Source organism: Saccopteryx bilineata, chromosome 2, assembly GCF_036850765.1.
Source record: "Saccopteryx bilineata isolate mSacBil1 chromosome 2, mSacBil1_pri_phased_curated, whole genome shotgun sequence".
NCBI classification, from domain to species: Eukaryota; Metazoa; Chordata; class Mammalia; order Chiroptera; family Emballonuridae; genus Saccopteryx; species Saccopteryx bilineata.
The window spans coordinates 72,622,441-72,694,529 of NC_089491.1; positions in this window are offsets into that span (position 1 = coordinate 72,622,441).

Genomic DNA, 72,089 nt, shown 5'->3' on the forward strand with positions numbered 1-72,089 from the left:
AATTCTCCAAAATAAAACCTTTCATAGATAATTCACAGATTCAGACAACAGCTCATTTAAATTTGAACTTTTTATTAGCTATTTGGATAGACATACACATGTTTGTCCACAAGTACCCAAGAATAGATTTTAAAAAGGGACTGTATTTCAAAAGTAAGATGAATGAAAAATTTACCCTCCATAGTCATATGCAAAACTTAGGCCCTTATTAACCAAATAGAGGGAAAATAGTCATAACATTGGTGAATTATGAAGTAAACTTACTTATTTTAATTGATTAATTAATTAGAAAATTAAATTTAATGGGGTGACATTGATTAATAAGAGTACATAGGTTTCAGATAAACATCTCTATAGCAGTTGAACTGTTGATTTTGTTCTGTACCCATCACCCAAAGTTAAGTCATTCTCTGTCACCAGATACTAGTCCCAGTTTTATAACCCACCTATGTGTGAAATTATACAGTTCTTAACTTTTTCTGATTATTTATTTAATTAGGTAAAAGGTTCTCAAGGTCCATCCGTGTTATTGTAAATGACAATATGTCATAATTTCTAATGACTGAGTAGTGTTCTATTGTATAGAGGTACCACATATTTTTTTTTTTTAATGAGAGAAGGGGAGGCAGAGAGACAGACACTTCCATGTGCACCCTGGCTAGGATCCACCTAGCAAGCTCATTAGAAGGAAATGCTCTGTCTATCTGGGGCTGTTGCTCCATTGCTCATCAATGGCGCCATTTTTTAGTGCAGGAGGGCAGAGTCAATGGAGTCATCCTCAGCACCCAAGGCCAACTCACCCCAATTGAGTCATGGCGGAGGGAGAAAGAGGAGAGAGAGAAAGAGAGAGATACTGTGAAGGGGTGGAGAAGCAGATGTTCCCTCCTCCTGTGTGCCCTGACTGGAAATCAAACCCAGGACATCAACACACCTGGCCAATGCTCTACCACTGAGTTAAACAGCCAGGGCTGGCACCACATCTTTTTTATCCAATCTTCTATTGAGGGCCACTTTTGTTGTTTTTGTCTTGGCCACTCTAAATAATGCTGTGGTGAACATGGGGGTTCATGTGTCTTTATGTAACAACGTTTTTAAGTTTTGGGGATAGATACCCAGTAGAGGGATTGGTGGGTCATATAGTAGTTAAATTCTTACTTTTTTGAGGAACCACCATACTTTCTTTCATAATGGTTGTACTAAATTGTTATTTTTCCAGCTATGAATGTGGATTCCTTTTTCTCCACAGCCTCTCCAACACTTGTCATTACCTGTCTTGTTGATAATAGCCAATCTAACAGGTGTGAGATGACATCTCTTTGTAGCTTTGATTTGCATTTCTCAAATAGCTAGGAAAGATGGGCATCCTTTCATATATTTGTTGGTCATTTGTATATCCTCTTGGAAAAAGTGTCTATGCAGCTTCTCTCCCCATTTTTTAATTGGATTGTTTACTTGTTTGTTGCTGAGCTTTGTGAGTTCTTTATATATTTTGAATGTTAACCTCTTATCAGAGCTATTGTTTGCAAATATCATGTCCTATTTAGTTGACTGCCTATTTGTTTTGTTGTCAGTCTCTTTTTCAGTACAGAAACTTTTTAGTTTGATATAGTACCATTCATTTATTTTTGCTTTTACTTCCGTTGCCTTGAGTTCAAATTCATAAATTGTTCTCTGTGTTCATGAAATTAGTACTTAAGTTTTCTTCTATGTACTTTATTGTTTCAGCTCTTTTGATCCAGTTTGAATTAATTTTCATGTAGGGGAACAAACTGTAGTCAAGTTTCATTCTTTTGCATGTGGCTTTCCAATTTTCACAGGATTATTTCACTGGGGACCAAAATTTATGTTGCATCCACAAAAATACTTGTTCTTACCTAATTCGAGTGTGCTGATCTCAAACTTGACATTACTTTTTCTCTGTAAGATACATTTTTTCTTGCAATTCAAGAGTTTAGGTTTTCACCTTATTGTAAAATTTTCAACATTTAGTTTAACATAATGAAGTTGAATGTCTTCTTCAGCATCATCTTTGTGAAAATATAATAATTTATATAATGCAGTAAATAAACTAATACACTAAAAGATATGACTGCATCAATTTGTCTACGATTTCATAATAGAACATATTTAAACACTTATTTTAATCATAAAATTTGGGCAAAACTTATTTAAATTCTATTCAGGAAAAGATTTGTGTTTATAGCTCTTGTGTTTGTGTACTTGTTGAGGACAATCTCGTTTGATGCTCCAGCAGTAGTCTGCTCATCACTAACAGCTCCAAGATTTTCGGGAAACTTATCAAGGTGACTGTTCAAGAACTGAATCTTAATGCTCATGTTACATCCAATGTCGTGGAAAGCCAACAGCATACTTTGAACCAAAAGTTCATAGTTTTCTGCTTATTTGTTGTCAAGGAAGTTCTTTGTTACTGACACAAAAGACTGTCATGCTGCTTTCTCCTTCTTATTTATCTTCCTGGAAAATTCTTTGTCACAGATGAGGGTTTGAATTTGAGGTCCATCAAATACACCAGCCATTATCTTCTTGAAAGACAAAGCAGAAATAATATGTTGAAAGCATTCACATTCTCTATTTAAAGCCTAAACAAACTGCTTCATAAAGCCAAGTTTGATGTGAAGTGGGAGAAAAATGATTCTGTCTTGATTACAGGTTTATTCACAATATTTTGCATCCCTACTTCCACAGTTTCACATTTCGGCCACTCCTTCTGTGCCCAGAATTTCTCCCAAGCTCGGCTGTCCCAAAAACACAGAAAGCAAGGATATTTTGTGAAACCTTTCTGTTGTTCTAGCAAGAAATTTACCATTTTAAGATCTACACAAATAATCCAGTTATGCTCCTCATACTTTTAGAAAGTCGAGGACAATTTTTATGTCATTATAATCTTCTTGCCAATGAATTAAATAACCAATTGAAACTGCTGCATAAACATTACCATTGTGTAGGAGAACACATTTCAGAATCCGTTTAGAGCTGTCAAGAAATAGCCACCATCTGTTATACCGTAAGTGGTAACACCTAGCTGGTTGAGAAGACTACTGATATCATGACAGTAAACAAAGTGTTTGTCTTCGGAAAAAAAGTCCACAAAAATTTGTTTACGCTTCCTGAAATGGGATACTTTAGCTGACCAGTGAAGTACATTCTTGTCTTGAAGCCTGGAGGCTAATAACTCAGCTGCTTTCTTTGATGGGCTGAAATCTTTTACGAAGTCATTCAATTCAGGTTGGCTAAACTGCTGATGGATTAATGAGTGCTTGGCATCAGAAGAAGACCCTTCAGATTCTACAACCATTTCCTCATTCATCTTATCAAAATACATTTGATCACCATGTTCACTTTCTTCATCCTTAGATGAAAAAAAAGCATTGAAAACTGGAACCGGGAGTGTCTCAGAGTGTGGGATAGATTATATTGCTGAAGGAATATTAGGATATGCAATCATATACTGTTTTTTCTTGCCGATGCCCTTTCTATGAATCAAACAGAAATAACAGTCACTGCTGTGATCCTAAGGTTCACGGAAAACCATGGAAATACCAAAAGGCATTCCTTTGCGTTTTCCTTTTGTCCAGTCATTAAGTCTTTCCTGACCATTATGACACACAATATGAAGAGCCCAATTCTTGTCTTGATCACTGTGGGGGAGCTTGAAAATAGGCAATATATGCACGTGTCACAAATGATGAAATACTGCGCCTTTGATATTGAAGTGTGTAACAGCCACATATATAACAGAAAGTGTCAGGACTATTCTTACATTTACACCTTCTCAAAGAAGCCATGATTTAATCTTAAAACAAAATAAGAAGGTGTATTTATCAGATAATAATTTTTTACATTTAAAAACAACTATAGGCCCTGGCCGGTTGGCTCAGCGGTAGAGCGTCGGCCTGGCGTGCGGGGGACCTGGGTTCGATTCCCGGCCAGGGCACACAGGAGAAGCACCCATTTGCTTCTCCACCCCCCCTCCTTCCTCTCTGTCTCTTTCTTCCCCTCCCGCAGCCAAGGATCCATTGGAGCAAAGATGGCCCAGGCGCTGGGGATGGCTCCTTGGCCTCTGCCCCAGGCGCTAGAGTGGCTCTGGTCACGGCAGAGCGATGCCCTGGAGGGGCAGAGCATCGCCCCCTGGTGGGCAGAGCATCGCCCCTGGTGGGCGTGCTGGGTGGATCCCGGTCGGGCGCATGCGGGAGTCTGTCTGACTGTCTCTCCCCGTTTCCAGCTTCAGAAAAATACAAAAAAGAAAAAGAAAAAAAAATAAAATAAAAAACTATAATTATGTAAAAGTGATGTTTGTAAAACATTACTGCCTTGTGGTTATGTTCAATCCAAGAGTTGTTGCCCTTTAACTCCAATTTAAAAACCAATGCATGCCATTAACTGTGACAAAAAGAAATTAAAATTGCATAAAAAGTAGAGCATGCATTAATAAATGGATTTCAGATTTGGAATCAGTGATGCAGGCCTATATAGAAACAGCTCTAAAACCTCATGCAACAGAAAGTGAAAAAAATTTGTTCCCAGTGAAAGAGGCTTTCTTTTCTTCATTGTGTGTTTTTGTCTCCTTTGTCAAAGAATATTTGCCCATATATCTGTAGTTTTATTTCTGGGCTCTCAATTCTGTTTCACTGATCAGTATATCTGGTTTTCTGCTAGTATCATGCTGTTTTGATTACAGTGGCTCTATAGTATAATTTGAATTCAGGTAGTGTAATATGTCCAGCTTCAATCTTTTTCCTCAGGATTGCTTTAGCTATTTGGAGTTTTGATGATTCCATACAAACCTTATGATTTTTTGTTCTACTTTTTTAATGATATTGGGATTTTGATGGAGATTGCATTAAATTTATATTTTGCTTTGGGTAATAGGCCATTTTAGCTATGTTGATTCTTCCAATCCATGAATATGGTATATTTTCCATTACATTGTATGTTTGCAACTTCTTTCAATAATAATAGTTTTCAATATATAGTTCTTTTTTATCCTTTGTTAAGTTTATGCCCAGGTATTTTATTTTTCTGTTGCAATTGTAAAAGGAATTGTTATTTGAGTCATTTTCTAATGTTTCATTGTTGGCATATAAGAAAGCAATAGACTTTTGTATATTGATTTTGTAATCTGTGAATTTACTGTATTGGTTTATTGTTTTTAATAGTTTTTTTGGTGGAGTCTTTTGGGTTTTTTATGCACATGTCATTTTCAGGAAGTGATATCTTTATGTCTACTTTCCTGATATAGGTACTTTTTATTTCTTTCTCTTGTCTGATTTTGTTTATATGAATGAATCTTTTCTCTTTTTTCCTTAGTGAGTCTAGCCTGAGGTTTATCAATTGTATTGATTTTTTCAAAGAACTAGCTATTTATTATATTAATTTTTCTTTAAATTTTTTTGTTCTCTTTCATTTAGTTCTGCGCTAATTTTTATTATTTTATTTTTGATGTACTGACTTTGGGTTGCCTTTGTTCTTTTTATCCTAGTTTTTTAAAATGTGATGTTAGGTTGTTTACTGAGATCTTTCTTGATTCTTGATATAAGCTTGTAAGAATATAAACTTCTCACTTATTACTGCTTTTATCGCATCCCAGAAATTTTGATGTATCATGCTACCATTTTTATTTGACTGTATATATCTCTCTTTTTTTTGTATTTTTTGAAAGTGAGAAGTGGGAGGGAGGCAGACAGACAGACTCCCACATGTACCCAACCGGGATCCACCTGGCATGCCCACCAGGGGGAGATGCTATGCCCCCTGGGGCATTGCTCCACTGCAATTGGAGCCATTCTAGCACCTGAGGTAGAGGCCATGAAACCATCCTCAGTGCCTGGGCCAACACTGCTCCAATGGAGCATTGGCTATAGGAAGGAAAGAGAGAGATAGAATGGAGAGGGGGAAGAGTGGAGAAGCAGATAGGTGCTTCTCCTGTGTGCCCTGGCAGGGAATCAAACCCAGGACTTCCACATACCAGGCTGATGCTCTACCACTGAGCCAACCAGTCAGGTCCTTGTACAGTATATATATTTTGATCTCTACTTTTATTTCTTTTTTCACCCAATCATTTTTAGATGTTGTTTAATTTCCACATTTGTATATGTTTACTTCCTTTTTACAGTTGAATTCTAATTTCAAAGTCTTATTATTAGAGAATATGCTTGGTATTATTTCAATCTTTCTGAATTTTTTGATGTTAGTTTTGTGGTCCAGCAAATGGTCTATCCTTGAGAATGTTCCATGCACATTGTAGAACAATATATAGTTTGATATTTTGGGATAATGTTTTCTGTAAATGTCTATTATGTTCATTTGGTACAGAATGTCATTTAAAGCCTATATTTCTTTATTGAATTTCCATTTGGATAATCTATCTAAAGCCACCAATGGTGTGTTATAAACTCCAAGTATGATCATGTTTCTGTCTGCTTCTATTTTTACATCAGTTAGTAGATATATATTTTGGTGTTCCCTGCTTCCTTTATATTTTATGTACTTTTGCCCAGCTGCCTTGAGGATTCTTTCTTTGTCATTGATTTCTGACAGTTGTATTGCCATGAGCCTTGGAAAAATTCTGTTTAGGTTGAGGTAACACAGGATTCTGTTTACTTCTTTGATTTGAGGCTCTAACTCTTTCCATAGGCTTGGTATGTCCTCATCAATTATTTTTTTGAATAGGCTCTCTATTTCCTTCTCCCTCTCTTCTTCTTTTAATATATCCATTATTCTTATATTAATCTTTCTGATGGAGTCAGACAATTCTTGTAGAGCTCTATTATTATTATTTTTAATTTCTAATCTCTCTCATCTCTATAGCATCTCTTGTTACCTGTCTTTATTTATTTATTTATTTATTTTTGAAGTGAGAAGCAGGGAGGCAGAGAGACAGATTTCTGCATGCACCCAACTGGGGTCCACCCGGGAATCCCACCAGGGGGTGATGCTCTGCCATCTGGAGCATCACTCTGTTGCAACCAGAGCCATTCTAGCATCTGAGGCAGAGTCTATAGAGATATCCTCAATGTCCAGGCCAACTTTTCTCCAATAGAGCCTTGGCTGCAGGAGGGAAAGGGAGAGAGAAAGGAGACAGGGAAGGGTGGAGAAGCAGATAGGCCCTTCTCATGTGTACCCTGACTGGGAATCCAACCCAGAACATCCACATACTGGACCAATGCTCTACCACTCAACCAACTGGCCAGGGCTCTTTTTACCTGTCTTTGGTATCACTGATTCTCTCCTCCTCTGGACATTTTATTAGCTACACTTGCTAGCTCAGTTTTCAGTTCATGTACTGAGTTTGTCATTGTTTGATTCTTTTACAAAGTTTCAATATCCTTGGTGAAGTACAAATTTTGTTCTTTAATTTGCATTTAAACTCATTACATTTCTTATTAGTGTTTTCTTGCATTTCATTAAGTATTTTTAGAATTTTAACTTTGTATTCTCTATCATGTAACTCTAAGGGTTCCATGTAATTTAGATATTTTCATGAGTATTTTTTATTTTCTTTCTGGAATTATGTCTCTGTCTTATGTAGCCAGGGTATTCAATTGTTTTTCTTCCTTGATGGCATTTGAGAGTGTTATTGTTAAGAACTCTAACAAAAAACAACTAAAAAATAAAATAAAAATGAAAAATATAAAAAAAAGTTTATAAGAACATGTAAAAAAGAAAAAACACAAAAAGAGAAAAAGAAAAAGAATCAAAACAAAACACCCCAAAAAATAAGAATAAAATATAAAAATAAAATTTCAAAGAAGAAAAAGAAAAAAAGGAATAAAATATTTCAGTTTAGAGAGTCTTTTTCTTTTTTCTTTCAATGGTGGTGGTGTGTTATAAAATTTAGCTTTGTGAAATTCCTGGGCTGCCTTCCACTTAGATGTTGCTGTTGCAATGATGTAAGCAGGGCTGTAGTTGCCAAGGTGGTTGTGGCATTTTATTAGGGCTTTAGGCTTTATGGCATTAGTAATAGTGATCTCAGGTCTCTGGGTGCTCCTCTTCATGTCTCAACAGACTGGGAGATCATACACAGAGCACCTCTTTTTCAGGATAGAGAATAGGTCTGAAGAGTTAGTTGTAGGGTCTGTCCTTGCCACTATCCATATCCCATGACATGAAGGAGGATGAACTTGTGAGGCTGGGGTGGAGGGCTGCATTTTGGTTTTCTCTGTCTCTGAGCTGAGTGCAGGCTGTGGGAAAACCAGGAGAACACTGGCCATGATCCCTCATTCTGCTGGTGCTTTGGTTCACTAACTTCCTCTCTGCCCCTCAGTCTCACCTATTTCTCCCAGCAGAAGGAGAGCCAGTCATTCTGGGCTTTGCTCTCCATGGCTCCTGCAAAGAAAAATCAATACATTCTGGGCTTCTCCCCTTTTCAGAGAGTGTAGATAAAACCCAAACTGTTTGAGCTTTTTTCCTCTCCAGAGCCCCAGTGGATGATAACGGGACATTCTAGGCCTCTCTCTTCCCCAGAACCAACAGTGAGTGTGTCCTATCTTCCACTCCCCTTCTCAAACCTTCCCACCTTTAGTTCTTTCAGTGTGAAGATCTTTCAAGCATGCCTGCAAGCCTAGCAGGGGTTGATTTGCTGTATTATAGCTGTTCGGCTTGTTGAATTTTCAAAGAAAGAGAGCAGGAGTATCTAATTCTGCCATTACTCTTGTAAGCTGACTTCTAATAAAGAATTGGACTTTCCTAGAGTTAACGCTCAAAGGTCAATTAGTATTCACAGAAATGTTGTAAAATGATACCAGAAAAGAAGTTTCTATTGTTTGTATTTTTATACTGATTTATTTGTATAATATATAGCTATTATAATAGGAACTATACAGAGTTGGTTCCTCTATAAGAGATTTATTCCTAGAAATGGTTTCTACTTGTAAACTCACTGATCTTTTGACAATTCTTGTCCTCAATTTTGTGAACAGCTAGATTCAGCTACTGAAAAGTGAATGATTAAACAGTGCCAATTTGCAAAGCCATTCCTTCACGAATTACTATATGGTATTTTTTATGGAACCTGAAACACATTCTGATCTTTAAAAAGCAGCAAAGGTAAGGAAAAAAATAGAGAAGCAAAATCAGGCAAAGATACACCCTTTTTTCACTTAAAAATTAAAAAAAAATCCATTGTGTTAAAATAGCAACCTTCTTTATTATTTTAAGTTCCTGGAGAGCTCTCTGTGTTTTAATGTCATCATCTGCATCTAATTGGGCCCTAGGAAATTGTCACTTTTGTTCTTCATTAAGGGGAGAACCTAATTTTTATATAAAAAGTGAATATTTAAATTTAAAGCTATTTGTCTATCTGTGTTATTTAAAATAATGTATAGTTTTAAAACTAACTGAATAGAATAGTAATCAGTAGAGCCAAGCTATATATATTCTTAAGAGATAAGATTGTTGGTATCTTAATATATCCCAAAGGTGTAAATCAAGGCTTAAAATATATATTCAAAATCAGTTTGATGATAATCAACTATAGTACTCAATGTGTGATGCTACTAATTAGCACTTAATAATTAATGCCAGTGTGCCAACATGTCTAGAGGGCTTCCTATTGTTTCATATGCTCTAAGAAAAATGTCTATCCTATGGCGTACAGCAGTATGCCAATTTAGTTAACTAAGAAAATCCATGGCCCAATAGTATTAAATGTGAAATTACCAAATTAGACAATTTATAAGTTTTAAATTGCACACATTCTTATGGCATTGTGTGCCATCTTACTCTGTTCCACCTGACTTAAAATATCCCTTTGTCCAGCATATCCACCTTGTATATGCTTCCCACCCATTAGTCACTTACTAGCATCTTGGTGATCAGATCGATTGTTACAGTATCACAGTGCTTGTATTTAAATAAACCTTCTTTTAGTCAATAACGGCACATTCACTTAAGTTTTATATGCATATTGTGATAATTGTCCTATTTTATTGTAGTTATTGCTGTTTACCTCTTACTGTTCCAAATTTATGTTAAACTTTATCATAGATATGCATGCATAGGAAATAATATAATATATGTAAGGTTTGGTACTACATGTGATTGCAAGCATCCACTGGGGACTTTGGAATGTATCCCTCACATATAAGGGGGTGCCACTGTATTATCAAGCTTTTATTAGAAAATAATGTTATGACTTTTTTTTTACATTACAGGGACAGTATTGTAATATGTGACACATACTAGCTTGAGAAAAAAGTCCAAACCAGGTTCACTGATTAGCTATATTTTCTTTAGTTAAGTCATGTAATCTTCATTTTATATCTGCAAAGGTAGGCATTTGAAAATTAGTATTTCCCAATATGTTCAATGAACACCTGATCTGAAACCTTTGTTTTAAGTAATATGTCCTAGTTCTATTCAATTATAATATTCCCCTTAGTGATTGCTATGCATATTAAAATATGAAAAACTGAGACCATTAACTCTGAGGCTTCTTCAAGCTCTTACATGCTATGATTTTAATCTTTAATTAAATAATTATATATGCAAAGTGTCTGGTAAAAACAAATGTCGTCTTAGGTAAGAAGAGTTTTTTTCAAAAGGATTACTACTGGCCCTGGCCGGTTGGCTCAGTGGTAGAGTGTCGGCCTGGCATGCAGGAGTCCCGGGTTCGATTCCCGGCCAGGGCACACAGGAGAGGCGCCCATCTGCTTCTCCACCCCTCCCCCTCTCCTTCCTCTCTGTCTCTCTCTTCCCCTCCCGCAGCCGAGGCTACATTGGAGCAAAGATGGTCAGGCCACTGGGGATGGCTCTGTGGCCTCTGCCTCAGGTGCTAGAATGGCTCTGGATGCAACAGATGCTCCAGAGGGGCAAAGCATCGCCCCCTGGTGGGCATGCTGGGTGGATCCCGGTCGAGCGCATGCGGGAGTCTGACTGCCTCCCCGTTTCCAGCTTCGGAAAAATGAAAAAAAAACAACCAACAAAAAACAAAACAAAAGGATTACTACACTAAATGTGTGGAGTACTATTGTAATGAGGGAAGTGAGATTATTATAAAAAGAGATTTGTAAACATCTCAAAGATTAGGTAGAAAACAACGATCATTTATAAGTAAGAGTAGACAAGAGTAGACCAAATGGGGTGTGAGGGTGTGTGAAGAAAGAGTGGTATGATCAAAGTTGATAAAGGAATAAGGTTGGTCCATTCTCCAGAGAGACCCTGATGAAAAGATTGTATGCTAGCTAAGGCTGAGAGTGAATCAAAGATTGAGAGTCAAAGGAAGAGAAAAGTCTACTTAGTCTGTCCATTAATAAGCCTTTGTTTTAATTGATCAGCATAGGCAAATGGTTCAGCTAATGTTAATGAAGCAAACAATGGGAATTTGAACAGTCTATGCCTGGCATTGTCATAGACAATGCAGGGGGATTTTGTGAATATTATTTAAGTCCTATAGGAAAGGAGAATTCCTTTCACTAAATCTTTACCTGAACACAAAATATTTTCAGGGGTTCTCTAAATCTCTCTTTTTCAGGACTCAGATACAATATAATGTTGTCCAAAGCAATTTCTGAATTTGGTTGAAAAATAAATAATTTGAGAATTAAAGAAAAAAAAAGCACTTCATTTCAAAACTCCACAGGAGAAGGCATTGTTAAATTGAGATTGCAGATCTTTAGCAAAAACACTAAGAGTTTGAGTTTTCACAAAAGCAGAAAGTACAAGTCTTCATTCGCTCATGGTGCTATTTTGCTAAAGCATCCTGCTTCAGCTTTATTTCACAAAGGTAAACCACTTTCTTATGCCCAAGGATAATATATTTGACCTTTTTGAGATATGAATTATACAGATATAAAGCTCCTTGTCAGTTTAGTGAACCCAGCACAGGAAAGGTTGGTGATAGGCAGATTCAGAACAAAGATAGTGAATCTGGGACATTCTGCTCCCAGACTGCTAGAGTCTAAACTACCTTGCATAGCAATAAAAAGCATTAAACATTTATACAGCTGCTTGTTATCAAAATTGCTTATCTTGTAGTTTTTAATAATAACTCTTTTGATTTCCTGGAGTGCATCATCATTACTTAGGAAGAAAGAAATATTTTTTCCCTTGGCTATTTCTTCCCTTTACTCCAGCTTGCCTTCCCTACACACGCATGTGTGCACATAGACTCTCTCTCTCTCTCTCCTCTCAATGTTTTGATAATGAAGCACTCAAAGACAAAAATGAGGAGCAGTTTATATGTCACTCTTTCATAGAACTGAACATTGTTTATGCACATGGCTTGACAATTTAGCTAGTGTATATTTTGTTTTGTGAAATAATCTCTTCATAGATGTATTTGTGTTGTTGCAGTTGCTTGAAGAGTGTATCTATATTTAGACTAAAGAAATTGTCTTTCTCCAAGAGTAAGTAAGATGTTAGAAAATCAGCCTCAGACTTGAAACTCATTAGCTGCTTATATATTACTCATTTTTATTAAAAAACATGGGATAGAAGTAAAGAATCTGTCTATGCTAAAGATATAACAATTTTTTGGAATGTTTTTTAATACTCTTTAAAGTATACTAAGATATTAAATCACCTAAATTCTGGACTTGACTTAGTTAAAAATGATTATCTTAGAGTAATTTTTTGATTTGTTAAGGAAAGAAAGATATTGGAATTATTTTATATCAACAGTTTGTAATTTACTATTATTAAAATACATTGATAATGATTCATATTAATTAAAATATATTACTAATAATATCTATAGTGTTTAGTGTGCTTGATCAGCACTGTACAGTGTTTATTACTTTAAAATAATTTTATGTAAATATCATTATACTTATTTTTCAGATGAAGAAAATTAAGTTAGAAAGGCAGAATAATGTAGTTGTTAATGATATAAGCTCTCAAGTTTGACTACCTGGATTAAATTCCAAGTTTCTTTAATAATTTTAGGTACAAATTTTTTAACAAAACATTAAGAGGGATAACTATACATGGCTCCCTTGTTACTGAGTTGTTGTGTGCATTAAATGAGATTTTACAACTAAGATATTTTCAAAACAAAAATTGTACCTCATGAAGTTAAACAGTCAAAGAAGACTTTCTTCAAAACTATTACAATAGAGGAGGAACATTAGAATACAGTCCCCAATGACGTCAGAGTAATGGCGGGGTAGGAAGCGATACCGATAAATCTCCCCCAAAACTCAACAAGATCTTCAACCAGAAACAGAAAAACCTATACTTGGAGCTTCCAGATGCTTCGCAATACACCCAAAGGTATGATTGAGTGAAAAATTGGCTAAATATATAACCAAACCCCGAAGGAAAAAGGGAGTAAGAAATGCTCCACCTTCCTCACTAACCTAAACAGGGCGGCTTTCTCTGGTAACTGTGAATATAGAAACTGAGGCGGGCAAAGGGGGTGAATAGATCCAGGCCGCCGCGGCACAAACGGCCGAACCAGGCTGTGGCACACAGATCCAAGCCGAGGAAAATCTGATCCTGTGGCAACCCGGGCAATACAAGCTAACACTCGCGCCAAACCCAAACAAAGAAAGACAAGCGGAGCGGCCATTTTACCCGGTCTCCTGGTCGGTGCGCAGTTAGTGGGCGAGAATTTCTTCCTAGGCCCCGAGAGTGGGTGCCCGTGTTGCCCCACGGAGAGGCAGGGTCAGAGGCCTTTCTGTGGGCCGAGGACAGAGTCTCTGGGCAGCCCCAGCGCCCTGGGAAAGCCACGCACGGGAGGGAGTGAGAACTACTACCAACGGTGGAGATTTTCCATGCTGGTGAGGGTTTCACTCAGAGGGAACCGCGGCCGGCCTCATATCCTGGTGTGCGCGCGCAGATAAGGAGTGAGCGATTCCTCCGAGTGCCTCCGCAGTGCGCGCCCGTGTTATCGCAGAGAGGGGCAGAGTCAGGGGCCTTTGTGTGGGCCAAAGCGGAATCTCGAGCCGCCCCAGCGCCTTGCAAAAGCCGCGCACGGGACGGAGCGAGACTCAATTCCAACGCTGCAACTTTTCCCTGCGGTTGGGGGTTACACTCAGAGCGTGAGACTGCTGGCTGGATATCCTGGTCGCAGACAGTGAGTGAGAGTTTCCTCCAAGCGCCCCCCAGAAGTGGGCGCCCGCTTGTGTTACCGGACAGAGTGGCAGAGCCAGTGGTCTTTGAGTGGGCGGAAAGCCCGCCTGATTATGCTAGCAGCTCTGACTGACTGAGCCTTACCCAGAGCCCTGTGCTGAGTGGAAATAGAGTGGGGAGTTGCCAGCTCTTTGAGCCTCTTACTATCCAGGCAGAGGCAGCAGCAACCCCATAGCTGGATTATCAGGCTACTAATTGAGGAAGGAAAGACTAGGAGAAAGGCTCCAGGAACACGGACTCTCTCACTGTCGGAGCCTATAAATGCTAATGAGCCTCGACTCCCACGAGACTAAAGCACAATACATGGCATTGCCATAGAGACTTATCAACTGCAAGCCTCTACCTGAGCGTGCCAAAGGGGCAGAACCCGGGGTACAGAGTCACCAACCAGGAAGAGGGAGAGAAAAGAAAAAGCAAGAAGATAACCTCTCAAAATCAAGAATAATCTGCAGACTTTATAACCTATCACATTTTATTATATTTGTTCGTTTGTTTCTCTTATCTTCATTCTTGATACTTTTTTTCTTCCTCCAATTTGACCGATTAACTCTCTACTGGTCTTACTCTCTCCTCTCCTTGAACTACACTACCCATAAGTGTTACATCTCCCATTATCTTTTCTCTTCTCTTCCTTTCTCTCTATGAGGGTTGCACTCCAAAACCCTTAACTCTCTCTCTCTCCTTTCTTTTTTCTTCTTTTAGTGGTTCCCTCTTTTTTTTCTCTCTCTCTCTTTCTTTTCTCCCTCTATATTAGTTTCTTCCTTTCTCCTTTACATCTCCTCTCATTCAAACCTCAATAACAAACAAATTATCTTATCTGGGACTCAAACCTATGTTTGTGGCATTTTGGGGGGTTTTTACTTCACCTTTTTAACTCACTAGCAGTGCTCCCATCCCTGGCTCTCCATATTATCTAGTTCTTGTTCCACTAAATACAATAGTAAGTTTTTAATTTGTCCCCCATTTTTCCGTTTTCCTCTTATTCCTCTCATCATAACTCTTAGACAACCAACACCTAAAAGCAAATCATTTTATTCTTGACCCAAATTTTTTCCTTATTTGCTTTTTGTGGGTCCATACGCTCTTTTTTTTTTTTTTTCTTTTTTTCTTTTTTGCCCCTTTATTACTTTTCCCCAGTTCAGGCCCTCCATCACAGGCATTGTTTGTTATAACTCACAGTCCACCACAAGATTTTCTCAAGAAAGAGGGAAGAGGAGAGGAGAGGAAAAAAGGAGGGGGGGAATAATTTCCTTTTTTTAAAAATTTTTATTTTATTTTATTTTTCTTTATTTCATTATTATTTTTTTAAAAAAAAAACAACTCTTTTTGATTTTTTATTTATTTTTTTATTTTTTTAACTTTTTATTCTTTATTAAATCTCATTAATACTATCAACAAAACCACCCTCAGATGCCATTAAGGAAGAGAAAATCGAATATCATGGATACAAAAGAAAGAGAGGTAACACAGCTAGATGAGGAAAAATCTATGGAGAAAAAATTTAATATATTGGAAACCTTGGAGCTAAATGACAGGGAATTCAAGATAGAAATCCTAAAAATCCTCCGAGATATACAAGAAAACGCAGAAAGGCAATGTAGGGAGCTCAGAAAACAACTCAATGAACACAAAGAATATATGTCCAAGGAAATTGAAACTATAAAAACAAATCAAACAGAGATGAAAAACTCAATTCACGAGCTGAAAAACGAAGTAACAAGCTTAGCTAATAGAACAGGTCAGATAGAAGAGAGGATTAGTGAAATAGAAGACAAGCAACTTGAGGCACAACAGAGAGAAGAAGAAAGAGACTCAAAAATTAAAAAAAATGAGATAGCCCTACAAGAATTATCTGACTCCATCAAAAAGAATAACATAAGAATAATAGGTATATCAGAGGGAGAAGAGAGAGAAAATGGAATGGAGAACATACTCAAACAAATAATAGATGAGAAATTCCCAAGCCTGTGGAAAGAACTAAAGCCTCAAGTTCAAGAAGCAAACAGAACTCCAAGTTTTCTTAACCCCAACAAACCTACTCCAAGGCATATCATAATGAAATTGACACAAACCAACAGCAAAGAAAAAATTCTCAAGGCAGCCAGGGAAAAGAAGAATACAACATATAAAGGAAGGCCCATTAGATTATCATCAGATTTCTCAGCAGAAACTCTACAAGCTAGAAGAGAGTGGACCCCAATATTTAAAGTCCTGAAAGAGAGGAACTTTCAGCCACGAATACTATACCCATCAAAGCTATCCTTCAAATACGAAGGAGAAATAAAAACATTCACAGATACAGAAAAGATGAGGGAATTTATCATGAGAAAACCCCCACTCCAGGAATTACTAAAGGGGGTTCTCCAATCAGATACAAAGAACAAAAAAAAACAGAGCCACAAGTAAAAGCTCCAAGAAGAACACAATAAAACCAAATTTAAACTGTGACAACAACAAAAAGAAAGGGGGAGAAGACGGAGATTAACAGTAGCAAAGGACGATGGAGTGCAAAAGTACTCACAAAATAGTTTGCTACAATGAACAGGGTAGGGACCCTTTTCATTACTCAAAGGTAACCACCATTGAAAAAACCACCACAGAAGCACATGAGATAAAAAAGATAGCAACAGAGGAAAGATGTATAGAATACAACCAAATAAAAACAAAAGATAGAAAAACGAAAGAGAAGGATCAAACAAGACACGAAACTAACAGAAAGCAAGATATAAAATGGCAATAGGGAACTCACAAGTATCAATAATTACACTAAATGTAAACGGATTAAACTCACCAATAAAAAGGCACAGAGTAGCAGAATGGATTAAAAAACAAAATCCAACTGTATGCTGCCTACAGGGAACTCATCTAAGTAACAAGGATAAAAACAAATTCAAAGTGAAAGGCTGGAAAACAATACTCCAAGCAAATAACATCCAAAAAAAAGCAGGTGTAGCAATACTCATATCGGATAATGCTGACTACAAGACAGCAAAAGTACTCAGAGACAAAAATGGCCATTTCATAATGGCTAAGGGGACACTGAATCAAGAAGACATAACAATTCTTAATATATATGCACCAAACCAAGGAGCACCAAAATATATAAGACAGCTACTTATTGATCTTAACACAAAAACTGACAAAAATACAATCATACTTGGAGACCTCAATACACCGCTGACGGCTCTAGATCGGTCATCCAAACAGAGAATCAACAAAGACATAGTGGCCTTAAACACAACACTAGAGCACCTGGATATGATAGACATCTACAGGACATTTCATCCCAAAGTGACTGAGTATACATTTTTCTCCAGTGTACATGGATCATTCTCAAGAATTGACCATATGTTGGGCCACAAAAACAACATCAGCAAATTCAGAAAAATTGAAGTTGTACCAAGCATATTTTCTGATCATAAAGCCTTGAAACTAGAATTCAACTGCAAAAAAGAAGAAAAAAATCCCACAAAAATGTGGAAACTAAACAACATACTTTTACAAAATGAATGGGTCAAAGAAGAAATAAGTGCAGAGATCAAAAGATATATACAGACTAATGAAAATGACAATACGACATATCAGAATCTATGGGATGCAGCAAAAGCAGTGATAAGAGGGAAGTTCATATCGCTTCAGGCATATATGAACAAACAAGAGAGAGCCCAAGTGAACCACTTAACTTCCCACCTTAAGGAACTAGAAAAAGAAGAACAAAGACAACCCAAAACCAGCCGAAGAAAGGAAATAATAAAAATCAGAGCAGAAATAAATGAATTAGAGAACAGAAAAACTATAGAAAAAATTAATAGAACAAGGAGCTGGTTCTTTGAAAAGATCAACAAAATTGACAAACCCTTGGCAAGACTTACCAAGGAAAAAAGAGAAAGAACTCATATAAACAAAATCCAAAATGAAAGAGGAGAAATCACCACGGACACTGTAGATATACAAAGAATTATTGTAGTATACTATGAAAAACTTTATGCCACTAAATTCAACAACCTAGAAGAAATGGATAAATTCCTAGAAAAATACAACCTTCCTAGACTGAGTCAAGAAGAAGCAGAAAGCCTAAACAGACCTATCAGTAGAGAAGAAATAGAAAAAACCATTAAAAACCTCCCCAAAAATAAAAGTCCAGGCCCTGATGGCTATACCAGCGAATTTTATCAAACATTCAAAGAAGACTTGGTTCCTATTCTACTCAAAGTCTTCCAAAAAATTGAAGAAGAAGCAATACTTCCAAACACATTTTATGAGGCCAACATAACCCTCATCCCAAAACCAAGCAAGGATGGCACAAAAAAAGAAAACTACAGACCAATATCACTAATGAATACAGATGCTAAAATACTAAACAAAATACTAGCAAATCGAATACAACAACATATTAAAAAAATAATACATCATGATCAAGTGGGATTCATCCCAGAATCTCAAGGATGGTTCAACATACGTAAAACGGTTAATGTAATACACCATATCAACAAAACAAAGAACAAAAATCACATGATCTTATCAATAGATGCAGAAAAGGCTTTCGATAAAATACAACACAATTTTATGTTTAAGACTCTCAACAAAATGGGTATAGAAGGAAAATATCTCAACATGATAAAGGCCATATATGATAAACCATCAGCTAACATCATATTAAATGGCACTAAACTGAAGGCTTTCCCCCTTAAATCAGGAACAAGACAGGGTTGTCCACTCTCTCCACTCTTATTTAATGTGGTACTAGAGGTTCTCGCCACAGCAATCAGACAAGACAAAGAAATAAAAGGCATCCATATCGGAAAAGAAGAAGTAAAGGTATCTCTTTTTGCAGATGATATGATCCTATACATCGAAAACCCCAAAGAATCCACAAAAAGACTACTAGAAACAATAAGCCAATACAGTAAGGTCGCAGGATACAAAATTAACATACAGAAGTCAATAGCCTTTCTATATGCCAACAATGAAACAACTGAGAAGGAACTCAAAAGAATAATCCCCTTCACGATTGCAACAAAAAAAATAAAATACTTAGGAATAAACATAACAAAGAATGTAAAGGACTTATATAATGAAAACTATAAACCATTGTTAAGGGAAATCAAAAAAGATATAATGAGATGAAAGAATATACCTTGTTCTTGGCTAGGAAGAATAAATATAATCAAGATGGCTATATTACCCAAAGCAATATACAAATTTAATGCAATTCCCATCAAACTTCCAATGACGTTTTTTAAAGAAATAGAGCAAAAAATCATCAGATTTATATGGAACTATAAAAAACCCCGAATAGCCAAAGCAATCCTAAAGAAAAAGAATGAAGCTGGGGGCATAACAATACCTGACTTCAAACTCTATTATAGGGCCACGACAATCAAAACAGCATGGTATTGGCAGAAAAATAGACACTCAGACCAATGGAACAGAATAGAAAGTCCAGAAATAAAACCACATATATATAGTCAAATAATTTTTGATAAAGGGGCCAACAACACACAATGGAGAAAAGAAAGCCTCTTCAATAAATGGTGCTGGGAAAACTGGAAAGCCACATGCAAAAGAATGAAACTGGACTACAATCTCTCTCCCTGTACAAAAATTAACTCAAAATGGATCAAAGATCTAAACATAAGACCTGAAACAATTAAGTACATAGAAGAAGACATAGGTACTCAACTCATGGACCTGGGTTTTAAAGAGCATTTTATGAATTTGACTCCAATGGCAAGAGAAGTGAAGGCAAAAATTAATGAATGGGACTACATCAGACTAAGAAGTTTTTGCTCAGCAAGAGAAACTGATAACAAAATAAACAGAAAGCCAACTAAATGGGAAATGATATTTTCAAACAACAGCTCAGATAAGGGCCTAATATCCAAAATATACAAAGAACTCATAAAACTCAACAACAAACAAACAAACAATCCAATAAAAAAATGGGAAGAGGATATGAATAGACACTTCTCCCAGGAAGAAATACAAATGGCCAACAGATATATGAAAAGATGCTCATCTTCTTTATCTATTAGAGAAATGCAAATCAAAACGGCAATGAGATACCACCTCACACCTGTTCGATTAGCTGTTATTAGCAAGTCAGGTAATAGCAAATGTTGGAGAGGCTGTGGAGAAAAAGGAACCCTCATACACTGTGGGAATGTAAAGTAGTACAACCATTATGGAAGAAAGTATGGTGGTTCCTCAAAAAACTGAAAATAGAACTACCTTATGACCCAGCAATCCCTCTACTGGGTATATATCCCCAAAACTCAGAAACATTGATACGTAAAGACACATGCAGCCCCATGTTTATTGCAGCATTGTTCACAGTGGCCAGGACATGGAAACAACCAAAAAGCCCATCAATAGATGACTGGATAAAGAAGATGTGGCACATATACACTATGGAATACTACTCAGCCATAAGAAATGATGACATCGGAACATTTACAGCAAAATGGTGGGATCTTGATAACATGATACGAAGCGAAATAAGTAAATCAGAAAAAAACAGGAACTGTATTATTCCATACGTAGGTGGGACATAATACTGAAACTAAGAGACATTGACAAGAGTGTGGTGGTTACGGGGGGGGGAGGGGGGAATGGGAGAGGGATAGGGGGTGGGAGGGGCACAAAGACAACAAGATAGAAGGTGACAGAGGGCAATCTGACTTTGGGTGGTGGGTATGCAACATAATTGAACGACAAGATAACCTGGACTTGTTATCTTTGAAGATATGTATCCTGATTTATTGATGTCACCCCATTAAAAAAATAAAATTATAAAAAAAAAAAAAAAAAAAAAAGAATACAGTCCCAACTCAACTCTGCTGAAACAAAGACTAGGAAAGCTTTAAGTACCTGTGTAAAGAGAATCATAGTTTATTTGTACTTGCTAATTTGTCTTACTAAAAAAAGATTAAATTTTCTTGTATCTTTGTGACAGAAGGAAACTGGACAATTTTAAGCACAGTACTCATACAAATTAGGCTCCTACTTATCCACAGAAATTGGGAAATAGGATTGTTATTTTCTTTTTTAAATTAAATTTATTGGGATGATAATTAATAAAACTATATAGGTTTCAGGTATACAGTTATATAATACATCATATGTATATTGCATTGTGTTTTTGCTATCCAAAGTCAAATCTTCTTCTGTCATCATATATTTGACTTCCTTTACCCTTTAGTACACTAACACCATTGTCTGTATCTATGATATTTTATTTGTTAATTTATAATTTGTTCATTTGTTGCTTTCAGCTTTACATCCCTCTTATGAGTAAAATTATATAGTTCTTAACCTTTTCTGTCTGACTTATACTTGTTTAGCATATTCTCAAGATCCACTCATGTTGTCACAATGACAGTATTTTATCTTTTCTTGTGGCTGAATAGTATGCCATTGTATATACATACCACACCTTTTTATCCAATCATCTAGAAAATAACACTTAGGTTATTCGCATGTCTTGGCCAGCATGGATAATGCTGCAATGAACATAGCTATGCATATATCCTTACCAATGAATTTTTTAGGTAGATACCCAAAAGAGGGTTTGCTCAATCATGTGGTAACTGTATTCATAATTTTTTGAGAAACTTTTATACTGTTTTCCATAGTGGGTGTCCTAGTTTAAATTCCCATTAGCAGTGAATGATGTTTCTTTTTTCTCCATAACCTTTCTAACATGTATTGCTTCTCTTGTTGATGATAGCTATTCTAACAAGTATGAAGTGGTATCTTATTATATGTAGTTGGGATTACAATTCCCTAACAGCTAGTAAAGCTGAGCATTATTTTATATATCTGTTAGCCATTTGGATGTCCTCTTGGGAGAAGTTTCCTCTCAGGTCCTCTGCCTATCTTTAAATTAGATTGTTTATTTCTTTTGGTATTAGGTTGTATGAGTTCTTATGTAATTTGAGTATTAACCTCTTATCAAAACTGCTATTTGTAAATATTTTCTTCTATTCAGTTAGTTACCTTTTTATTGTTATTGTTGGCAGTTTCTTTTGCTGTGTAAGTTGTTTTATTGGATATAGTTCCATTCATTTACTGTTGCCTTTATTTCCACTTAATTAAAGTAAAATCCATAAAACCTTTGCCAAGACCAAGGTCCATAGGTTTAGTACCTGTGTTTTCTTCTCTGTATTTCATTATTTCATGTTATATATTTATATCTATGATATTTTTTAAGTATGTTCTTGATAACACATTTCAAAGGACTGGCTTCTAGTTCCTTGAGAAAGGCAGTCCAGTGTTGTAAAGCTGGAAAAAAGCATTTAGGTACCAATAAACTGTTGAAGCTAATCAAGCAGGTTCCATAACATTGCAGGATATAAAATCAAAATATAAAAATCAACTGTATTCCTATACACTAATAATGAAATATCTTCAGTTTATTCCAAGAAAGGAATAAAGAAAATAATCTCACTTGCAATAGCATCAAAAACAATAAAATACTTAGAAATAACTTCAGCCAGGGAAATGAAAGATCTGTACAATAAAAATTATAAATTGTAATAACATAATTAAAGAAGATACAAACAACTAAAAATATATCCCACATTCATAGATCAGAAGAATAAATACTGTTAAAATGTTGAAACTACCCAAAGTTGTCTAGATTCAGCTCAGTCCCTTTCAAGATTCCAATGGCATTTTTTCACAAAAGTGAAAAAAGGTCCTAAAATTTGTATGAAACAATAAAATATCTCAAATAGACTTAGGCATCCTGGAAAAGAAGAAGAAAGCTGGAATTATTACCTGATTTTCTGGTTTCAAAATATACTAAACAGCTATAGTAATTAAACAATATGGTACTGGCATAAAAATAGACATGTAAACCAATGGAACAGTGTAAAGATTTCAGAAGAAAACACCCACATATGTTGTCAATTAATATTTGGCAATGGAACCAAGAAAACTAAATAAAGAAATAATAGTTACTTCAACAAAAGGTGGCAGGAGAGCTGAATAAATACTTGCATGAAAAAAAAAATAAATGTAAGCCCCTATCATACACCATTCAAAGTTAACTCAAGATGCATTTAAGATTTGAAATAAGATCATATATCTCATAGAAGCAAATGTAGGAATGAAGCTTTTTAACATTGGTTTTGGCAATGATTCCCCCCCCTTTTTTTTTTGCCAAGGCAGGAACAGAGCTGACAACTAAAACAAAACTTAACAAGTGAGACTATAAAACACAAAAGCTTCTGCACAACAACAACAAAAACCAATCAGTAAATTAAAAAGCCAAACTGTAGGATGGGAGAAAATATTTTGTTACAAATCTTATATAAAGATTAATATTTAAAACATATAAAGAATTTATATGACTCAATGCAACAATGAAAACAAACAACTTGATTTAAAAAATGGCCAGAAAGCCTAACCAGGCAGTGGTGCAGTGGATAGAGCATAGGACTGAGATCCAGAAGACCCAGGTTTGAAACCTCAAGGTTGCCAGCTTGAGCACAGGCTCACCATCTTGAGTGTGGAGACACTGGCTTGAGTGTGTGATCATAGACATGACCCCGTGGTTGCTTGCTTGAGCCCAAAGTCTCTGGCTTGAGCCCAAGGTCACAGTCTTGAGCCAGTACTATGCTGTAGCCGCCTAATCATGGCACATATGAGAATGCAATCAATGAACAACAAATAAGCCTCAACAAAGAATTGATGCTTCTCATCTCCCTTCCTGTCTATCTGGCTCTATCTGTCCCTCTCTCTGTCTCTCTCTGTCTCTCTCTCTGTCTCTGTCACTAAAAAAGAAAGAAACATTTTTTTAAAATGGCCAGAAGCTGAATAGACATTTTTCCAAAGAAGACAGACAGGTGTCCAACGGGTACATGAGAAGGTGTTCAACATCACTAACCATCACCATTACTGTGAAACTGGTGGGCAGTTAGAAAATTTTACTACTAACAGAGATACAAAAGTGGGCTGTAGGTATAAAAAGGTTGACTACCCCTGATTTACAACAACATGGATGGACCTTGATAACATTATACTGAGTGAAATAAGTAAATCAGAAAAAACTAAGACCTCTTTTGATTCCATACATAAATGGGATGCAAAATTGAGACTCATGGACATAGATAACAGTGCAGCAGTTACCAGGGGGAAGGGAAGGAAGGAGAGGAGGGATTGCAGGGAGGAAAGGCCATAAAAAACAAATAAAATGTGATGGAGGACGATTTGACTTTGGGTGATAAGTATACAACGTATTCAAATGTCAAAATGGTGTGGAGATGTTTTCTCTAATCTATGTACTCTAGTTGACCAATGTCACTCTGTTAAAATTAATTGTCTAAATAAAATTTTTCAAAAAAGAGAAAAGACGACAAATATTGGCAAAGATTTGGGAAAGAAAGAACTCGTGTGCACTATTGATTAGATTATAAATTGGTACAACACTATGGGAAAGAGTATGGAGGTTCCTCAAAAATAGAATTACAATATGATTCACCATCCTGCTTCTGGTATATCTCAAAAATAAATAAAAATAAAAAATAGATATCTGTTAAGATTAACCTGCAACCCCAGGTTAATTTCAGCATTATTCACAATAGCCAAATTATGAAAACAACTAAATATCTGTCAATTTATGAATGGATGAATAAAAGATGTACCTGTCAAAGGGGCTAAGAAAGAATTTTCAGATATATATATATATTAAATAAATGGAGGTCACGGGACAAGAAATAGAAAAATAACAGTCTAAAGTTTAGCAGTGGCCTGACCTGTGGTGGCGCAGTGGATAAAGCGTCGACCTGGAAATGCTGAGGTCGCCGGTTCAAAACCCTGGGCTTGCTTGGTCAGGCACATATGGGAGTTGATGCTTCCAGCTCCTCCCCCCTGTCTCTCTCTCCTCTCTCTCTCTCTCTCCTCTCTAAAATGAATAAAAAAAAAAAAAAAAGTTTAGCAGAGCTGAGGAGAATATTAGGCCCACTTTGTTAATACTTAAACGACTGTTTGACTCCTGATATTAAATCATACTAATTTGGTTCTTATTAGAGAAAGCAAATAATTTGTGCATGGTCACAAACATTAAATTCTCAAGTTGTGAATCATGGCTGCTTTATTTTTATCAACCATGATGTTAACCGTCATGCTAACATGAATTGCTAAATTACAATTTCCTTTTTTTTGTCTCATCTAGGACACTTTGCCCAGTGTCTAGTATGACATTTTAAGCTATAATATGGACTGTCTTTACAAAATAAAAAATGTCAGTTTATATTTATTGAGATGTTTCCTGAAAACAATCTTATAATGAGAAGCTATTTTGAGAAGGGCACTTGAAACTTTGTTTAGTACTCCTTATCTCTTCTTTGAAATAATTTCATGGCAGTAATATATTCTCTGTTTATTTTTACCTCTAAAACCAAGGAAATCGTAGTCAATAAAACTCAGTCCCTTAATAGGTTTTAAAGATTTGTTTTCCATTAAAAAAAAGTCAATTAATATACCAGTTTTGGTTTCTGATTCTTTTGAACAGATTAAATAGAACCAGAATAAAAATGAAATTATTCAATTTCCTCAGTTTTTGAGATTCTGGAGTTAGATGAGGAACAGAAACACTTTTTTTAAATAGCATGTGTGTGAGAGAAAAAGAGAAAAGAACAGATAAAGAAGAGAAGCACCAACTCGTAGTTGCGTCACTTTAGTTGTTCACTAATTACTTCTCACAAAGAAGAGAAAAACTTGAAGAAAGTTTTAGTGCTGGACTGATATCTGAGGGCAATATAGAAATAAATGAATTAAAAAATATAAAATGTAGCATATATATTTTTAATTGCACATTCATACCTGTACAACTTAATAAATTGTTATAAAATTGAACAGTCTTTACCACAATTGAAGGAAAATATCCTGGCAATCTCAGGGAGTCCAACTTGTTTTTTTTTAACTCTCAGGTGATTGAGAGGTTTATATGAGAATTCAAATTCTCTAGTATTAATCCGAATGAACATTTCTGCCTGTGTTTTTCTTAAGTTTTTCACCTCAGTACTTCAACAATTCTATGAAAACTGAAATTTAAAATTCTCTTAACTGGTTATTTCAGTATCTGTAAAGCCTTAGGATTATGCTTGATGGTCCTGTTACAGTCAATGTTCTTTTCCCTCTATCAGCAAAATCAAGTTGTTATTTTGAAATTAATTTATGTCATCTGTTTTTGCACTATTCAGTGAGATCCACCTTGTCACCCACATTTTACAGTGTGACATCTTGTCAAAGCCATTATGCTGCAAGCCTTTTGAAACCAGTTTCACGAGTCAAATGACTAGTCTATATAGTAAGAGTAAAAATCTCTCCAAGTCAGCTAAAATGTTGTCGTCGTCATTTTTAATGAAGTTGTCACATACAAGCAAAGCACCCAACTCTGACAGGCTCATATATACATGTACAGGTATAAGATATGTTTAACTGAATAAAGCTTTAAATAAATGTTAGAAATGACTATACATCTCAATAAAGCTAATTTAGTAAACCTATACATATAACTTCATATGATAAAAATTATATATGTCTGTTGTTGTCATTTCTACCACTTGATAGAAATAGGAGAAAGGCTGTCAGTGAAAATGGTAATAAAAGATCAGCAAGTTGTCATCCTAGACAAGAGTGCAAAGGCAGCACTATATCTATTCCCATCAATTAGGAGGAATATTTAATTCTTTTGCATAAGTCTTTCCTCTATTAAATTATGAGAATATTATTTTTAATTATTTTTATTAAAGGATACATGTTTACTCTTTAAAGATTTCTTAAATAGATATTTTGACATTCTAATGTATTCTTGAAGATGTAAACCATATGCAAATTTTTAAAAATCCTGAGTGATTACCCTGAGCAAAGTAAAAATTCTAAATGAAATGTCTTAAGGACTTTTTTTTTCTTTTTCAGAGACAGAGAGAGAGTCAGAGAGAGGGATAGACAGGGACAGACAGACAGGAACAGAGAGATGAGAAGCATCAATCATTAGATTTTCGTTGCGCGTTGCAACACCTTAGTTGTTTATTGATTGCTTTCTCATATGTGCCTTGACCGTGGGCCTTCAGCAGACCGAGTAAGCCCTTGCTCCAGCCAGTGACCTTGGATATAAGCTGGTGAGCTTTCGCTTAAACCAGATAAGACTGTGCTCAAGCTGGCGACCTCAGGGTCTCGAACCTGGGTCCTTCCACATCCCAGTCTGACGCTCTATCCACTGCGCCACCGCCTGCTCAGGCTCTTAAGGACTTTTCATCAAATGAGTTTAATTGAAGCTGTATGTTTCACTCAGTGCAAAAAAAAAAAAAAAAGAGCCATTTTATATTAAATGGCTTATGTGAAGGTATTTTCTTGGTAAGAAACAGAACTCTATTATATATTTATGGAGGAATTTATAACTTTACTATGTATTTAGGTAGTGCTCTTTATTCTTTCAAAGTCTCCAAAGATTAGAATCATTGTATAAAAAGTGAGAAACTTAATTTTTGGGAGAAAATAAGAAGATTCTATGTCTGAAATTGTACCAGGTAAACATCACCATAATATAGTGTGGTTGATCTTCTACAGAACAAATTCTCAATTACAAGTGGATTTTTATAGATTTATCTATGTAAATATACTTTTCTAATATGTAATGAGGAAACCTGTTCTACAACACTCATTAAGAAATTAGAATGAAACATTATTGTTAAAAGATACATTATGGTATATTTATTTAAAACAAATACTATCAAATCAACAATATTTGAATCTGAATGGGATTAAAAAAAGAGAATAAGTTTTTATATATAATGTCTGTCAGAGAAGCAAAAATATTTAGTCATATGACATTTATACCCTCAATTTAACCCTTATTTTCTTTTATTTATTTATTGTTTGTTTTTGAGGAGTTGGCAGACTATAACCAGGACAAATGTAATTGATTTTATTTTAATTTTTTTATCCAAGCTCTGAAGCTAAGAATGTTTTTTTTACAAATATCATGGTCACGTATAAAACAGTTATATGTACTCCTATGTAATATCTTCAATTTTGTCTTCTGACCCCCCAAAATAAAATATTTACTACCTGTCTCCTTTAAAAAGTTTAGTACTGTGTTTTAGAACATAGCCAACACCTCCAGTATGTGATCCTCTTGCTAAACATCATTTTGATTGCTGATCATAGAGATATTTTAAATGAATTTTTCCATATATATACTTTCTAAACAACCTAAACTCCCTTATACCTTTTGTTTACAATGTGTTTTTAAGAGATTAAAAGGAATTATAAGTATAAAATAATTTTAGCATACATTGAGATGACCATATAATGTTGCTCCTTTAACCTGCAAATCTATTAAAATATATTTATTAATTACTGTTGAACCACTTTAAATTGGTGTGGTATAAACTACTTTACAATTATGGATATTTACTTTTAAATATTGTTAAAGCTGTTTAGCTAATTTTTACTTAGAATTTTTTTAAACTAGGTTGCTAATTGAAATTGACTTTTATTCTCTCTTTATCTCATTCAATCCCATTGTATATTTTTCTAATATATTTTTTCAAGTTACATAAACCTTATAGAACAAACCAGTTTTAAAAATCTTTTTCATCCATAATTTAAATTACTCTTGTATATAAGTTGACCAACTTTTTTACAATGAAAAAGAGGACAAAAATAAATTGAAGAAAACAATATTGTAAATAAAGGAAACATTTTATTCATTTCAACAATAATATACTATAATATGATATGCATAAAAACATTTGTAATATTTTATATTGTAATTATGCTTACATGTATATTAATTTTTAATAATAACTGTAAGAAAAAAGTATTTATTTAGTAAAACTAAATATCAAATAAAATCACTAATTTGGAGTGATATTCGGGTGTATTTATCATTTTCTAATTAAAAACGTCTGTTTGATACAACTATTTAATCAAAGTGCATTATTAATAGATATGGTTTGAGGTTAGATTTCCATTATAAACTCGAATTTTGGGAAAATATTTGTAAATAAAATTATATGTATTTGGAAATTATTAAATAGATGAATTAATAAAACGTGAATTGTGCTTACCTGTCTATGATTTAATATTCACTGAGAAAGAATCATGAGTCCACAATGTTGTATGTGCCGTGTTGCGTTTCAGTAAGAAGTACACAAAACCATTGCGTGCTTGGTATATCGCTCACTCTCTCAAGGTTTCCCTTGGGAAGTGCATGTGTCTCATAATCATGTCTCCCCACACTGTACTGATCATTGACGAATCATCATGTCAAAAGAAATACGTCACATCACACTCAATAGATTCACCCTGCATCGATCAAATGTAGACATTTACAGATTAGTCTTCCAGTATCAGAAAGGAGGACACTTTTAGAGGGAGGACAAAACTTACAAAAGAAGGACTGTCCTCCCCAAAGGAGGATGATTGGTCACTTTATTGTATATCATATAAATTCAACATTTTTCGAATATTTGTAAAAAATCAATTCTAAAGCGATCTGGACCTAGTTTTTTTTATTGGAAGGAACATTTGCAATCTATTGTGGTGAAACAATGTGATTGCAGAGAAAATATCTTTGTGTTTCTGTATAGTTAGGACTTTCTGAAGAAACTTTACTGGAACTTGGAACTTGTGTTAAAAGAGCAAGCCATAGAAGTAAGTTGACTACTTTGTAGATATTGAAAGCTCCAGAGATTTATTCAACTACAGAAGTGCCGTTTTATACTCAAAGGAAAAAAAAGTCATCTTGAACTGAAAAGCTTATGATAATGGTTTTATATTTTCTCTGAACAAGATTATTTAAATTCTAATGTATTAGAGTAGAAATTTCCAAGAAGATGCTCAGTGATGGATAAAAAGAGACAAGTGCCTATTTCTTTCTTTTTTTTTTTTTTGTATTCTTTGCCTATAAAACAGACTTTGTATGTGCAGGATATTTGACCTAACACTCAACATGTATGAGAACTAAGACACAGAGGCACAACATACTCATTATTTGCTGTGAAATAAATAATAAGAAATCTGCTCTACCTCAGAAATCTCCTGGGTGAAATTCAGAAAAAAAAAAATTAAAGATAAATATTAAAAACTCATGCTGTCTAGAAGATTTTTATGGGGATTTTCATTAAAATTTTTTGAAACATGTAAATAAGAAAAGAACTGGCATCTTTCCTAGTGAGTCTTCCAATCCATGAACATGAAATATATTTCCTTTATTTAAGATTTCTCTGATTTCTTTTAATTTTTTGAAGTATTGTAAATGGTTGTGTCTTCATTTTGAGTTTCATATATTCATTGTTCATAAAAAGAAATGTAACTGATGTAAGTATATTGATTATGTATCCTTCAAAATTTTAGAAATTATTATTTTTAAGGGCTTTAATTAGTAAATTGCTTCTATTTCCTACATATCTCATCAAGTCATCTGCAAATAAAGATAGTTATATTTTCTTATTTCACATTTATATGCTTTTTTTCTCTGACTGCTTTATTGCACTGGCAGAACTTTCAGTATTAAGCTGAATAAGATGGAACAAGTGGACATCCTTCCCGTTTCCCCAGTCTTAGGGAAAATATGTTCAGATTCTTATTGCTAATTATAATAAACCTGGAGATGTTTTATAGATGTTTCTATCAAGGTAAAGAAATTCTCTTCTATTCTTAGTTTACTGAGACTTTTTATAATGAATGATATTTCATTTTCACACACAAAAATTTTATCTGGTCACTTAGTATACATTTTTTATGTCTTAATTTGAGATGTGGAACACTGAACTGGTTTTGCACATTTAGAATAAATCTAACTTGGTCATGTTACAATTTTTTAAAAATATTGATGTATTCAATTTGCTAATGTTTTTTTTTAAATATATGAGTGTCAAATTGTTTATATTTCTCACTTATTAGTCTTTTAAATAACATCTTAGAATGTGGAGTGATGTGCAGGGTCTCATTTTTAATATTGATAATGTAGGTCTTTTTAAAAATATTTCTTCTCTTGATATAGTTAATCACTTTAATTGAATTGTTTGACCACTCAGTTTTTGGTTTCAATGATTTTTGTGTGTTTTTTTCTAATGTCATGTTCATTAATTTTGGTTCATATTTATAATTTAATTTCTTCTGCTTGCTTTGGTTTGATTTTGCCCTTTTTTCTATTTTCTTGAGTTAGATACTCAAGTTATTGACTTGAGATCTTTACTCATTCTCTTTTTTCAATTACACTTAACATTCAATATTATATATATTAGTTTTATGTATATAGCATAGTGCTTAAACATTTATGTAATTTACAAAGCAATGCTCTTGATAAATCTAATACTCACCATACACAATTATTACAATATTATTTACCATATTAACTATGCTGTATTTTACATATCAGTGACTATTTTGTAACTACCAATTGTACTTCTCCTTCACCTTTTCACCAAGCCCATCCCCCAATCCCTCTTCTATCTGGCAACCATTAGTTTGTTCTCTGTATCTATGAGTCTGTTTTGTTTGTTTACATTGTTATTTAAATTCCACATATAAGTGAAATCATATGATATTTGTCTTTCTGTATTTAACTTATTTCACTTAGCATAATACTCTAGGTTCATCTATGTTGTCACAATGGTAATATTTCATTCTTTTTATTGTCAATGTAATATTCCATTGAACAGTGTGTGTGTGTGTGTGTGTGTGTGTGTGTATACACAGCACATCTTTATCCAATTATCTACTGATGGGCACTGGGCTGCTCTCATATGCTGGATACCCAATTTTATAAAGTATTTTCACCCTTATCCAAATATACTGCTCACAAAAATTAGAAGATATTTTATTGGTTCATATAAAGTAGTATATTTTCTTCTAAATGTTTTTATTTGAATGAGAACAAAGAGTTATAATTTAACTGGCATGCTTTATTACTTGTCTTGTACAGAGCTCTCAGTGACACTGGCTACCAGTTGCTAAAGAGTGCTAATTTTTATGTGTGACGCCTGGCCACCAGTAGTAATACATATTAGCATTAAAAACATCTGTGGAGTTTTTGTTTGTTTGTTTTTAATTTATTTATTCATTTTTAGAGAGAGAGAGAGAGAGAGAGAGAAAATTAGAAGGGGAAAGAGCATGAAACATCAACTCCGATATGAATCTTGATGAGGCAAACCCAGGATTTTGAACTAGTGACTTCAGTGTTCCAGGTCAACACTTTATCTACTGCGCAACTACAAATCAGGCAAAACATCAGTGTTTTTTGGATTCTTCTCTAAGAGCTGAACAATTATCATTAGTTTACTTTATCTAAGCACTAATCGAATTAGATTACAATGCCTATTCTCTTAAAGTATTTCATTTCAATTTTCAGAAACTTCCTCTAAGAAGCTGAATTCTGACTATTTTTAAAACACAATTATGAGCTTATAAGTTAAAGTTTATTAGTCTGGGCCATAGCCTTTAAAGCCAAAACATCTGTATTCTCAGGTCCACAATGTCCATTTGGTTTTCTGGTTTAAATTTTTTATCATTTTTTAAATTTCTACATTCAAATTTTGCCTATATGTCAGCTGAAGGTTCAGGCTAGGCTCAGATAACTGTTTTTCTTCTTTTTGCTGGGCATGTGAAACCAGATGATGAGAGAGCTGCCTGGCTAGTCTAGAGGATCTTAGGGTGAATGGTTTCTCTCTGCTGCATGTGGTTTCTCATTACCTAGCAAGCTCCTCCAGGCCTTCTCACATGTCAGTATTAAGGTCTAAAGAGTCTTAGAAGAAACATACAAAAACCTCTAGAGGTCATGGCTCATAACTGGCACATCACTTATGTCACATTCTAAATGCCAAAGCAAGCAGATAGTCTAATATATGCTAAAGAAGTAAGAAAATAGGGTCCAACTTTTGATGAGTGAAGATTCACAGTCTTATTAGAAAGGTACTCATACTGAGAAGGAATCAATTGAAGCCAATTTTGCAATGAAGCCATTTTTTCCATATTTATATTGCTTAATTTTAATTTATATATAATTAGTTTATTTAATTATTTAACACATTATTTGTGTTTCTTTTTCATATTTTCCTATTAACTCACATTTTAAAGTGCTGATCATCTAGTCTATTGAGTTTTATTGTCTTTTGTATCATGGTGCTTTCTTTACGTAGTTGATAAATTTTATAGTGAGACCCATAGGTATGACCCATAGGTATGCACATGTGAGTGTGTGTAGTGATTTTGAAAGATGGGGAATGGGTCCCATTTTCCCTGAGATTTGGAAGTGTTGCTAAAGACTCTTGTTGTTGTTATTTTGTTGTTGTTTTTAAATATATTTTTTATGCATTCTTGGAGTTCTGTGTGTGCAAGAATGTTGTTGGAATATCCCACACAATGCAAGTGATAAAAAATTTAAATCTGTACCCACAAAATAACACTTTTTCTCCTTCTTGAAATATCAGGTAGAGGTAACCATTTATGTTGCTTCTCAGCGTAAATAACAGATTTTTCTTGTCTGCGTTTCTCATGTGAAAACTCTTAGGAGATCTCAGCTGGTCAGGCTTTAAATTTCAGCTCCCTGATTCTGGCATAGGTGATAAAAGACTGGCCTTCAGCTCCTTCCCGGCCTACAACTCAGTGTTTCCTATACTTGCATCATATCAGCTCATGGATGTGTTTCTCGCATAAAACCCACATTTTTTTTTTTTTTTGGTAAAAAGGGATTTTTTTCCTTTATATTAAGTTTAACTTTTTTTTTTTTGCTCTTTATTTTACTTTAAAATTTTATATGTTTGAAACAGAATGGATATTCTACATTGTTTCTCTCTAAATTCTCTCTAAATAGGAAAGGTTTGTTTGATTGTTTGTTTTGAGTTTTAACTAATCCAGACTACAGAGTACCTTAAATTTGTAGTAGTAACTCATTATAAAAATTCACCTCAGGGCCCTGGCCGGTTGGCTCAGCGGTAGAGCATCGGCCTGGCGTGCAGGGGACCTGGTTCGATTCCGGGCCAGGGCACATAGGGGAAGTGCCCATTTGCTTCTCCACCCCCACCCCTCCTTCCTCTCTTTCTCTTCCCCTCCCGCAGCCAAGGCTTTATTGGAGCAAAGATGGCCCGGGCGCTGGGGATGGCTCCTTGGCCTCTGCCCCAGGTGCTAGAGTGGCTCTGGTCGCGTCAGAGCGAAGCCCCGGAGGGGCAGAGCATCGCCCCCTGGTGGGCAGAGCGTCGCCCCTGGTGGGCGTGCCGGGTGGATCCTGGTTGGGCACATGTGGGAGTCTGTCTGTCTCTCCCCGTTTCCAGCTTCAGAAAAATACAAAAAAAAAAAAAATTCACCTCAGTTTTTAACAAGCCAGATATGCCTGTCTTAAACATTAGATAATGTCTCCATGTTAATTGAATCCTAAGGTTTTTTTTTATCAATTAGCATATTTCATTAGGAAACGGATATTATCTCCTTTGATCCACTGTGGTCTTTGATGCCACGGCAACAATGCAACACAGAGGTGCTATACCTAGTGACATTCACTACTAAGATTCTGATTTTCTCTTTTGATATGGTCCTTAAAGATGACTGTCTCATATCAGAAGTGGTTTTATACTAGACCTGTCTTTTGTATGTTCAGAGATTCCACAGGCTAGTAGTTTTAAGTGATAGTCTTTGAGCCTTTACCCAGCACATTGTAATCATAGAGCAGGGATATCTCTTCTATATTATACTGTTATATACTGTTTTAGGGTGAAGTAGAATAACATGACTCAAACTGAGTTTTGACAAACACTAGTCTCAGAAGTAACTGAGTAAAAAAAATGTTTTCTTTGAATATATGTACCCTCATTTATTGATGTCACCCCGTTAACATTAATAAAAATTTATAAAAAAATATGTATATAAAAATATTTACAATAATAAAAAAATTAGATAGTTAGCCAAACTATTTAAAAATATATTATACATTATACCATTTGGAGGTATTTATAATCCATATTCATATTATAGAAAGTTCTGAGAATCCTGATGTAAATAACTTTGTTTAATTTTTAACCCTATATATTTTGACAGCAGTTTTAGTTTTACAATAAAATTGAGAAGTAGATACAGAAAATGTCCGTATATTCTCTGCCCCAAACATATGCATATCCTACCCCATTATCAACATCATGCACCAGAACAGTACATTTTTCAGAAAGGAGGAGCCTGCATTGACACATCAAAATCTTTCAAAGTCCATAGTTTACCTTTGGAGGATTCACTCATGGTATTGTGCATTCTATGGGTTTGGACACATTTATAATGAAATGTATCCATACTTATAGTATACAGAGTATTTTCATTGTTCTAAGAATCTTTTTTATTCTATTTTTCTCTTACCCTTATCCCAAAGCAATCACCAAAATTTTAATCATTTTTCTTCTTATATGCACCACCTCCATCTTGAAATCCATTTTTAAAAATTGAAACAGTTTGAGGTGTGCCAAAAAGACTGGAATTTGTGTGGTCAGGGCATAGGTACATATAATTTTATTTAAACACACGCACACACACAAACACACACACACCACAAACCTCTTGCATCTATTTAAAGCAAACTGAAAGCATTAAAAAATGCTACTTATGGACCCCCTTCACCCATTTTACAAACTCTATGCATAGACAACGTTTTTATTATCTCCATATTTTACATTTTCTAGAATGTTTTATAGTTAAAATATCACAGCCTTTTCTGATTGGCCTCTTTCATTTAGATATATGCCTTTAAGTTTCCTCCATTAACATTCTTCCATGTCTTTTCATGGCTTAATAAATCATTTATTTTTAATGTTGAATAAGTTCCACTTTTAAATATACCACAGTTCATTTATGCATTATCTATTTGAGGAATCTAAATGTGCTACATGTTTTGGTAATTATGAATAAAGCTGTCCAGTTTTTTCTGTTCCCATAAGTTTTCAGTTCCTTTGGGTAAACACCAAGAAGTATGGTTGCTGCATTATATGGCAATAGTCTATATAGTTTCTAAGAAACTGCCAAAATATGCTTCAAACTGGTTGTAGGTCTTTGCAGTACCAATTGCGATGATCAAGAATTTGTGTAGCTCCACATAATTGCCAAATTTGGTGTTATTAGATCATAAATTTGGACCATTTTAATATATGTGCAGTTGTATCTCATGGTGGTTTTAATTTACATTTTTCTGATGACATATGATGTAAAAATCTTTTTATATTTATTTGCCATATAATTATCTAAATTGGTCAGAATGTGTCTCAAGTCTTTGGCTCATTTTTAAATTGAGAATATTTTTTTTCTCTGAGTTCTTTACATATCTTGGATAACAGGTCTTTATCAGATGTGTCTTTTATAAAAATTTTCTCCCAGTCTGAGGCTTGTCTTGTCATTCCTTAAAAATGTCTTTCATGGAGCAAGTTTTCATTTTTTTTAACTTTCTTTATTTTAATAAAGTATAGATTAAATTAATTTTTGCATAGAATGTACCTTTGGCGCTGTATCTTAAAAAAGCAAAACTGTACTAAGTCATCACGGTATTCTCCTAGGGATGATTTTCTGGCTGTCTTCCATGATTTTTAGTTTTGTAATATATATATACATTTACATTTTTACCCATTAAGAATTAATCTTTGTGACTGTTTTAAGGCCTCTCTCTAAATTCATTTTTTTTTTTTTGCAGGAATTTTATTTATTCCACTACCATTTGTTGCAGAGGCCATCTTTGCTCTGTAAATTAACTATATGTATGGGGGTCTTATTTCTAGACTATATACAGTGTTCCACTGATCAATTTATCTGTTCTTTTGCAAATAATAACATTGTCTTGATTATTGTCACTTTATAGTAAATCTTAAATTTATGGAGTATCAGTCTTCCAAATTCCTTTTTCTCCTTCTATATCGTGTTGATTATTCTGGGTGTTTTGCCTCATTATATAAACTTTAGTATCAGTTTATAATATCCATAAAATAACTTACTGGGATTTTGACTGAGATTGTATTGAATCTCTAGATCAAATTGGAAAGAAATGATAATTTGACAATATTGTGTCTTCCTATTCATGAACATGAAATATCTTTCTATATATTTTCTTTATATTTTAACTCATTAGAACTTTGCAATTTTCTTCATATAGATCTTGAATATTTTTTGTTAGATATAAATTTAAAATTTTAATTTTGGGTATGTTGATATAAATGGTAATTTTTTTAGATTTTATTTATTTGTTTTAGAGAGAGGCTACAGAGAGAGAGATGGGGGGAGTTGGAAGCATCAGCTGGTAATAACTGCTTCTCATATATGCCTTGACTGGGCAAATATGGTTTTAAACCAGTGACTTCAACCTTCCAGGTCAGTGCTTTATCCTCTGTGCCACCCACAGGTCAGGCTAATTGGTATAGTTTTTTAATTTAAAAGTCCATTTCTTTATTGTTTGTATATGGAAAATCAGTTGACTTTTGGATATTAACTTTGTATCCTACAACACTCCTATTATCACTGATTAATTCCCGTAGGTTTTATTGTTATTATTCTTTTGAAATTTCTACATTGATAATCATGTTATCTGTGAACACAGATAATTTTATGACTTCCTTTCTAATCTATATAACTTGTATTCCTTTTTATATCTTGCTGCATTGCCTAGAACTTCCTTTATAGCATTAAGTGTATTTGGTTTTGTTGTGTTTTTTTTGTTGTTTTTTTTTCTTACAGAGACAAAGAGAGAGTCAGAGAGAGGAATAGACAGGGACAGACAGACCGGAATGGAGAGATGAGAAGCATCAATCATTAACTTTGTTGCGCATTGCGACACCTTAGTTGTTCATTGATTGCTTTCACATATGTGCCTTGACCACAGGCCTTCAGCAGACCAAGTAACCCCTTGCTCAAGCCAGTGACCTTGGGTCCAAGCTGGTGAGCTTTTGTTCAAACCAGATGAGCCCACGCTCAAGCTGGCAACCTCAGGGTCTCAAACCTGGGTCTTTGGCATCCCAGTCTGACACTCTATCCACTGTGTTACCTTCTGGTCAGGCACCTTTAGGTTTTTGTTTGTTTGTTTGTTCTGATATTCTTTTCAAGGTGAGCAAGTGCCCCACTATTCTTAGTTTACTTAATATTTTTACCTTGAATAGGTGTTGACTTTTGCTGCATCTATCGATATTATCATATGATCTTTGTTTTTAATATGTTGATGTGATAGACTATATTAATTAATTTTTATATTAATGTTAAACCAGCTTTCTATACCTGAGATAAATCCCACTTGGTCATGCTGTATAATTCTTTTTATATGTTGTTAAATTAAATTTGCTATTGTTTTCTTGTGTATTTTTACATCTATTTTCCCAAGAGATATTGGTCGGTAGTTGTCTTTCTCATAATGTCCTTGCCTGGTTTTGATATTAGGGTGATGCTGACCTCATAATATTAATTAGGATGTATTCCTTGAACCTCTATCTCATTTGTATCATATTCTTCCTAAATGTTTGGATGAATTCGCTAGTGAGAATTTCTGGGACTAAAACTTTATATTTTAGAAGGTTACTAATTATTTATTCAATTCTTTAATAGACATAGGCCTATTCAAATTTTACATTTATATTTGTGTGATTTTTGGCTGATTGTGTCTTTCAAGAAACTGTTCCATTTTATCAAGTTATCTAATTTTTTGCCATATGATTGTTCACAGGATTCCTTTTTTATCTTGTTCATAGTATCTGTGGTGATTTTCCCTCCTATTTTATAATATCAGTAATTTGTGTACTCTTTTTTTTTTTTTCTATTTAGCCTGGCTAGAAGCTATTGATTATATTAATCTTTATGAAGAATTAGCTATTTTTTGTTAATTTTCTGTATTGATTTTATTGAATTTTGTTCTAATTCTTATTTTTCCTTTTCTTCTGCTTCCCTTGGATTTAATTAGCTCTAATTTTTATAATATCCTAAGATGGAAATTTAGATGATTTATTTTAGATCTCTCTTTTTTTCTAATATATACATTAAATATTATAAATTTTGGCTTCATCCCACAAATGTTTGAAGATGTATTTTAATTTAGTCAAAATATTTTAAAATTTATCTTTAAATGAATTCTTTCTCTAGTATTAACTAGGCAAAATCTCCGTGTATTTGGAGATATTCCAGTTATCTTTCTATAACTAATTTCTCATTTAATTTCACTGTGTTCTAAGAGCAGACATGGTATGCTTTCTCTTATTTTATAGCATAGGGCTAGCTTTCTCCCTTACTCCTCAGCTCCTTTCAAGAGAGTTTATCTTTAATTTTTTAGTTTAAAATTGACATGGCTTAGGCATTTGGGGGCCATTTTCATACTTTGTATTTTTGGAATTCCTAGATCTGTTATGAAAATTTACGGAAAATTGTCAGTCATTATTGTTTCAAATATTATTTCTGTTTCTTACTCTCCTTCTTCTCCTGGTATTTCCACCATACACATGCTTTACCTTTTATAGTTGCCCCATGGTTTTTGGATTTTATGTTCAGTTTTTTTTTCCAGTCTTTCTTCTCTTTGCTTTTTGGTTTATGAGAATTCTATTGTCATGTGCTCTATCTAGCAAAAAGTTTTTATCTCATTGGTGTTCAGTCTACTAAAAATCCCATCAAGGGCATTTTTCATTTGTTAGAGTGGTATTTTTTGTTCTTGTTTTTTGTTTGTATTGTTTTGTTTATCTCTAACATTACTTTTTTGTTCTTTGTGAGGATTTCTATCTCTTTGCTACATTACTCATCTGTTCTTTTAGCTCTATACTTTATCTGTTATTGCCCTTACTGTATATATCATAGTTGTTTTAAGTTCCTGATCTAATAATTTCAACAGCACTGATATGTTTGGTTCTGTTGCTTGCTCAATCTCTTTAAGTTGTGTTGTATTTTGCCATTTATTTGCTTTGTATTTTTTATGGCTGTAATTAATGTATCAGGTAAAAAATAATGCTACAAATAGCCCATCAGTAATGTGGTAGTGAGGTATTAGAGAAGGGGAAGATTTATAGTTAGTCCTATGATTAAATCTCAGCCTTTTAATGAGTCTATGCCTTTGTAATAAGAACTTTACATGTTTTCCCCCCACTTGCCTTAGGGGATTGTAAAGGGTAGCTAGTAGGGGCAGAATAGGATATTTCTCTTTGTTCACATGGAAGGGTAAAATAGCATAAGTTTGGTATTTTCCTTCCCAGGTTTCTTACGCTCTGGCAAGTTAGGCTCTTTTTAGTTTCCCTGAAGGAAGGCCTTGTAAGAAGATCAGAACGCTCAGTTATATTTCAAAGTGGTTTTTCCTTGTTTCAGTTGGAAGCCTAAGGGGATTTTTCTCTGATTCTTACCATAGAATGCTGTTGGAGCTCCTGCAGGTAAATATTAGATTATGTGAAGATTCGCTCTATCTGGGACCCTTGACGTTTTTAATTTTTGGACTTATCTGCACTACTAAGCCTTCAGCAATTTATCAATTATAGCTCAGGTTTTCCTACCTAGGCACTACCTAGGTTGCTTTGAGAGTTTCAGTTTGTGAGTCTCTGCTCTCATAAGAATTCATTCCTTGCTTGGTCTATGTTTTTCCAATCTTTGGGGACCAGCTTTGCTGTGGGTCCATACCTCTCTTATCGATTCAAAAATATTTATTAAACATTTGGGGTTTTTTTAGGTTTTTACTATTTATGACGGGAAAATTGTGATTGGATATAAAGATAAAAGTATCTGATGAAAAATATCTTTATACCTTTGCCAAGAATAATTAATTGTCTTCCAAACTTAACTACAATGCTAGGTATTGGTTTTATAAAATGTTTTTTCTAAACCATAAGTTTTTAAGTCCTTTCTACTATAATTATAAAGAAAAAATAAAATAATGATTACAGGAAAAGTAAAGGAATAACACATAATAAGAGCAGACTGGGTTGGATAGGGCCTGTTCTGCTCATCATACACTAAACAGAGGAGGGAGGCCAATTATCAATATTTATGATGTTAGGTATTATGTTAAATTATGCATTAACATTATGTTCATTTTTGCAATTGTCTAAATCTGTACCAATGAACTACATATTCATTCTAAACTAAATATAGATATGACTTATGGAGAAATGTAGGATAATGTAGGATAATAGAAAAGGTTAATCCATGATGTATTTCTGAACTTTTACAAAATCACTCCATATTCCAATCACTGTGCTAGGTTTATGAATACAAATGGAAAAACTGGACTTTGTGATTCTCTCCTGTCTTCTAGATTTTAATCTAAAACTATATTTCCATGCTGAATTATTTTTGGTTTGTCCAACATGTTGTATGATACATCTCTCTTATATGAAAAACTCTTTGGGCTTTTAGGATTAACTCGTTACACCATCCTGAATACAAATATTTTATTATTTTTATACTTTAGACATGACAAAATCCCTTAATCTGTTTCAGAGAGCCCTATTATACTACCAGCTGGAAATCTCCACATTTTCCTATTTTTCACCCACTCATGCAGAATTCTAATATCCTAGTGTCTACCGTATCACCCTGAAGCCAAGTTGGCAATATTTCTTAAGGCACCATGTAGAGAGATTTAATCCTAAAGCAACCATGAAAAATGATGCATGAACTACCAATTTAAATGCTGCACTTCATGAGTGCAGTATGAAGGGAGAAATTACATATAGTTGAAAAAATTTTGAAACTTTTTGTAAGAAATACTGATATTGTGAGAAAACCAGTAAGTTATTTAAAAGATTATAAAAGCCAATGCATGTTTTACATTCATGATTAATTAAATGCTATGTAACAATTTACTATGTAATAGAATTTCTTTCCAATTTTATTTAATGTGAATTTGTTACTATATTTCTACTGTATTAAATTTCATATAATTCATAATAAAAAGACAAGTATTTGTTATTTGCTAGAAGATTCTCAATATAAAAATATAACTGCATATACTAATTCAAAGAAGCAATTAATGTATTAACCTATAAATTTATCCAAAATTTATTAAGTAATAGCTCTCTCCAAGAAACTGCAAGTTTTTGTGATTCAAAATTGTCCAACACAAGCTTAGTTGCACAATACCTCCTTTTGGGAGTGCTGGATCCTGTGGAAACTCTGTGCAGTATTTAGTATTGCTCCAAATAAAAAAGGCTTAGAGTGAACAGTGAACAAATCTCTATTGCCTGATGGGAAATTTCCTGGGAAAAGAGAGGATCTCTGTCTTTATCTTTCTTAATTTGTCAGCAACATTTGACACTTTTGAAAATTGAATTTATTGGGGTGTTATTGGTTAATGAAATTACATAGGTTTCAAGTGTACAATTCTATGATACACCATCTGTATATTGCATTGTATCGATACTACTCAAAGTCAAATCTTGTTCCATAACCATATATTTGATCTCCTCTACTCTATCTACACCATCCTCATGGAACTGCATTTGCTGTTCCCTTTAACTAAATGCTACTTGCTCTCATATTTAACAGCTTCCTCCTTTTTCTCCTTTTCCTCCTTTTTGCTCTCTTGTCATGTGAGATCTTTGCTAGGTGTTCTATTTAACTTTATATCTTTTAGTAGCTCTACAAGTATGTGCTCTGTACCACTTTTTACCATTTAAGATGAACATAAATTTAATTCGTTTATATGTTTATTGTCTCCTGTCAGAAAATCTATGTTCCATGAAGACAATAATTTTTGTGTGTTTTTTGTTTTTAGTCCCTAGTAGTTATAACTAGGCATAGCAAATTATAACTATCTGTTGAATGTATGCAATTCTTGGTGCCTTGCCAGATACAGACAATAGTATTTGTTGTTATACACTGATAAAATATCTGGTTATCACATTATTATTTATTCTTTAAATTTTTCTATTGCTACTTACAGCTTTTGAGTTAAAATGTATATTTTTAAATTGCCCTAACTATATACTTTCTGATTCCTACCTGGTTACTTGGGTCCACTTATTGTGTCCTCCTACCATATAGAGAATAGCTTGTCTTTTTCCTCAGCTGAAGTATTTTATTTCACACTTTTTTAACTAATTAGTTAGTTTGGGGAAGGCTGATTTTTTTTATGTTTTAATAATAATTATAAAATTATATAAAAATAAGATTAGTATGTATGAGATGTTTAAAAGAGATTGTAAAATAACTTTCTGCCCTGGCTGGATAGCTAAGTCAGTTAAGAGCATCATCCTGAAACAACAAGGTAGCAGGTCCGATCCCTGGTCAGGGCACAGACAGGAAGCAGTCAATGAGTGTATGACTGAGTAGAACAACAAATGCATGTTTCCCTTCCCACTCCTCTCTCTTTTTCTTTCTTTCTCTGCCTCTCTGAAAATAAAAAAGAAATTAAGCCCTGGCTGGAGAGCTGAGTCAATAGGAGCATTGTCCCCCAGCATGGAGGTTGCCAGTTTAATTCCCCTGTCAGGGCACATACAAGAGCAGCTTCATGTTGCTATCTTTCTCTTCTGACTCTCTCAAAAATAATTCTCAGTCCATGCCCTTCAGGTTAAGACATCAAATATTTTCATAAGTTGGAAAGCTCATCCCTGTGTTTCACTGATCATATTCATTCTACTCTTTAATTCTTCATTAAGATTTTTCGTTTTGGGGGGGTGGTGGGTGAGGTTTTCTTTTTTATTGAATTTTATTGAAGTGACTGTGGTTAACATAATTATACAGGTTTCATGTGCCCCATTCTACAACATACTTTGTACACTGTATTTTTCTTAGTATATTTTTAAATAATTTACTGGATATCTACATATTTAGATTTAAATAATATATTGTTTAAATTTTTTTCTTTCAAGACTTCTTAATGTGAAATTACATAATCTACCAGAATACTTTGAATGTGAGAAAAAAAATGGAGATAGATCAAGAGATAATGAAAATATGGAGTCTATTAAGGTGGTATAACAAGATGGTATGAGCCTAAAGAAATATAGTCATTTACAAAGGGCAGGACACAGAATGATCTGAAAATATTAATGGAAAATGGTCAAAGTTATTCAGAGGCCTATCACCTTCTCACAAAAAGTTATGCAGCTGGTCCCACTTTTCCTCCTAATGTATATATTTAGTTGAAATAATCTTTAAGCTTGCTTTTAGCCTCAATCTGTCTTCTTTGTTACAGGCCACTGATTCTAAATTTTATTCTGGCTCCAAGTCTCTGTGTACATCAGGTTTGGATGTTCCTTCGTTTCTTATACTTACCCTGGAGTGGAGGCACAGTCATACTTTCTCCATGCTCAAGTGACATGTGTTAATTTACCCACTGCCAGCCAAACTATTTACAAATCTCTGCATGAGCCAGAATCCCAAACATTTCCACTACCCTGTAAAAAAGTTTAGCTACATGAGGCAAACCTGCCTCCTTAACATTTCCAAGCTTAATAGAAATTAGAAATAGATTACAATTTTTTTTAGCTCATATATGTATATCTCTGACAAGATTACAGTTTCTCCCACCCAGTCCTTGATTATTGTTTGGCATACAACTGGTGGTCAATAAATGCTTGCTACATGATAATGAATGAATGAACTAACGAATGAATGAATGGATGAATGAATGATTCCCAGCTGCAAAATACTGCAACTTTAATAAATTTCTCCCAGTGTCTGGTAATACAAGGCAACTGTTCACAGATTTAAACTTACATTACTGGATTCACTTCACACCTTCTCTGCTTTCTGACTCTGTGACCTTGGACAAGTTGTTTATTGTCCCTGACTCTCAATCCATGCATCTATAAAATGAGAGATAGTAGCAGAACCTACATCATTGAATTGTTATGAAAATTAGATGGGTACAGAGCTGGGTACAAAGTTAGCAAAAAAAAAAAAATTATCAGAAGCCCTTATGGAATGGTATACAAGTAAATCGGCTCTGTGTTTCTATTTTTAAATGTCACATTTTTAAAACTAATTTGCTTGTACTTATTTGTTTTCCTTGGGTGAAAGAAAATCTCTCTGAATTCTTAACACACCTCAGCCAATTTAATTAGAAGAGATGTAACCTCACTACATTAATAACAGTAAGTCAAACTATAAAAATTTGAATAACCTTATTATCACCTTACCAATTTTTCTTGAAATAGGCAGCAGAGTGTCTATTATACATAGTAAGAGTTTCCTTTGAGACATAACTGTTGAAGCATTTTTTTCTATTTTGTATTTGCAAGAGATGCCTATTTCTTTCTTGAATACCACTTTTCAGCTGGAAGCCAAAAAAAAACTTAACTGCAATAATACATTTAAGTTTTGGTCTGGTTCTGCATAATCTAATTTTTATATACTCTGCACAAATGGTAGCCACTTCATCAATGTCTTATTACTTTTTCCCTTAACAGTGCAACAACAATGATTAATTTCTAAAGGCTGGTAAACAAAAACTTTACCTTAGAATTGATTAAAGCTGAGCTGCTTATTGTGTGAGGGCTGACAAATTAATACACACACTAATGCACCACACATACTCTATGAATAAAGTGATCTGTATGCCTAAATATTTCTATAGAAAACAGGATAATGTGCTCTGTTACATCTTGACAAATATATATTCCCTACAACTGGATAGATTTCATTATTAACAGAGTGGATGTTAGTGATCACAGAAGAAAAGCTAAAAGAATTCTAAAGTAATGACTTCAATATACAATGAAGCACAAACAATTTATTCTTTAAAGATTATTTTTATTAAATGCTTATTTTTTATTTTATAATTATGCTAAATATATTTCTATAATAAAAACAGAGTTGGACTATTTCATCGCAAGCAAATCAAGACAGAAAAAAATTGGCAATTTATTTACCTTGCTTAAGAATATTTTTCTTAGTTATTTTAGTGTGACAAAGTTATTGTGTTTTTATAAATAGCTCCTGAATAGACCTTTGGAATAGGCAATGGGAATGGAGCAGTATTTTTTTCTGTGATGTATTTTTGATATATAGATCTAACCCATTGTACATTAAACAAGAAAACAGGAGCATTCGGAGATATTTTTGTTGCCAGGGAATCTGTAATGATATTATAAAAAAAAAAGAGAATAGTGGTACTGCACAAGAGGAGATTAATTTTTAGTTATACTCTATACAATAGGAATAAAGAGAAGAGAGAGAAAGAGACTCTGCCAAAGGAGGATCATGAATTCTATAAAGAAAAGGCTATAAAGCCAAAATAAATTTATTTCCAGAGACTAAACAATTATTCCAAACATTCTTCATGATGTCAAATTAAAGCTAGGCCTGCAATCTAACAATCTAAACTTTGAACAAAATGTTGTAAAATACTTAAGCAGAAATGTGCAGGATTGAATCTTAAGTCTCACCAGACCATGTGCTAGAAACTCAAACTAAAACATGTAAAAGTAGTTTCAGAAAACTCAGTCAAGAATCTCATCTACTAGAAGTTCAAGAACACTTATACATGTTTATTAAAAGAATAATAAGCATATTATAATGCTTAAATATCAGCTACAAAGGTTAATTTTTATTATTTGGAAGTTAACAAGAAAACTGTTGCCTGACCTCTGGTGGTGCAGTGGATAAAGCGTCGACCTGGGAATACTGAGGTTGCCAGTTTGAAACCCTGCACTTGTCTGGTCAAGGCATATATGGGAGTTGATGCTTCCTTCTCCTCCCCCCTTTCTCAATCTCTCTCTCTCTCTCTCTCTCCCCCTCCCTCCCTCCTCTCTAAAATGATTAAATAAAAATTAAAAAAAATTTAAAAAAAGAAAACTGTCAAAATAATGTGTATGTTACCTCAGTTACATTTACTTTATTAAAGGTTTGCTATTAAAGGTTTTGGGAAAAATGATTTGATGCATAGAAATTCATTGCATGCATGTGTATGAATAGAATACAAGCTATGGATTCATTTTGAAAAAGCAGATATTCGGACCATGATTCACTTGCTTGCTTTACATTGCAGTCAAACATTTTGAAACATGAGTTAAAAACTGGAAAACAGAGTAAACTCTTTTTTTTTCCCCTTTCTGTACCCTCAGTGGTATGACATTCCTGTGTACACCTTGATCAGAAGCTGATGTACCACTTAGTTCCACTTTGTCTAACATAGTAGCCATTACCTCTATGTGGTGGCTGAGCATATGAAGAACTGATTTTAATTTTATTTAATGTTCATTTTAAAACTAGTATAAAGTAGAATTTCCTTTAAATGCAACTTTATTGTTATGGTAAAACTGCATTTATCTTTAGCCATTGCCATGTCTAAGCTGTTAATTTTGTATTTGCTCTGTAAGGTTCCAGCCTGCAGAAATGCCTGAGGCACTTGCCTGTCCCTCTTCCAGGCAGTGAACCCCACACACGTTTTCCCCACCTGGCTGTATCAGCCTAAGCTAGTTATTTTTATTACTGGATACACTTTGACAAAAATAATGAGGGAATTTTGGGGGACAGGCTTTATTACTCACAGATTTAGAGGAAACACATTAAGATCATGGGAGAAGCCAGAGAGAGAGACAGAGAAAGAGAGGGAGAGAGAGATAACATCTTGTGACTCTGCCTTTGTCAAGACCCAAGGGTGGGATGTCTAGGGTTTCTTTGGTTCACTCTTTATTGACTACATAATTTAAGAAGTAAGAATAGGAATTAGGGCACAAGAAAGAGTCACTTGAACAGCCAGTTACCTATGTTACTCCAAGATTTCTGAAAAGGGCACCTTTATGGGTGGGGTGGCCTAACTTCTTACTTGGTGATTTTGATAGAAACTGTGTCATACACCTGGAAATATGTTTATTAAAGTGGATGACATTGAATTGGATCCCTCAGTAATCAAATGTTTAATGTTATACACTTACACTATAATCAAAAAGCTTAATGTCAGGCACTTGCAATACAATATTATAGCATACTTGTCAACCATATGCATCACTTCTTGCGTTACACATAAACACATAATCAATGTTGTTCATATAATGGGTTGATTAAGTTCCAATGATTTTTACGTATATATTTATGTAAACTTCCACTGTGTTCATTTAATTATCTTAGGTTGACAGCCCAGATTATAATGATAACCTGTATAATTTACAAATGGAATTTGAATTTTTATATATATATAAATTATATATTATATATAATTATATATTAATATAATATAATATATTAATATATTAATAATATATTATATATTATATATATAATCATGCATGTGTTTATAGCTATGTGCTTGTCCAAAATTGTATGCATCTCTAGTAAGACTTGAGGAAGCCATAATCTCTGAATTTAGGGTTGTGTCCAAGTAGTAAGTAAAAACTAAGGCAGAAGTTTTAACTACCTGCCTGAGTGTCAAGACATACTCCAACATATACATACAAATTCAGAAATCCTCAGTCTAAGCTGTGATAGTTCTGATTCCAATTTTTTTAAAAAAATTATTTAGAATATTAAATTTAATGAGGTGACATTGATCAGTAAGAGTACATAAGTTTCAGGTAAATATTTCTACAGTATTTGAACAGGTGATTATGTTGTGTGCCTATCACCCAAAGTCAAATCATTTTCCATCACCATATACTTGTCTCTCTTTACTCTACTCCCACTATTCCATCCCCCCAACTCCCTCCCCCGGTAACTACTTTACTTTTATCTACATCCTTGAGTATCAGTTTTATATCCCACCTATGTGTGAAGTCATACAGTTCTTAGCTTTTTCTGATTTACTCATTTCACTCAGTATAATGTTCTCAAGGTCCATCTACATTATTGTAAATGGCACTATGTCATCATTTCTTATGGCTGAGTAGTATTCCATTGTGTATATGTACCACATCTTCATCCAATCCTCTATCAAGGGACACTTTGGTTGTTTCCAGGTCTTGGCCAATGTGAATTTGCTGTGATGAACATGTGGGTACATGTGTCTTTCCTATTTTTTTCAAGAAATTTCACTGACAATAAAGAGAAGCAAACAAAGACTTTAGAATCATGCATCATAGAGAATATAAATTTTACAGAATTATTCAGAAAAAACAGTAGGCAATTTTCCATCATTAAAAATAAAAACAAAAGCAATTCAAAGGAGGGGATAATCTGATTTCCAGAGTTGCCACATTATATTATTTAAACTGTCCATTTTAAACAGCAACAAAAAAAATATATATATATATCAAAGAAGCAAGAAAATATGTCCCATATAAAATAAAAATCAATGGTGAAAACCTATAGTAAATGTTTAAACCTAGACTAAAAGTAAATGTTAAAATTAACTATTAAATATATTTGGAAACTAAAGGAAAACATGCATAAAGGAAAGAAAAAAATGAAGTTATATGAAAATGTTTTCATACTATTAAAATTAAGTTGGTATTAATCCATTTTTGATTTGTTTTAAAGTAGAATGGCTGGCCCTGGCCGGTTGGCTCAGCGGTGGAGAGTCAGCCTGGTGTGTGGGGGGACCCGAATTCAATTCCTGGCCAGGGCACATAGGAGAGGTGCCCATTTGCTTCTCCGCCCCCCCTCCTTCCTCTCTGTCTCTCTCTTCCCCTCCCGCAGCCAAGGCTCCATTGGAGCAGGGATGGCCCGGGCGCTGGGGATGGCTCCTTGGACTCTGCCCAGGGAATGGAGTGGCTCTGGCCACGGAGGGGCAGAGCATCGCCCCTGGTGGGCGTGCCGGGTGGATCCCGGTCGGGCACATGCGAGAGTCTGTCTGACTGTCTCTCCCCGTTTCCAGCTTAAAAAAGAAAAAAAAAAAAGTAGATGGCAATTGTAATTTTCAGGGTAATAACTAAAAATAAAATTTAAAATATCTACTATAGAAAACAATAGAATTAAATACTATTACCAAAAAAAAACTATTAACACAGAAGAAGGCAGTGGTGTTTAAATACGGGACTATTAAAAATGAAAAAATATAAACAAAATATAGCTAATTGTCAGTTTTGTAACCTACCTAATAGTAATAACATTAAATTTGAACAAACTAAACATTACAATTAAAAAATAAGGAAAGAAATTTAGATTAATTTATATGATCTGACATTATTGAATCTGCAGTTAATATACGATGGATTAAAAAACACAGTACCAAGAAATGGAAAAAACAAAGTTTCCCTTGATAGAGGATTGGATAAAGAAAATGTGGTACATATGTACAATGAAATACTATTCAGCTATAAGAAATTATGATATATTGCCATTTACAATAATATGGATGGATCTTGAGAACATTATACTGAGTGAAATAAGTAAATCAGAAAAAGCTAAAAACTGTATGATTTCACACTTAGGTGGGATATAAAAATGAGACTCATGGACAACAATAAAAATGAAGTTGTTACCAGGGGTAAAGAGTAAGAGGAGATGAGGTGGTGGGAGGGGCGTAAAGAGGGACAAATATACGGTGACGGAAAATAATTTGACTTTGGTTAATGAGCGCACAACACAATCAACATTTCAAATACTATAGAAATAGTCACCTGAAACCTATGCACTCTTATTGATCAATGTCACCCCATTAAATTTAATTTTCTAAATAACATTTAAAAATCAGTACTTTAAAAACACATGAATAAAAAATGATATACCTTGGAAAGTTTGGCTATATTCAGATCAAGGAAAATGCACTGTGAAACAAATTAGTTACTAGAGACAAAGAAAAATATTTAATAACAAAGATCAATTCATCAAAAAATAATTTTAAAGATATATGCACCTAATAAAAAAGAGCCCCTAAATACACAAAGTAAAAGCTGAAGAAATCACAGAAATATGTAATTCAACAATGACAGTTGAAATTTTGAATACCTTAATTTTAATAAAAAAAGGAAAGAAAGACTTGATCACCTTTACAATCTAAGTAAATATAACCAACACACAGGCTGGGGCAGTACAGTTATAGTCTAAGTACACAAAACACCACATTTATTCTTGTATTATTATATATTAATTATTGTATTATGTATTTGTTTACAATTGTAAGTCTACGTTTGCCTTACACTATTATATATAGAACAACTCAGCCAACAACTGCAGAATACACATTTTTTCTTAAGCGCACATGGTACATTCTCCAGGATCGACCATATGTTAGGTCACTGTATGTATTTTAATAATTTAAAAAGGTCAAAATTATACAAAGTATGATGTCCAATCACAATAAAATAAAATTATAATCCAATAACTAAAGAAAATGGGGAAATTTACAGAAATATGAAAAAGACAAACCATTTTAAGTAAACAATGGATCAGAGAAGAAATAATAATGGACATTAGAAAATACTTTAACATGAATAAAAACTTAAACACAGTATACCAAAACTTATGAGATATAGTCATAGAAGCGTAGAGGGAAACTGTAGCTGTAAATCATAATGTTTAAAAAAATACATTTCTAAATCAATAATGTAAACTCTCACCTTAAGAAACTAATCAGGTAAGAAATATTGAAACTTTTCTAGGAAAATTATAATAAATTTGAACAATTAAAAATAACTTAAGGCCTGACCTGAGGTGGGGCAGTGTAGAAAGTGTTGAGCTGGAATGCTGAGGTCATCGGTTCAAAGCCCTGAGCTTGCCTGGTTAAGGCACACATGGGAATTGATGTTACCTGCCCATTTCCCCTTCTCTCTCTCTCTCTCTCTCTTTTTCTTTCTCTCCCTCCTTCTTTCTCCTTTCTCTCTAAAAATGAATAAATAAAAACCTAATATAAAATTGAAAAAGGTGAATTAAAAATTATTTAAAACAAAGAAAAAGAAATTTTAAAAAAAGAACTTAAAATTTAGTCACCTGAAAACAAAATTTAATATTTATCTATAATGTTTAATTTTCTTCAACAGGATCTAGCTTTTAAGCTTTAATGAATATAAAATGATTAATAATTGCACAAAGAGGAAATTATTTTTTATAAAGAAATATTTAAATAAATTATTTCACTTATAAAATTATGTTAGAAACTAAATGGAAAAGAATAAACCAGAAATTTTGCAAAAAGTCACTCAAATAGCTCAGTTTGTTAGAGTGTCGTCCAGATGTGCAGAGGTTGCTGGTTCAATTCCTAGTCAAGGAACATACAAAAACAGATTGATGTTCTTGTCTCTCTTTCTCCCTTTTCTGTCAAAAATCAATTAAAAAATAATCTTAAGAAAAGTTAAATATGTTTAACCCATCAAACACGTGACAATAAAATATCTATAGCAATATAAAAAAGAATTATGTGAGGCTCAATTCCTTACATAAATTTTGTCTTCAAAGTCTTTCAAATTTATAACAAAACCTCAATCTACAACCTAAAAAAATCAAACTAGTGGCATTTTTATATTTTTAAAGAATAATCTCATTTAATATAATTTAATTTCTATTACAATTTAGGGTTCTCCAAAGATTATAGGTCAACAATCTAAATTTAAGAATGTTTTAAGAGAAGAATTTAGTGGTTTATTTTGTTTGATGAATAATACTATTGTGTGGTACAGATTGAAAAATTTCTATAACAATCTCTATAGATAATATTATGGACATTGCTGTTATTATTATTAAGATATAGGTACCTAGGTACAAATACTATGGATCATTGGCAGCTGTGGAATTGCTTAAAACTTGAAGACAATGAATTGAATAATTTAGTGTTCTTTGCCAAACTCATTGGTTAGGTTGTAGAAAAGTTTTACAAAGATGTACTACATTGTTAAACTCTTTTAAAGTTTACTCTAAATGAAAATAAGTGCACAGAGGACATGTTTATTATCACAAAGAAAAAATAGCAGTGCTTATGAATGAGCTAAATATAAAACTGAAAAAAACACTTCTATGTTACTTAACTAGGGAGGTATGAAAATTAAGTTTATATTAAATTGTTTTAAATACAAAAATTAAAATCTATACATAATTCTAATTTAAATCAACATTAGAAATTTTAATTGTAATCAAAATCTAAAACAATATTTAAAGTTGCTTATCAATTTATTGAACACTTTATGGAATTTTGATGTTAAAAATAATTTGTTGACAAAGAAAATGTAAATTTTATTTTAAACATAAATAACATTAATAATTAGAAATTAAAATGCAAATGTAAATATTAAAGGGGATTAATTTTTTGTTTTCAGTTCAGATTTGAAAAACCAATGAAAATTTTGTGTACAATTGAGATGTACTATAAGTGTAAAATTTGAGCCAGATTTAAAGAATTTAGTATTATAAAGTATGTAAAATAGCTCATTGTTAATTTTATTGACAGCATATAAAAATGATATTGTTTTGAATATATTAAAGTTAACATTTTATAAGATTCTTTATATATTTTAATTATAAAAATTAGAAAATTTTATATTAAAAATGTGGCCTATATATTTACATTGTACAACACTGGTATATAAAATACATTTTCTGTATTGCCTAAAAATTGTTGATGCAGTATTGTTTTCTATCCTACTCAAGTATCACTCATGCTGTCTTATTCCTCAAAGATTGTCAATGATACTCTGGTAAATTTCTCTGTACATTGCCAGCCATCTGGTACCAGAGAACAGAAATTATTTAGAACAGTTGAATTATCATAGATTCTCTTAATAATTTTAAAGTTTTATTAATTATAAGTTATGTTAATTCTATTATTTTATTTTATTTGTTTATTATATATTTTAAATTTTAATTAGTTAATTGTGTTTACATAGATTCTAGTGTCACCCCGAATGCATCTTCCCACCCCTTATTCCCTTTAACATCTACCTTGCCCTTCTCCCAACAGTGCCCTTCCCCCTTCCCTTCAGGTTTATCCTATCCTATCATTCCCTTTCCCTCTGTCCTCTTTTCCTCTATTCCCTTTTATATCTCTTCTGTCTCAGTTCTGTTCTTCAATTCACATTGTTTATTGGATCCTCAAATGAGTGAGGTCATATGATATTTTTCTTTCTCTGCCCGGCTTATTTCACTTAATATAATAGTTACCAGGTCCATCCATGTTATTGCAAAAGATAATATTTCCTTCTTTTACATGACCTCATACTATTCTATTGTATATATATACCACACTTTTTTAATCCACTTGTCCACTAAGGGACACTTGGGCTGTTTCCAGATCTTCACTATTGTGAACAATGCTGCCATAAACATGAGGGTGCATTTCTTTTGTTTCAGTCAGTGATATGGTGTTCTTGTAATATATTCCTAAAATTAGGATGGCTGGGTCAAGAGGCAGTTACATTTTTAATTTTTTGATGAATCCCCAAACTGTTTGCCACAGTGACTGCACCAGTCTGCATTCTCACCAGCAGTGCAGGAGGGTTCCCCTTTCTCCACATCCTCGTCAGCACCTGTCATGTATTGTTTTGTTGATGAGCGCCATTCTGACTGGTGTGAGGTGATATCTCATTGTGGTTTTAATTTGCATTTCTCTAATGATTAGTGATGTTGAACATTTTTTCATCTGTCTATTGGCCATCTGTCTGTCCTCTTTGGAGAAGTGTCTATTTATCCCTTTGCCCAGAAATAAACCCACACCATTATGGTCAATTGATATTTGACAAAGGAGGTAAGAGCATACAATGGAGTAAAGACAGTCTCTTTAACAAATAGTGTTGGGAAAATTGGACAGCTACCTGCAAAAAAATGAAACTAGACCATCAACTTACACCATTCACAGAAATAAACTCAAAATGGATAAAAGACTTAAATGTAAGGCGTGAAACCATAAGCATCTTAGAAGAAAACATAGGCAGTAAGCTCTCCGATATCTTTCGCAGCAGTATATTTGCTGATTTATCTCCATGGGCAAGTGAAATAAAAGGATAAACAAATGGGACTATATCAAACTAAAAAGCTTTTGTACAGCTAAAGACAATATAAACAGAATAAAAAGACAGACCATACAATTCTATTATTTTAACCATTTTTTGTTATTCTTTTTGACAATTAACAAATCATCAAAGTGAGAGTTGGCAATTTACAGTCACTTGTCTCATAAAACTGCATAAACTACAATTAGTTTTTCTGTTTTTCTTCTTGCTCTAATGGGAACATTACAAGCATTTGTTGTTAGGGTTCCCCACAAGCTTCTCCCTTTAGGCTTCTTAATGCAGTTTTTATAAGCCTGTGACATGCATGGTAGTCCTTAGTTAATGATACTTCTTCCGTTTTGAGACATGTAATTGCTTTTGTTTACTCGGTGGGTTTTTAATATCTGCTTTATAAAAAAATTGCATGCAGTTTTAGAGTATTCACAGTTACACAGAAGTCTATACAAATGTTAGGGAAAACTCCTGAGTTAGCTATGGACAGGCTTTCTATTAAGTAGCAAGGAGTGCTGATAGCTGACAGCCGACAGCTGTTAGTATCTTCAAATATAACAAATATTATTATTTTTTTTATAATAAATTTTTATTAATGGTAATGGGATGACATTAATAAATCAGGGTACATATATTCAAAGAAAACATGTCTAGGTTATTTTGTCATTAAATTATGTTGCAAACCCCTCGCCCAAAGTCAGATTGTCCTCCGTCACCCTCTATCTAGTTCTCTGTGCCCCTCCCCCTCCCCCTAACTCTCTCCCTCCCTCCCTCCCATATCCTCCCTCCCCCCCACCCTTGGTAACCACCACACTCTTGTCCATGTCTCTTAGTCTCATTTTTATGTTCCACCAATATATGGAATCATGTAGTTCTTGTTTTTTTCTGATTTACTTATTTCACTCCTTATAATGTTATCAAGATCCCACCATTTTGCTGTAAATGATCTGATGTCATCATTTCTTATGGCTGAGTAGTATTCCATAGTGTATATGTGCCACATCTTTTTTATCCAGTCTTCTATTGAAGGGCTTTTTGGTTGTTTCCATGTCTTGGCCACTGTGAACAGTGCTGCAATGAACATGGGGCTACATGTGTCTTCACGTATCAATGTTTCTGAGGTTTTGGGGTATATACCCAGTAGAGGGATTGCCGGGTCATAAGGTAGTTCTATTTGCAGTTTTTTGAGGAACCACCATACTTTCCTCCATAATGGTTGTACTACTTTACAGTCCCACCAACAGTGAATGAGGGTTCCTTTTTCTCCACAGCCTCTCCAACATTTGCTATTACCCGTCTTGTTGATAATAGCTAATCTAACAGGAGTGAGGTGGTATCTCATTGTAGTTTTGATTTGCATTTCTCTAATAACTAATGAAGCTGAGCATCTTTTCATATATCTGTTGGCCATTTGTATCTCTTCCTGGGAGAAGTGTCTGTTCATGTCCTCTTCCCATTTTTTAATTGGATTGTTTGTTTGTTTGTTGTTGAGTTTTATGAGTTCTTTGTAAATTTTGGATATTAGGCCCTTATCTGAGCTGTCGTTTGAAAATATCAGTCCCCATATAGTTGGCTGTCTGTTTATTTTGATATCAGTTTCTCTTGCTGAGCAAAAACTTTTAATTCTGATGTAGTCCCATTCATTTATCTTTGCCTTCACTTCTCTTGCCATTGGAGTCAAGTTCATAAAATGTTCTTTAAAACCCAGGTCCATGATTTTAGTACCTATGTCTTCTTCTATGTACTTTATTGTTTCAGGTCTTATATTTAGGTCTTTGATCCATTTTGAATTAATTTTAGTACACGGGGACAGGCTGTAGTCGAGTTTCATTCTTTTGCATGTGGCTTTCCAGTTTTCCCAACACCATTTGTTGAAGAGGCTTTCTTTTCTCCATTGTGTGTTGTTGGCCCCTTTATCAAAGATTATTTGACCATATATATGTGGTTTTATTTCTGGGCTTTCTATTCTGTTCCATTGGTCTGAGTGTCTATTTTTCTGCCAATACCATGCTGTTTTGATTATCGTGGCCCTATAATATAGTTTAAAGTCAGGTATTGTAATGCCCCCAGCTTCATTCTTTTTCCTTAGGATTGTTTTAGCTATTCGGAGTTTTTTATAGTTCCATATAAATCTGATGATTTTTTGTTCCATTTCTTTAAAAAATCTCATAGGGATTTTGATGGGAATTGCATTAAATTTGTATATTGCTTTGGGTAATATGGCCATTTTGATTATATTTATTCTTCCTATCCAAGAACAAGGAATATTTTTCCATCTCATTGTATCTTTTTCGATTTCCCTTAACAATGCTTTGTAATTTTCATTATATAGGTCCTTTACATTCTTTGTTATGTTTATTCCTAGGTATTTTATTTTTTTTCTTGCAATCGTGAAGGGGATTATTTTTTTGAGTTCGTTTTCTAATATTTCATTGTTGGCATATAGAAAGGCTATTGACTTTTGTATGTTAATTTTGTATCCTGCGACCTTACTGTATTGGTTTATTGTTTCTAATAATCTTTTTGTGGAGTCCTTCAGGTTTTCGATGTATAGGATCATATCATCAGCAAAAAGTGATACCTTTACTTCTTCTTTTCCGATATGGATGCCTTTTATTTCTTTGTCTTGTCTAATTGCTCTGGCCAGAACTTCTAGCACCACGTTAAATAAGAGTGGAGAGAGTGGACAACCCTGTCTTGTTCCTGATTTAAGGTAGAAAGTCCTCAGTTTTATGCCGTTTAATAGGATGTTGGCTGATGGTTTATCATATATGGCCTTTATCATAACAAATATTATTATCAATTTTATGTTCCATTCTTGAAATACCTTTCCTATTCCTGAGTGGTTAGTTTTGTGTAAGCTTGTCTAGGTTTATGGTATCGAACACTTATCTAGGTATTACTCTGAAGGTTTTGTAGCTGTGTTTAACATCTACAAATGAGACTTTAAATAAAGAAGATGACCCTTCATAATGAACTTAGGCTTGATCCAATCATTTGAATGCTTTAAAGCAGGGGTCCCCAAACTACGGCCCACGGGCCGCATGAGGCCCACTGAGGCCATTATCTGGCCCCCACCACACTTCCGGAAGGGGCACCTCTTCCATTGGTGGTCAGTGAGAGGAGCACATTGACCATCTCATTAGTCAAAAGCAGGCCCATAGTTCCCATTGATATACTGGTCAGTTTATTGATTTAAATTTACTTGTTCTTTATTTTAAATATTGTATTTGTTCCCATTTTGTTTTGTTTTTTTACTTTAAAATCAGATATGTGCAGTGTGCATAGGGATTTGTTCATAGTTGTTTTTTTTTTATAGTCTGGCCTTCCAACGGTCTAAGGGACAGTGAACTGGCCCCCTGTGTAAAAAGTTTGGGGACCCCTGATTTAAAGGGTAAAAATAGAGGTTCCCCAGAGAAGTTCTTTCTCAATATTGCAGCATCAACTCCTGGATTTCCAACCTGTTGGCCTCCTCTAAAATTTTAGACATGCCAGGCTCCATACTACATAAACCAATTTCTTCAAACAAGTTAATATATTTATAACATCATATGAACATGTAAAATAAATATTATATTTAATATAAAATATAAATATATATAAATACATTCATTCTATTGGTTATGTTTTTCTATGAAACCTTGAATAATATGTCCCTAGAAATGTAATTTGTTTTGTTTTTGGTAGGAGAGTATTAGTATAGAAATATTAATTGTCATATAACATTACAGCTTTTTGTCAGTAAAATTTCATTTTGTTCTAAAAATTGTTTTGTTACATGAAAGCCGTAAAAATATATTCCAATAAATGACTTTTTAAATGCAGTTCTTGGAAAATAAGGGATTTTAAACTAAAAATATTTGCTTTACAAGAAACTAAAAACACTTCTGTAAAAGAGTATATTTTCAATGAGGTAAGCTCAGTTGCATAATTCCGTATTCTTTTTTTCGCCATTAAATTTATTCTTTAATTTTTGCATTGGAATATAAAACATTATAATACACCATTGTCTTAAAATTTTAAATTGGATATTATTAATGTTTCAATAAAGAATACAGTAAGGTACTTATATCATCTCAGGATTTGGTATGCTAAAATTTTGAAATGCAGTTCAAACTCCATTCAATTATAGATTTCTCTATAGAAGTTAATATGATGCATGGAGCACAGAGTAGGCTATTTGCAGCTACATATTTGTATTCTAAAACAGACTGGGAACAATGTAATTCTAGCAGAATATGATAACTAAATTTATTTTGAAAGAGTAAACAAAAAGTTAATACCAAAGTCAATACAACATATAGTGAAGAAAATGAAACAAGTTTATTCTAGCTTTAAAAATCTTGAAAATAAAATGTGGAAGTGGAAGTGAAATCTTCTGATTGAACCATGAGTGTGGTCCTCAACACATGAAAATATGATGAGGCAAAAGACTCTTTAGAAGATTTTTACGAAAGGGCTAGAACGGATTGCAGTGTAGCTTGGAGTTGATCTTAATCAGTTCAGCTTCATGAGGTGCTATTTCTTCTGTAAGGTAGTGGCAGGGGAAACACAACAGGGCAATTCTGAGTTTCAGTGAGAGGCTAAGTGAATCATCTCAAGGTTCATTTTCTGGGAAGACATTAACGTTGCCTATGTAGTTAAAAATTTAATTCATTGGTCTTGGGGTGCTCAGATTGGGGTGCCCTGAATATTTCAAACAAATGACTATGATCAGCTTCTGTGAGATTAATTCTGAATCCTTGGAAAAAGGTCTAATCAGATAGAAGTGTCTTTATCTGCCTGAGACCTTACATCAGTGACTTTCAATCTTTTTTATTTCCCTTATGGCACATATAAACTAGTTACTAAAGGAAAACTAGGGAACTGACCTCTTACCCCTTTAACTAATTTATGTGTGCCATGAGATGAAAACTGTATTTAGTCAGGAGCACTTAACTCTTCTTCCTTAGTAGGTAATTTATGTGTGCCATGAGGAAAAACAAACAAACAAACAAACACTGTTGAAAATCGCTGTCTTAGGTCATAGCAAATAGTTAAATATTATTTAGGGTGAACATCTGATGTTTTTACTTCAGATCCTAGTACACACTGTATCAGTTTGACCTGTAAGCAGCTGAAAGCAGTCATGTGAAAACTCCATGACCACTACACAACTGACTTCCAACAAAATTCTGGACACAAAAGCTTGAGTGAGATTCCCTGGTTGGAAACACTTTCTAAATGTTGACTCAGTTTTCCTGACAAAAGGAATTACTCTCCACTAGTTGAACAACTGGAATCCAATGTATGGTTTCTCCTGGATGCCATCCTATGAAACCTTTACTTTTATTGTTTTTATTCTGTATTCCTTTGCTGTAATCAAGCACAGTTATGAAAATAACAGCTTCCTTTTCCAAGTTCTCTGAGTTCTTCTAACAAATTATTGAAACTGACAATACTCTTGAGGTTCCCTAATACACTGAATCACTGACAGTGTAATGTCCCTTAACAGGCAAAAATTAAAATAAAAAAACAATAAAAATGAATAAAGCATTCCACCAGTCCACCTTGGTGGAAGGAATCTGTTATTCACATTTTATGGACCAGGAACTGTGCCAGTTGTATCAGAAGAATTGGGATCTTCTCCATATCCCTGCAAAGTAGAATTAGAGTTTAGTGATTTAGATATTTCTGAATAATTAAATAAATTTTAGGTACAGTGATGCTCCTTACTGATTCTATTGGTACTCTTAATTGTAGCTGGCATTTATCAGGTGCCTATTATAGACCAAAGATGGATTATATATATTGTAATTAATTTACTCCTTGCTTTGTCCCATTGAGTTTTACCTCCCTTTGAGATTTTCTAATTTGATCCCTCCAGCTGTCCCCACATCCCAACTGGTACTGTAATCAATGGGGATTTGGGGCTCCATATTTTAGGTAAAGATTGTAAAGAAGAAAGAGGAAAAGTGACACCAAATTAATCATACAACTGGTATGTGACAGAACAAAGGTTCGAATCATGTTGTGTGATTCTTGATATTGTTTTCATGTTCCACAATATGTATACAGCATGAAAATTTTAAAAGTTCATTTTTTGTTCCTTTTTTTTCTTTGTGTTTGTGAAATCCTTTTTAAAATGGAACATAAGTTGTACAGTACCTTATAATTTTAACTGTAACGGAACTTGCTAAAACTGTTTTAACCCTGAAAACACACATTTCTGAGAATAGGTGTGATAGTGAGAGCTGGAAGAATCAAAGTCAGAGAATCTCAAAAAATAAAGCTCAAAAAGACAAAACCAATGGACCAAATCGATTGCAGATGTCTGTCTGGGAAAATCAGCTTTTACTCTGTGGGCTGTGTACAGACATAAGGCAGTGATTGACACATTGATTAAATTTTTTCAAACATTGCTCTAAGGAAACCAGTAGGATATCAATGGTTAAAGCAGGGACAGAATTTTTTATTCACAGCTCACATTCCATCTATCTGGATTGGTAGAGAGATTCAGGGTAAAGCATCAAACACAGAAATTAGTAGCAGTAAACTGAATTTCTGAGTGTTCAAAGCACACACAGAGAAGAAAGCCCCACGTGCCGTGTGTCTTAGGACAAGTGATTCCTGTTCTCATTACTTATTACAGGGAAATACTAAGTCTCTAATAACTTCTGATTATATATTGAAGATTTATTTCTGCCCCCAAAGAATTGAGTTCTATCTAATGAGGCATATGTGCACTTGTACTTTGTATCATTTTATAATAGAAAACTATTAACTAAAATAGCAGTTGAGAATCAAAAACAGAAAATCCTTTTTTATTTGCATTTTCAATGAAGAAAAATAAAAAATGTTTATATCCACCATAAACATAATAACAAGATAAATCAATCTCAATTAATTCAATGCAGCAATCAATAACATTCACTAATAAAAATATTGGAACTTTTCTAGAGAGAGAATAATGAAGAAATAGATCCTAGACCAGGCATGGCCAACAGTTTTTGCCCCCGGGCCAGATTAGAAAGAAAACTTCTTTCACAGGCCGGACGAAATATTAAAATTAAAAAAATGTTAAATAAAAAAACAATTTAAGTAAACAAAATTTTATTATGTAATTTTTTATGAATAAATATAAGCGAGTGAAAAAAATTTTAATATACAATATTATATTAATAAAAATATATTTTAATAAAAATATAATTACATACTATATAAATATTTAAACTATCACAATCAATCAAAATAATATTTAATTAATAGAATGAGCTTGAAGGGGTTATATCGCAAATAAAACAATCATTTTATTTTACAAACAGCCAGGACATGTTTTCAGTTATCAACTGCAGCTATTGTCTATGCTACAAAGCCACTTGATTCAGCACACTTGACCACAAAAATAACGAATTGTTATTGACCTTGGGTGCGCACTGGCAAACTCAGCCTAAAAGAATGTGGGTTTTACATCGCCACTAAACGTCAAATAGTTCATATCGAGTACAGATGAGTACAAAAGTTGTAAATTTTTCTAATGCAATTTTTTTAAAAAAATAAAGAAGTATTGCGAATCCATTCAACAAATTATTGGAAGTTAACTCTAGATTAGTCACACACGGAACTCTTTTCTGCATATCACTATCTTCTTAAATATATTGATTTTCAATAATCAAAGATGCTTCCACTTCTGAGTAGCTGAGATTTTAAAGTAGTGGAGAATATTAAAAATTTAATCGCAGGCCACATAAACTCATTATGCAAGCCAGATCTAGCCTGTGGGCCGTATGTTGGCCATGCCTGTCCTAGACTCAATTTTTTTATCCTTGTCTTTTAGCATCAGCACAAATCAAGAAGGGGAAAAAAGTGAAATATTAAAAAGTGCGATTCTGTTTATTCAACCCTGAGCAATCTGAGTGAATCTTAAGTTCTCTTTTCAGTAATGTCCTAGTTCCACAATCTATGAGGACATCAGTTTCTAAGGCCAGTTCTTATCAGAAACATGGGTTTCTCAAAGCAGAGACCTATAGAAAAAAAAAATCAGAACTGGAAAAGTTCTCAGATTTTTCATGAGAATTAAACAATGATGGATCTTGCCTAATGACTGTTGGTGTGAGGGGTATTTAAAGGATTATTAGTTCACTTTAAAGGCAGGACTTCTGAATTCACATTTGTATAAGTTGTTAACTTCCCTAGGTATCAGATTCCTTTTTTTTTAAGAGATCATAGGGCTTGTAAAAACAACTCACAGTTTGTTGAGATTATTTACTAGAACAATGTGGACAAACTCTCCTTATCTCTAAGACTCATTGTCCCATGATATTTTGGTCACAATTCTGCAACTTTAAGGTTGGAAAATATGCATACTTCAAGATCCAGAAATTCCCATGTGCAATTCTTTATTTTAGAGAAATGTTTTAGGGCTAAATAAGTCATATAAGAGGATGTTTAATAGTAAATGATAGGGAACAACCAACATGATCAAATATAAGAAACTGGATAAAAGTATGTGGAATATACATATGATAGGATATACAGAGTAGTGAAATTTATTAATTTAAATGTGTCTACTTTTATAGAACTACAAAAGATAGTGTTAAATTAAAGAACTAAGAGTAAAATATATGTAATACATTTTGACTAAATATTACTCTATAGATGTATAGATACAAAAATCTCCATAGGAATATATACCAAATTATAATAATAGCTGCTTTGAGAAAGATCAGAAGGCAATAGCTGTAAGTAACCAAAGTGAAACTTCTAAGAATCCAAAGACAATAGGGCAAAATATTAAGTTTTGCTACTTTTAAATGTTCTTTTTTAATTCTTTGTATTTTGTTATAAACTTTCACTTAAAAAAAGTCCCTCACTTGAATGGCACTCCACTGTATGATACAAATTAAAAATGAAGTCCTCAGACATAGTTCTGCTTAAGGTTAAAATAAATTTCTCCTATATTTTGCCTTTATGGTCTGACAATGTGTAAGTTGAAGGCAAATGAGTAGGAAACCACTCAGTGTGTAACATAACGCTTTGATTAGAAGCAATTATTTCTAAAACTAATCCCATATGACATCAACTGCTGGCCTCTTTATTACATTATTTTATAACATATTTTATTATATTATTCTATAGCATACTTTATATCCTCTTCTCTGTAAATTAGGAAGTGAAATGAGGTGTCCTTATAATTTTATTAAAATCAACTTGATGGATGTTAAGTAAATTTATTATGATGATCATGTCATAATATGAACATATTCAAATTTTATGTATACCTAGAATTAAGATGATGTTATATGATAATTATATCTCAATTTTAAAAACAATTTATTTGGTGAACTTTCAATTTTTTTTAAACATACTGAGTTGATAGGTAGAGGGAAAACAAATAGGTGAATCTATAAATGGAAGTTAAAGTCTTTTTGGTCTTGAAAAAATTCTTCTGTCTGGAAATTTCTGAAGGGAAATTAACAACCACTTTTATAAAAAAAGATTTTACTTTTTATTTCTTTTTTCACCCAGTAACTATTTAGTAGTGTGTTGTTTAATCTCCACATATTTGTAGTTTTTTTTAATTTCTTTTTTGCAGTTGATTTCTAATTTCAAAGCATTGTAGTCAGAGACTGTGCTTGGTATAATTTCCATCTTCAAGAATTTCTTGAGCCTAGTTTTGTGGCCTAATTTATGGTCTATCCTTGAGAATGTTTCATGTGCATTGAAGAAGAATACACAATATAGTATTCTTGGATGAAAGGCTCTGTAAATGTCAATTATGTCCAGTTGGTCTAATGTGTCATTTAAGACTTTATTGATTTTCTATTTCCATGATTTATCTAGAGTAGTAAATGGAATACTAAAATATCTATGACTAGCCTCAGCTAATTGGCTTAGTGGATAGAGCCTTAGCTCTGCATGCATATGTATCCAGTTTGATCCTAGTCAAGGAACACATAAGAAGTGTGTCTTTCATCTTCACCACTTCTTTCTCTCTTCCCCTCTCATAACCAGTGGCTTGACTGGTTTGAGCATTAGCCCTGGGAGCTGAGGATAGCTCGCTCGATTTGAGTGAGCATCGGCCCCAGACTGGAGTTGCTGAGTGTATCCTGGTTAGAGGATACTGAGTATATCCTGTGGATGTCTGTCTTTCTATCTCCCCTCCACTCACATAAAAAAAAAGTGTCTCTGCAATTGTTCTTTTGCCTGATTCTCCTTTTAGTTCTGTGGTTTAGTAGTTGTTTTATATAATTTGGTGCTTCCTGATTGGGTACATATATATTAAGAAGTGTTATTTCTTTTTATTGTATCCCCTTTTTATTATAAAATATCCATCTTTGTCACTTTTTCCTTTTATTATTTTGAAATCTACTCTCCCATATATAAGTAGGGCACCACTCTTTTCTGTGGATGCTATTTGCTTGTAGAATCACAAATGAAAATGACAATATGGCAACAAAACTTCTGGGGTGCAGTGAAAGCAGAAGTAAGAGGGAAGTTTATTTTATTACAGGCCTGTATCAAGAAACAAGAGAAGCCCTGGCCGGTTGGCTCAGCGGTAGAGCGTCAGCCTGGCATGCGGGGGACCCGGGTTCGATTCCCGGCCAGGGCACATAGAAGCGCCCATTTGCTTCTCCACCCCCACCCCCTCCTTCCTCTCTGTCTCTCTCTTCCCCTCCCGCAGCGAGGCTCCATTGGAGCAAAGATGGCCCGGGCGCTGGGGATGGCTCCTTGGCCTCTGCCCCAGGCGCTAGAGTGGCTCTGGTCGCGGCAGAACGACGCCCGGAGGGGCAGAACATCGCCCCCTGGTGGACAGAGCGTCGCCCCTGGTGGGCATGCTGGGTGGATCCCGGTCGGGCGCATGCGGGAGTCTGTCTGACTGTCTCTCCCGATTTCCAGCTTCAGAAAATACAAAAAAAAAAAAAAAAAAAGAAACAAGAGAAATACCAAGTAAACCACCTAGCATTATATTTTAAAGAACGTTAAAAAGAAACCCAAAGTCAACAGAAGAAAAAATAATATGAATTAGAGCATAATTAAATAAAATAAAGAACAAAAACCCATACAAAAAATTAATACTAAAAAGAGATGGTTCCTCGGCCCTGGCCGGTTGGCTCAGCGGTAGAGCGTCGGCCTAGCGTGCGGAGGACCCGGGTTCGATTTCCAGCCAGGGCACACAGGAGAAGCGTCCATTTGCTTCTCCACCCCTCCCCTCCGCTGCGCTTTCCTCTCTGTTTCTCTCTTCCCCTCCCGCAGCCAAGGCTCCATTGGAGCAAAGATAGCCCGGGCGCTGGGGATGGCTCCTTGGCCTCTGCCTCAGGCGCTAGAGTGGCTCTGGTCGCAATATGGCGACGCCCAGGATGGGCAGAGCATCGCCCCCTGGTGGGCAGAGCATCGCCCCTGGTGGGCGTGCCGGGTGGATCCCGGTCGGGCGCATGCGGGTGTCTGTCTGTCTCTCCGTTTCCAGCTTCAGAAAAATGAAAAAAAAAAAAAAAAAAAAAGAGCTGGTTCTCTGAAAATATTAATAAAGTCAACACACCCCTGGCTAGACTCACCAAGGGAAAAAAAAACATAGAAAAAAATAAAAAATGAAATAGAAGAAGTTACCACAGACATCACAGATATACAAAGAATCATATGAGAACAATAAAAGACTGTATTCCAACATATTCAATAACCTAGCAAAAATGGATAAGTACCTAGAATTATATAATCTTCCTAGACAGTATTATGAATAACTGGAAAATCTAAATAGACTGATAAACAGTAAGAAAATTGAAACAGCCATCAAAAACCTCCAAAAAATTAAATGCCCAGGACCAGATGTCTTCACTAGTAAATTTTACCAAATATTATAAAAATATTTGATACCTTACATTCTCAAACTCTTTCAAAAATTTTTTAAAAGGCCATACTTTCTAACACATTTTATGATGTAACATAAACCTGATACCAAAACTTGGAAAGAATAACACAAGAAAAGAAAACTACAAACCAGTATCTCTGGTGAATACAGATGCAAAAATTATAAACAAAATACTAGCAAAACAAATACAATAAAAAATAATATATACGATCAAGTGGGTTTCATTCCAGGGGCACAGGATGGTTCAACATATTCAAATTGATCAGGGTAGTACAGCACATTAAAAAAACAGAGTATATGTTTTTGCATGTACCTGTCCAAAATAAAACTAGACCACCATTTATGCCATTCACAAAAATAAACTCAAAGTGGATAAAAGACTTAAATATAAGTTGCAAAACCATAAACATCTTGGAAGAAAACATAAGTAGTAAAGTCTCTAACAACCTCTCGTAGAAATATTTTTGCCGATTTATCTCCACAGGCAAGTGAAATAAAGGACAAAATAAACAAATGGGACTACATCAAACTAAAAAGCTTTTGCACAGCAAAAGATACCATTAACAAAATAAAAAGACAACCAACACAATGGGAGAACATATTTGCTAATATATCTGATAAAGGTTTAATAACCAAAATTTATAAAGAACTTGTAAAATTCAACACCAGGAAGGTAAACAATCCAATTAAAAATGAATAAAAGAACTGAATAGGCACTTCTCCAAAGAGGACACACAGAAGGCCAATAGGCATATGAAAAAATACTCAACATCACTAATCTTCAGAGAAATGCAAATTAAACCACAATAAGATACCAACTCACACCTGTCAGAATGGCACTCATTAACAAATTAACAAACAATAAATGCTGGTGAGGGTGTGGAGAAAAGGGAACCCTCCTGCACTGCTGGTAGGAATGCAGACTTGTACAGCCACTGTGAAAAACAGTATGACATTTCCTCAAAAAGTTAAAAAATAAACTGCCTTTTGAGCCAGCTATCCCACTTTTAGGAATTTATCCTAAGAATACCAAATTCACTGATTCAAAAGAAGAAATGCACCCCCATATTTATTGCAGCATTATTTACAATAGCCAAGTTCTGGAAACAGCCCAGGTGTCCATAAGTGGATGAGTGAAGTAAAAAGCTGTGGTACATATACATGATGGAATACTATGTGGCTGTGAAAAAGAAGGAAATCTTACCTTTTGAAACAGCAGGGATGGACCTGGAGATTTTTATGCTAAGTGAAATAAACCAAACAGAGAAAGATAAATATCATATGACCTCACTTCTTTGTGTAATCTAATGACCGAAGTGAATTGAGGAATATAATAGAGGCAGAGGTAGGTTTACAGGCCCAGAGGGACAGCTGTCAGAGGGAAGGGGGATGAGGGGATGGGATCAGAGAAGGGAAAGGATTAGTGAAATTTTATATATATAATACAGAGATGCAGATAACAGGAGAGCAAATCCCAGAGGGAAGAGGGGAAGGAGTTAGAAGGAAGGGGGCAAAAGGGATATAAATAGGGACCCAGGGGTGGGGGTGAGTGTGTTATATTCAGTAGGACACTTGAGTCTATGTTAACACAATAAGTTAAAATTAATAAAAAAGAAAAAAAGTATAAAAATCATATGATCTTATCAATAAATGCAGAAAAGGCAGTTGATAAGTTATAACTCATTGTTTTATTTTCTTCATTTATTCTATGATTGTTTCTTAAATTTGAATATCATGTTAATTACAGTCATGGATTCAAAAGAATTGAGATAATGTCTAACTTACTTTGGGATTTTTATTCTACTAAAATAAGTATAGATAGTTCAACCATAATAACATTGTTTTATAGGTTCCTTCAAAGAATCTTCACAGCATACTTTTTTTTACCTTATATTAAATGATAAAATACCCCAATTATTTATTAAAGTACACAGATTAAAATAATTTGATCATTATTAGGTTGCCTAGATGTAATATAATATACTCATATAAACAAAATCCAAAGTTATAAAATGTTAACATCCTTGCCTTGTTTCAGAACCTACTCTGCCCTCACCCTCACTAGAAGATATAAGTGAAACATCTTGTATGCCTTGTCCTTTTTAGATTCCTTCATTTCTTACAGATAAGCACTATAGATATTTAATAGGGTACATACACAGCTGGACTGTAAGATATGTGCATTATACCATTTTTGTTTATTTTTAAATTGTTCTTCAAGATGTTTATGCCATTTAACACTGCCATCTTCAAAAAATATTGCTCTTGTAAGCAGATTCTTGCTTATATTGGAATGTTAGATTAGATTATTAGTCCATTCTGACTGCTTCCCACACTGTGACAGATTACATTCCATGTCTATTGCTGTGTAGCTTGACTAACAGAGTATTAGTACACATAATGAAAACAAGCTTTACACATGCTCGCCCAGTTTTCTATGCATTACCTATGCTTGACTGACCTGTAATGAGAACAGCATTTCCTACATAGCTGCTATGTTTTCTGCCCAATGACTGCTATGGTTGAAGCTATGCTTCAAGTACTGCCTCTGAATATATTCTACGACAGTTAAGGTGCCTCATCACAGTCAGTGATTTCGTCAAACGAGGTATACTTATGGCTTGATCACATCACTGTATCATGGCAAAACTTTGCAGTGGAACTCCTCAACTCTAAATATGATATAATCATGCCTCTTTTATAACTGTTTTTATGGCAGTGATCCAGTTACTTGGCCTGTCAATGTTTTCAATATCTCTTAAATTTTCTCTGAAAGGAGTTTAAATCTTATGCCACTAATAATTGACCTAAACCAGGGGTCAGGAACCTATGGCTCGCGAGCCAGATGTGGCTCTTTTGATGGTTGCATCTGGCTCACAGACAAATCTTTAATAAAAATAATAATAACGTTAAAAATATAAAACATTCTCATGTATTACAATCCATTCATTTCCTACTGCTCATGTTCATGGTTGGGAGGGCTGGAGCCAATCACAGCTGTCCTGCGGGACAACACCAAATTTTTATTGGATAATGCCTAACGTACACGGGTTGTTGTATGGCTCTCACGAAATTACATTTTAAAATATGTGGCGTTCATGGCTCTCTCAGCCCAAAAGGTTCCCGACCCCTGACCTAAACAGTCCTTTGTCACTTGTTTCCTTTAATTCTTTTACACTAGAAAGTATTTCTACTTAATTCTTTCTTTTTATCCTCCTCTAATATGGACATTCACTATACTTAGCTATTCTAAAATTTATTACAATGTTAATATTCTTTATAAATCTGTGGAATATTTCTGGTGAGTCTTGGTGACAGAGCTGTTTGTGTTCACTCTGCACCATCCTCTGGGAATGCTATTGGATACTCACAGGTCTGCGTCAGTAATACAACCCCCAAAACAATACCTAAGGATATACAGAGTTCCCATTTTGTTAATATCTCTAGATTTGTGGCTGAGATAGAGGTCACTGGGGTTAAAGTCTTACTTAGTCTTTGTTGTAAGATTCCAAGCTTCATTTAGCTTTTTAAAAGTCCAACTGGATTCTGACCAGGTGTTGGTACAGTGGATAGAGCATCAGACTGGGGCGCAGAGGACCCAAGTTTGAAACCCCAAGCGAGGTTGCCAGTTTGAGCATAAGCTCATCTGGTTTGAGCAAGGCTCACCAGCTTGAGCCCAAGGTCCCTGTCTTGAGCAAGTGGTCACTCAGTCTGCTGTAGCCCCCTCATCAAGGCACATATGAGAAAGCAATTGATGAACAACTGAAGTGCCGCAGCAAAAAATTGATGCTTCTCATCTCTCTCCCTTCCAGTCTGTCCCTATCTGTCTCTTTCTCTGTCTTTCTCTCTCTCTCTCTCTCCCTCTCTCTCTCTCTCTCTCTCTCTCTCTCTCTCACACACACACACACACACATCCAACTGGAGCATCAATAACTAATAGAGAATATATTAATGTTCTTGAAATGTTTGGAGTGGTCTATTCACATTTGTTACTGTGTCTGAAAGTATAAGACATTGTTTATAACTTGTGGGAGTCCTCCTTGCAACCCTTGTGAGAGTGTATCTATAGTTTAAATATCTTGAATCAATACTCTATAGTTCTATATTTATCCATAATCATCCTGGCTTCTGAAAACATTAACATATGCACACAAGCCATGAGTGTTATCTGACCTCTGTTAATTGATAGTTGTGTTATTCAATTGACCAAATTCACAATTATACTTATTTTACCTCTTTGTTACACACTGTGAATTAAAAGGGGCATTACAAATCCAGTCACTGCCTTGCTTCTAGAAACTGGGTTTTCTTGATTGTTCCTATAAATTCTCAATCTCCCAAGAATTACTTTTATAGGAAGTTTATATAGCCATGCTAAATTGAGATCAAACATAAATAAGCTAGTACTATATACCCTCATTTTATATTATCCTCTGTAGTACAAGTTGGCTGCCTTAAATTTGACGAATTTCCAAAACCAAAAGATCTGGGCATTTTATGTCTTAGAAACTCTTATTCTTCAAAGTAATAATTATCTAGCTTTCTTAATTAGATTTTCTTCTACAGAATCTAAGCCTTTATCAATTTCACAAGCTTTACTTGGGTGGACAGCTCTTCTTCATATTAAAAAATATGACTTAAAATGTTAAACACTTACAACTGGTGCATATTTGCTTTCCAATTAAAGCTATGATTTCAGCATCTTGTAATAAAGACTTTCTTAAGTGCCTAAACAATGAAAAGCATAAAATCATTCTGTATATCTGGATTGTTGTGTTTGCACACTTCTTTGGTGTCGTTCTGAAATATATATCTGTTCATCATTCAGAACCTTGGTCATACATATATCATTAATTTCTCTCTTATTATAAGACTATACATTTGTGATTCTTACATATTTCTCCCAATTTTATCTACAGAAGTAATATACATTAGGATATATGAGGTATATCAGTTTTGGATGTGGCAGACATATTAGTTATGCAAACAGGTCCTATTTGCCTTCTCCATCTTTAATAGTATAATTCCATATAGGGGAGTGTTTTTTAAATTTTTTTCATGTCAGTGACATATTTGTCAGTCTGCTGCAAGTCAATTCTATCAATCTCTTCTGAAGATATTGCTAAAATTACAAAACAAACCCATAATATTGAAATAGAGATATTGAAATATCTGAAATTATAATATAATAATACATATTTCTTTATTAACCAATTATATATTAATATCTTGCTCTGTGTCTAAAAACTGCCATAATTTTTCAACACTATGTCTCAATTAGAGCTTAGTAAAAATTAAAATGTAAAAATTTTCCATTTAAGTTTATGAATCTCTAAACTCTATTCACATATACCTTGGTGTTCACACATTCTTGGTTAAGAAAATTTGATCTAGTCCCAATTTCTAGCCCAAGCTGT